At 39.2% G+C, this 72089-nt stretch overlaps 1 long non-coding RNA gene across 1 annotated transcript; it reads right to left on the reverse strand.

Moving 5' to 3' along the window:
• Positions 1-43643: 43643 nt before the first annotated feature.
• LOC138370963 (uncharacterized) lies at positions 43644-52659 on the reverse strand. The gene is made up of 4 exons (XR_011230277.1): positions 52561-52659; positions 47765-47924; positions 46967-47073; positions 43644-44245 (listed from the first exon to the last, which is right to left on the reverse strand). It is a non-coding gene; the product is annotated as an uncharacterized lncRNA (long non-coding RNA).
• Positions 52660-72089: the final 19430 nt, after the last annotated feature.

Consider the following 72089-nt stretch of genomic DNA (forward strand, 5'->3'; position numbering starts at 1 on the left):
ACTTAGCTGGTTATAAAGCCATTCATAACTGTAGGCCTAATAAAAAAGGTGGTGGCACAGCTATATATTACCGAGATACATTTATCTGCAACAATGTTATTAGTGACAGAGATGACTACTGTGAATATACTTTTGCTCAGTTTACAATTAAATCCCTTAAATCCTCTTTGACTATTGGAGCCATCTATAGATTTCCCAATACTAACATAGCTTCTTTCTCAGACAACCTAAGGAATCTTATTATAAACAACAATCTCAACAAAAACCACATCATTCTGGGAGGAGACTTTAATATTGACCTGGGTCAACAAAATTGCTCTCAAGTTGACTATTTCCTTAACGGCATGAACTCCTGTATGCTAATCCCCACAATTACCAAACCTACCCGAGTCACTCAAACATCAGCCACTACCTTGGACCACATATGGACAAACATAACAGCTCCCCTTGTATCTGGTATAATCTACGACAGAACAACTGACCACTATCCTACCTTTCTCATAGCGAACATGGACATAACACCACCAAAAAGCAAGAAACTTTCATTTAGGCTACACAGTGAATCAGCTTTAGACAATCTTACAGAGGCACTTCACAATATTAACTGGGATTCTGAATTCAATAATACCCATGATATAAATTCATTAGCTAACCTCTTCCTCTCCAAAACTCTAAGCCTCTACAACCTTCATTGTCCCCTTCTTACAAAGCAAGTAACTGACAAAAGATTAAACAATCCATGGCTCACAAGTGGCATTCTCAACTCAATCAACAAGAAACATGAATATGAAAAGAAAGTTAGGATTGGCCTAGTTTCAAAGGAAGTAGCTAAAAGGTACTCATCAATGCTTACCAGTATCATAAGAAAGGCAAAACTTGCATATTATGTGAATAGATTCAATGAAGCAAAAGGCAACATGAAAAACACTTGGAAAACTATCTCTAGTATCCTAGGAACTAAACAACACTCACATAACCAAATAAAACTCTACAAGGATGGGGATATACCATCAACTGATTTAGAAATGGCAAATGAATTTAATAGTTTCTTTTCATCGGTTGGTGCTAATCTTGCCAGTAAAATCCCACAGACTCAGACACATATTAACACATATCTCTCAGGCAGCTATCCAAACTCTCTTCTCCTTTCACCAATCAGCCCGGCAGATGTTGTGTCCATCATACACTCTCTAAAAACCAAGGCAGGGAACACCAGTGAAATTCCGTCCATTGTGTACAAGAGAGCCTCCCATGCCCTTGCCCCACCCATAGCACTACTGTTCAACAAATCTATAGAGTGTCACACCTTCCCTGATATCCTCAAAAAAGCAAGAGTAACGCCAGTCCATAAAGGAGGCAATCCGGCGGACATAAACAATTATAGACCAATATCAAATCTACCCATTCTATCAAAAATATTTGAAAAAATTATTTACAAACAGCTCTATTCCTACCTCGTAAAATTCGACATACTCAGCCCCTGCCAGTTTGGCTTCCGGTCCCAAAAGAGTACCAATGATGCAATCATTAGTCTCCTTGACATTATCTACTCAGCCCTTGACAAAAATGAGTTTCCGATTGGACTCTTCATTGACCTAAGAAAAGCCTTTGATACTGTTAATCACAACTACCTCTTACTTAAACTCCAGCATTATGGAATCCGAGGCCTTGCCCTTGACTACATCCGATCCTATCTTAGTGACAGACACCAATATGTAACCATCAATGATACAACTTCTTCCACTCTACCAATTACCGTTGGAGTGCCACAGGGCAGCATCTTAGGACCTCTTCTATTTCTTATATATATAAACGATCTGCCTAATGTCTCTAATATTCTCAAACCTATATTGTTTGCTGACGATACTACCCTTATCTACTCAAACCTCAACCCACATACACTAAATAATGTTGTGAATAATGAATTAAAAAAAGTCCACTTATGGATGTCAACGAACAAACTAACATTAAACATCGAAAAGACTTACTACATCTTATTTGGAAGCAAATCATCAAATGCAATTCAGCTACAGATAGACAACATTAACATCAGTAATAAAAATGATGGCAAGTTTCTTGGCCTATTCCTAGACAAGAGACTCAACTTCAGCACCCACATTCAACACATAACTAAGAAAGTCTCTAAGACAGTTGGTATACTCTCCAAAATCAGATATTATGTTCCTAACTCTGCTCTCCTCTCACTATATTATGCACTAATCTACCCCTATCTTAATTATGGTATCTGTGCATGGGGGTCTACCACTGCAAACCACCTTAAGCCCATCATCACACAGCAAAAATCTGCTATCAGAATAATAACTAACTCTGCTTTCAGACAACACTCAGCTCCCTTGTTTAAATCTCTAAACTTGCTAAATATTAACTCCCTCCACACATTCTCTTGTGTCAACTACATTTACAAAACCCTGTTCTTAAATGCAAACCATGCTCTGAAACTCTCCCTGGACAGATGTAATAGGACCCATTATCACCACACCAGAAATAAATATCTCTTTGATATCCCCAGGGTCAAACTTAATCTGTGTAAACACTCTATGCAAATTAAGGGACCTAGTCTATGGAACTCACTCCCTAGTGAATTGAAAAACTGTAAAACTTTTGCCTTATTTAAAAGCAAAACCAAAAAGTACCTAACTTCATCTATTTAGTTTCCTACACTGAGCTTTAAATTTGCTCTGTACCTAGTGGTACCCAATCTCCTAATTTTTATGTAATATCAAACAACCTTATCATTGTGTTCATTGCTGTCTTCTTTTATGTGCTAGCCATATGCTGTATTGTAACTACCAATTTTTGTCAACTACCATTCAAGCTGTCATTGCAATCAATCTTATATTGTTTCTGCTGTATTGTGCCTACCAATTTGTTGTCAACTACCATTTTAAGCTGTCATTGCAATCAATCATAGCTACCTATGTGCTTTAATATACTGTACCTATAATTTTCTCTCATCTTTTTTTTTTCATTCCATGTAATCTATTATCATTTTTTTTGTCTATAAATTTTGCAAGTATTTACCTCCTTAAAATTTTCTTAGATTAAGGACCTGCCCGAAACGCTGCGCGTGCTAGTGGCTTTACAAGACTGTAATTACCATAATTGTATCCTCACATTCCTTATGTACATTCTTGTATATGCATAAATAAATAAATAAATAAGTTGTGGGCCAAAACCCTTCCTGCAAGTGGTATGAACCCCTTACCCACCTAATAAGTGATAGTGGATCCTAGACCCATGCTACATTGTCGTCATCCCTAAATGAACAACAAAAACATACCCATCCTACAGTGATAGTAGAAACCATTCCATCCTGTTTGCAGTAGTTTCCACCATAGACATGCTACTGTAATATCGTTTTCTGTGCACGTTCCTACAATACATTCCTTATAAATTTTTAAAGCACACACTAGTGTACTCATCTAATTGTCCCTCCGGGGGTTGAGCTTTGGCTCTTTGGTCCCGCCTCTCAACTGTCAATCAACTGGTGTACAGGTTCCTGAGCCTACTGGGCTCTATCATATATATATTTTAAACTGTGTATGGAGTCAGCCTCCACCACATCACAGCCAAATGCATTCCACAGTGTTTACAAGACGGTCGACGGGTGAGGATGTCGTTCCGTTGCTCTCGTCTCGCCTGCACCCTTTGTCAGGGTAACACCTCTGCAACATATCGCATCCTACACATCTCCCCCCATGCTGGGTACTGAGATGGAGAATCGGTCAACAGGAGAACTGGCTATTCCTAACGGCAATATTCACATGGACACAGACTCAGAAAGCAGCCAGTCAGTTGAGTAATTTTCAAGAAGTTCTAACCAGGGGACAGAAGAAACGGAGAAGACAGGATGTGGGGAGTAGTGTTGATAGTGTACCTAACGGAAACGACAAGAGAATGAGGAACGACGCTGAGACTGATCAAACCAGTGTCGACGAACGGACAGAACGATGTCAGGAAGGTGAGGGTCAGCGGAGGTGGAGGCTTCTCTTCCCTGCCTCATGCACACTGGCCTACCACCTGCTGTGGACAGTCAAACTTGGAAGAGAACACCGCAAGTTCGAGCCCCTGCTGAAGGAAGGTGTGAACAGACCTTACTTAACGGTAGGTTCTATGAAGGCAGTTAAAAAAAAAAAAAAAAATGTTTATTTAGGTAAGGTACATACATACAATAAATTTTTACAAAGATTGGTTGACTTATAGGTAGAGCTAGTACATACAATGCCTAAAGCCACTATTACGCAAAGCGTTTCGGGCATGATAAACTTAAATGACAAGCTTAATACTAATTGAGCATAATGAGTAGAATGAAAACAAGAAATGAAAACATAGCTGAAAAAGCAGCACAAATACAATTATGTCGACAAACAGTTCGAGCCCCTGACAGTTCGACAGTTGTGTTTCTTACCCAGCAAGGATATGTAGGAATTGTTATGGAAATATCGGAGGGGAACGAGAAGCTGACGAAGGTAATTATATACAAATACTCTCAGATTCTAGACCCCGAATTCATCCTCGACGACCAACGATTTGTGTGGGCCAAGTGTCACCTTATTAAAGGTGAAGCTAGGAGTCAGGTGGTGGCTCTAGTGAGAGGTGAAGTTCCCGAGAAAGTGTTCATCACCGGGGCTGGCTACAGGCATGTAGCAAAGTATGTGGAAGAGCCCATAATATGCCTGAAATGCTGCAGATGGGGCATAAATCCTGGAGCTATCAACATGATCCACGATGTCGTTACTGCGAGAAGTCTCACCTCTCTAATGTGTGTAGAAACAGGCTTATTCTGGGTGAGAAAATAGTTCCCAGATGCTGCAACTGTGAAGGTGTTCACAATGCCAGCTCTGCTGTGTGTAGCAAGAGGTCGAGTATGGATGTTCCCCGGCCGGTGAATGTTACAGAGCAAGAAAGAGCTCTGACCCAGACACCGGGAGTACAGCAGAACAGTCCGCCTCAAACAGCGCCAGTGAACCGGTCGAATGCATGGGTAGAGTCAACTTTACTTCGACAGGCTCAAGCAACATGCAGCCACGCCACCACTCAGGACTCCGGTAGTGACAATGTAATAGTGAGTGAAGTGGTTACTGGGACTCAGAGAGAGGGCCATAATGGTATTACACAGAAGAGTTAGGGGGGACATGAACACCTCATTCAAGATTCTCAAGGGAATCGACAGGATTGATAAAGACAGGCTAGTTAACACAAGGGGCACACCCACTAGGGGACACAGGTGGAAACTGAGTGCCCAAATGAGCCACAGAGATATTAGAAAGAACTTTTTTATTGTCAGAGTGGTTGACAAATGGAATGCATTAGGAAGTAATGTGGTGGAGGCTGACTCCATACACAGTTTCATGTGTAGATATGACAGAGCCCAATAGGCTCAGGAACCTGTACACCTGTTGATTGACGGTTCAGAGGCGGGACCAAAGAGCCAGAGCTCAACCCTCGCAAGCACAACTAGGTGAGTACAGTATTACACAGCACACCAGGCAAAAAACAAACTCCAAAATAGCACCTGCTTATCAGTTTACAACCAAAATGTTAGATCACTTGGTAAACATTTTGACGATATAAATGCATTACTCACAGCACTAGGTACTAACTTATCGTTCATTATTTTAACAGAAACTTGGCTAAGTAAAGACTATCCCCAACTCTACAACTTAGCTGGTTATAAAGCCATTCATAACTGTAGGCCTAATAAAAAAGGTGGCGACACAGCTATATATTACCGAGATACATTTATCTGTAACAGCGTTATTAGTGACAGAGATGACTACTGTGAATATACTTTTGCTCAGTTTACAATGAAATCCCATAAATCCTCCTTGACTATTGGAGCCATCTATTGATTTCCCAATACTAACATAGCTTCATTCTCAGATAACCTAAGAAATCTTATTATAAACAACAATCTCAACAAAAACCACATCATTCTGGGAGGAGACTTTAATATTGACCTGGGTCAACAAAATTGCTCTTAAGTTGACTATTTACTTAACAGCATGAACTCCTGTATGCTAATCCCCACAATCACCAAACCTACCTGAGTCACTCAAACATCAGCCACTACCTTGGACCACATATGGACAAACATAACAGCTCCCCTTGTATCTCGCATAATCTACGACAGAACAACTGACCACTATCCTACCTTTCTCATAGCGAACATGGACATAACACCACCAAAAAGCAAGAAACATTCATTCAGGTTACACAGTGAATCAGCTTTAGGCAATCTTACAGATGCACTTCACAATATTAACTGGGATTCTGAATTCAATAATACCCAGGATATAAATTCATTAGCTAACCTTTTCCTCTCCAAAACTCTAATTAAGCCTCTACAACCTTCATTGTCCCCTTTTTACCAAGCAAGTAACTGACAAAAGATTAAACAATCCGTGGCTCACAAGTGGCATTCTCAACTCAATCAACAAGAAACATGAATATGAAAAGAATCTTAGGATTGGCCTAGTTTCAAGGGAAGTAGCTAAAAGGTACTCATCATTGCTTACCAGTATCATAAGAAAGGCAAAACTTCCATATTACGTGAATAGATTCAGTGAAGCAAAAGGCAACATGAAAAGCACTTGGAAAACCATTTCTAGTATCCTAGGAACTAAACAACAATACAATACAATACAATACAATACAATACAATTTTATTTAGGTAAGGTACATACATACAATAAATATTTACAAGGATTGTTTAACTTATAGGTATAGCTAGTACATACAATGCCTAAAGCCACTATTACGCAAAGCGTTTCTGGCATGATAAACTTAAATGACAAGCTTAATACTAATTGAGCATAATGAGTAGAATGAAAACAAGAAATGAAAACATAGATGAAAAAGCAGCACAAATACAATTATGTCGACAAACAGCGCTCTTTAAAGAAAAAAACAGACATTGGTTGACAATAGAAGGGTAGGGTAGGTTACAGGGAATTTATTAGGTATAGCTTCGCTTTTAACTTAAACTGGTTGAGAGAGGTACAGTCTTTAACATGGTTGGGAAGGTCATTCCACATTCTGGGCCCCTTGATTTGTAGAGCATTTCTAGTTTGATTAAGTCGTACTCTAGGAATATCAAAACTGTATTTATTTCTGGTGTGATGCTCATGGGTTCTGATGCAACCTTCTATGAAGCTTTTGAGATCAGGATTGGCATTATAGTTTAGCGTTTTATATATGTATAATACACATGAGAGAATGCGCAGTGACTTAATGTCTAACATATTCAGAGATTTAAGTAGGGGTACCGAGTGATGTCTGGGGCCAGAATTGGATATTGTCCTAATAGCAGCTTTGTGTTGAGTAATTAGAGGACGTAAGTGATTTTGGGTAGTAGAGCCCCAAGCACAAATACCATAGTTGAGATATGGATAGATAAGGGAGTAATAGAGAGTCACCAGGGCAGGGCGTGGTACATAATATCTGATCTTAGAAAGAATGCCCACAGTTTTTGAAACTTTTTTTGATATGTTTAGAATGTGTCCCTGGAAATTTAGCTTGTGGTCAATGAGAATGCCAAGGAATTTGCCATCTAATTTGTTACAAATTTGGGTATTGTTTATTTTGAGATTTATTTGATTAGAGGATTTATTGCCAAACAGAATATAAAAGGTTTTGTCAATGTTAAGGGTGAGTTTGTTGGCAGTTAGCCACAGATGGACTTTATTTAGCTCAGTATTTACTGTGGCATTTAGAGCAAGGGGATCAGGACTGGAGTAAATGAAGGTTGTGTCGTCAGCAAATAGAATTGGTTTGAGGTGTTGGGAGGCATTTGGAAGGTCATTAATGTAGATGAGAAAGAGGAGAGGGCCAAGTATGCTGCCCTGGGGAACACCAATGTTGATGGGTAGGGTGGGAGAAATTGTATTATTCACAGAAACATATTGGAGCCTGTCAGTAAGGTAGGATTTGAGGTATTGTAGGGAGTGTCCTCTGACTCCATAATGATGTAATTTAAGAAGAAGGTTTTGGTGGTTGACAGTGTCAAAAGCTTTACGCAGGTCCACAAACAACCCAACAGAGAAATCATTTTTATCAAGAGCTGTATGAATCGAGTTAAGCATACTAATAAGTGCATCGTTAGTGCTTTTTTGGGTCTGAAGCCATATTGGCAAGGGCTAAGTATATTGAGTTTGGCTAGATATGAGTAAAGCTGCTTATAGATTAGTTTTCAAAATTTTTTGACAAGTTTGGCAGGATAGATATAGGTCTGTAGTTGTTAACATCTGTGAGATTACCACATTTGTGGACAGGCGTTACTCTCGCTTTTTTTAGAATATCTGGGAAGGTTTGGAGTTAAAGTGACTTGTTGAAGAGCAAAGCAATAGCAGGGGCTAAAGATCTGGAGGCTTTTTTGTAAATTAAAGTTGGTATCTCCTCAAGGGCACCAGACTTGGTTTTAAGGGAAAGGATTATCTCATTGACGTCAGTGGAATTAATAGGCTTTAGGTGCAGAGACTGTGGATAGTTACCTGAAAGATAGTCATTAATGTCTGTACTGGAAGATGGAATATCATTTCACACTCACATAACCAAATAAAACTCTACAAGGATGGGGATATACCGTCAACTGATTTAGAATGTTCATTTTAGAATGAACTTCTTGAGAAGAAGTATAGGTTAGGAATTGTCTCCAAAGAATTCTCAAAGAATTACTCATTATTGCTGTCTAAGATAATTAGACGAGCCAAAACTAAATACTACGAAGATAAATTTACCCAAATAAAGAGCAACATTAAACAAACTTGGAGAACCATTTCTCAAATATTGGGATCAAAGAAGTCTTTAAATAACAAACCGACTCTCCTGTCTAATAACGATGGTCAGCTTTCAGCCTCTGATTCTGCTATTGAGTTCAATAGGTTCTTCTCTTCCATTGGTTCATCCCTTGCAAATGATATTCCATCTTCCAGTACAGACATTAATGACTATCTTTCAGGTAACTATCCACAGTCTCTGTACCTAAAGCCTATTAATTCCACTGACGTCAATGAGATAATCCTTTCCCTTAAAACCAAGTCTGGTGCCCTTGAGGAGATACCAACTTTAATTTACAAAAAAGCCTCCAGATCTTTAGCCCCTGCTATTGTTTTGCTCTTCAACAAGTCACTTGAACTCCAAACCGTCCCAGATATTCTAAAAAAAGCGAGAGTAACGCCTGTCCACAAATGTGGTAATCTCACAGATGTTAACAACTACAGACCTATATCTATCCTGCCAAACTTGTCAAAAAATTTTGAAAAACTAATCTAAAAGCAGCTTTACTCATATCTAGCCAAACTCAATATACTTAGCCCTTGCCAATATGGCTTCAGACCCAAAAAAAGCACTAACGATGCACTTATTAGTATGCTTAACTCGATTCATACAGCTCTTGATAAAAATGAGTTCCCTGTTGGGTTGTTTGTGGACCTGCGTAAAGCTTTTGATACTGTCAACCACCAAAACCTTCTTCTTAAATTACATCATTATGGAGTCAGAGGACACTCCCTACAATACCTCAAATCCTACCTTACTGACAGGCTCCAATATGTTTCTGTGAATAATACAATTTCTCCCACCCTACCCATCAACATTGGTGTTCCCCAGGGCAGCATACTTGGCCCTCTCCTCTTTCTCATCTACATTAATGACCTTCCAAATGACACCCAACACCTCAAACCAATTCTATTTGCTGACGACACAACCTTCATTTACTCCAGTCCTGATCCCCTTGCTCTAAATGCCACAGTAAATACTGAGCTAAATAAAGTCCATCTGTGGCTAACTGCCAACAAACTCACCCTTAACATTGACAAAATCTTCTATATTCTGTTTGGCAATAAATCCTCTAATCAAATAAATCTCAAAATAAACAATACCCAAATTTGTAGCAAATTAGATGGCAAATTCCTTGGCATTCTCATTGACCACAAGCTGAATTTCCAGGGACACATTCTAAACATATCAAAAAAAGTTTCAAAAACTGTGGGCATTCTTTCTAAGATCAGATATTATGTACCACGCCCTGCCCTGGTGACTCTCTATTACTCCCTTATCTATCCATATCTCAACTATGGTATTTGTGCTTGGGGCTCTACTACCCAAAATCACTTACGTCCTCTAATTACTCAACACAAAGCTGCTATTAGGACAATATCCAATTCTGGCCCCAGACATCACTCGGTACCCCTACTTAAATCTCTGAATATGTTAGACATTAAGTCACTGCACATTCTCTCATGTGTATTATACATATATAAAACGCTAAACTATAATGCAAATCCTGATCTCAAAAGCTTCATAGAAGGTTGTATCAGAACCCATGAGCATCACACCAGAAATAAATACAGTTTTGATATTCCTAGAGTACGACTTAATCAAACTAGAAATGCTCTACAAATCAAGGGGCCCAGAATGTGGAATGACCTTCCCAACCATGTTAAAGACTGTACCTCTCTCAACCAGTTTAAGTTAAAAGCGAAGCTATACCTAATAAATTCCCTGTAACCTACCTTACCCTTCTATTGTCAACCAATGTCTGTTTTTTTCTTTAAAGAGCGCTGTTTGTCGACATAATTGTATTTGTGCTGCTTTTTCATCTATGTTTTCATTTCTGGTTTTCATTCTACTCATTATGCTCAATTAGTATTAAGCTTGTCATTTAAGTTTATCATGCCCGAAACGCTTTGCGTAATAGTGGCTTTAGGCATTGTATGTACTAGCTCTACCTATAAGTCAACCAATCCTTGTAAAAATTTATTGTATGTATGTACCTTACCTAAATATAATTGTATTGTATTGTATTGTAGAATGGCAAATAAATTTAATAGTTTCTTTTCATCGGTTGGTGCTAATCTTGCCAGTAAAATCCCACATACTCAGACACATATTAACACATATCTCTCAGGCAGCTATCCAAACTCTCTTCTCCTTTCACCAATCAGCCCGGCAGATGTTTTGTCCATCATACACTCTCTAAAAGCCAAGGCAGGGAACACCAGTGAAATTCCGTCCATTGTGTACAAAAGCGCCTCCCATGCCCTTGCCCCACCCAATGCACAACTGTTCAACAAATCTATAGAGTGTCACACCTTCCCTGATATCCTCAAAAAAGCAAGAGTAACGCCAGTCCAAAAAGGAGGCAATCCGGCAGACATAAACAATTATAGACCAATATCAAATCTACCCATTCTATGAAAAATATTTGAAAAAAATTATTTACAAACAGCTCTATTCCTACCTCGTAAAATTCGACATACTCAGCCCCTGCCAGTTTGGCTTCCGGTCCCAAAAGAGCACCAACGATGCAATCATTAGTCTCCTTGACGTAATCTACACAGCCCTTGACAAAAATGAGTTTCTGATTGGACTCTTCATTGACCTAAGAAAAGCCTTTGATACTGTTAATCACAACTACCTCTTACTTAAACTCCAGCATTGTGGAATCATAGGCCTTGCCCTTGACAACATCCGATCCTATCTTAGTGACAGACACCAATATGTAACCATCAATGGCACAACTTCTTCCACTCTACCAATTACCGTTGGAGTGCCACAGGGCAGTATCTTAGGACCTCTTCTATTTATATATATAAACGATCTGCCTAATGTCTCTAATATTCTTAAACGTATATTGTTTGCTGATGATACTACCCTTATCTATTCAGACCCTTACCCACATACACTAAATAATGTTGTGAATAATGAATTAAAAAAAGTCCACTTATGGATGTCAACTAACAAACTAACACTAAACATAGAAAAGACCTACTACATCTTATATGGAAGCAAATCATCGAATGCAATTCAGCTACAGATAGAAAACATTAACATCAGTAATAAAAATGATGGCAAGTTTCTTGGCCTATTCCTAGACAAGAGACTCAACTTCAGCACCCATATTCAACACATAACTAAGAAAGTCTCTAAAACGGTTGGTATACTCTCCAAAATAAGATATTATGTTCCTAATTCTGCTCTCTTCTCACTATATTATGCACTAATTTATCCCTATCTTAATTATGGTATCTGTGCATGGGGGGTCTACCACTGCAAACCACCTTAAGCCCATCATCACCCAGCAAGAATCTGCTATCAGAATAATAACAAACTCAGCTTTCAGACAATACTCAGCTCCCTTGTTTAAATCCCTTAACTTGCTAAATATTAACTCCCCCCCCCCCCCACACATTCTCTTGTGTTAATTACATTTACAAAACCCTGTTCTTAAATGCAAACCATGCTCTGAAATTCTCCCTGGACAGATGTAATAGGACCCATTATCACCACACCAGAAATAAATATCTCTTTGATATCCCCAGGTTCAAACTTAATCTGTGTAAATACTCTATGCAAATTAAGGGACCTAGCCTATGGAACTCACTTCTTAGTAAATTGAAAAGCTGTCAAACTTTTGCCTCATTTAAAAACAAAAACAAAAGGTACCTAATTTCATCTTCGTAGTTTCCTACACTGAGCTTTAAATTTGCTCTGTGTCTAGTGTTACGCAATCTCCCAATCTTTATGTACTTAATCCAAACAACTTTATCATTGTGTTCATTGCTGTTTTTTATGTGCTAGCCATATGCTGTATTGTGCCTATTAATTTTTGTTAAACTACCATTCAAGCTGTCATTGCAATCAATCTGAGCTACCTATGTACTTTAATATGCCTACAATTTTCTCTCATCTTTTATTTTTTTCTTGCTATGTAACTTTTATCATTTTTATAAATTTTGCAGGTAAATACCTACTTAAAATTTTCTTTGATTAAGGACCTGCCCGAAACGCTGCGCGTACTAGTGACTTTACAAGAATGTAATTACTCTACTATGTAGCCTCTCAATCCCAATGTACCTGTGAGCCTCTTGTTGATCACTTGTGACACAAAGATTATTGATGTGTGTATTTCGGTGGGTGATTAGATATGTATGTGTATGCATATATGTATACGTATATATATATATATATGTACATGTATGTATGAGAGTGTATACATGTATATAACATTAATAATCTTGTAACTAGCGTCAAAAATTGTTATTTGCTTAGCTAAACGAAATAGAGGGTTTGATCCAGCAGCTGATGGCCCAGCTGGTGGTGTTCCAGCTGAGCATGCCTCTGGGGGCCAGGCACAGTTGCTGACGTTCCGGCCGAGGTGGTCCCAGCCGATGATCCAGCAGCTGATGGCCTAGCTGGGGGTGTTCCAGCTGAGCATGCCCCTGGGGGCCAAGCACAGCTGCTGAGATTCCGGCTGACGTGGTCCCAGCCGATGATCCAGCAGCTGATGGCCCAGCTGGTGGTGTTCCAGCTGAGCATGCCCCTGGGGGCCCAGGCACAGCTGCTGACGTTCCGGCCGAGGTGGTCCCAGCCGATGGCCTAGCTGGGGGTGTTCCAGCTGAGCATGCCCCTGGGGGCCAAGCACAGCTGCTGAGATTCCGGCTGACGTGGTCCCAGCCGATGATCCAGCAGCTGATGGCCCAGCTGGTGGTGTTCCAAGCTGAGCACGCCCCTGGGGGCCAAGCACAGCTGCTGACGTGCCGACTGTTGTGGTCCCAGCCGATGAGCCAGCAGCTGCAGGCTCAGCTGACGGTCTTACAGCTGAGCATGCCTTGTAATTAATCATTGTGATTATTGTTAATTAATTGTTTGCAGCTGAAGGTCCAGCCGAGCATGCCCGTATAATCACCCATTATTATGAGTAGTGTCAAATAATTATTAGTAGCTAATAATAGCAGCCGAAGGCTCAGCTGGTGGTGTTGCAGCCGAGCATGCGCAGTCACTCACGTTATTTTTATGTACGATTTCTGTTCTTTACATTTGTCATTCTTTATATTCCTTTCTAATTTATGCATTATATATTGTTTGTTTGTTTCTCGGGCCAGACCCAGCTGCTGAGGTGCCGGCTCACGTAGTCCATGCCGATGATCCAGCAGCTGAGGGCCCAGCTGGTAGCATTCGGTCACTGGGCGAGGCCCAGCTGTTGGGCCAGCTGGTGGTGTGCCAGATGTGCACGACACCGGGGGGCCTGGCCCAGCTCCGGATGGCCCGGCTGACGAGTTTTCAGCCGATGACCCAGTAGCTGAGGCTCCGGAAGGAGGTATCCAGCCGACGATGTCCCAGCTACTGAAGTTGCCATCTAGTGGCGTCCTACTGAAGATGCTGCAACTGCACTGGTCGAGCTGCCAAGGCTACTTATGCTGGGGCTTCATTCAATTCTACCCATTCCTGCCTTACACAACAGGTGTCGCATCCAGTATCACCACTCGCAGCCTAAGTTGCCAGCAGTACGCTTTGATGCGGGTCCCACGCACCTGTGCCTTTGCTTTTCATGTTGCCTCTGCACACCAGCTCCTGCCCACCCTTTCTGCTTTAATACTTCCAGACCCACAATAGAACGAGGACGAGGAAAACCTGTGATGATGGACCAGTACGGCTCTCATGCCCAACGTGCGATGTATCCTGGGAGGTGACCGACACGCTTCTAAGCCGACACCTCCACTCCACACCCGCGGGGCTCACCACAGCGACAATGACCAACACGGGGTCGACCCTGGGGAGTCAGCCTCGGAGTGGACAGCGTTCACATTCCCACACCCGCCCTGGGGCCAGCCTTCCAGGACTGGTCTCTGTGAGGGCGGGCTACTACGACGAAGATATACACGGGATCGACCAGTCATTTGCCATGGTGGAAAGCGCTCCCTGCATGGAGTACAAACCCGGCAGTAGGTACTCCTCCCAGGGCACAGTTGGTGGGTCATCCCACCTCTCTGCTCCACGGCTCGTCAAGATGGAGCTCCGTCGGCCCACCAAGCGAGCTGCGTCTGTTAGCAGCATCTGCCTAGTAGACCCGGAATGGTACCTTTTTCAGTCAGGAAAACCTGATTGTTTTTTAATGGCCTCTCCAGGCATACGGGCACGCTTACGGCCACGGTAGCGAGAAGTCATGTTCCTACTTAGAGCAGCCAGCTTCCGCTCGCCCTTCGGGGGTGGGGGTTCCGCGCCGCTGGCCCTCACGGGATTGGGGGTGCTCCGACGGAACCCCCAAAGTGAACCCCCAAAGAGAACCCCCAAATCTAATTAGAGATGTCACTTCACTGTATTTGATTTAATCATCATTATAACGGCTATCCATTAATATTATTTCAGTATAATAGTTTATGGTTATTCACTAATCATTAGTAGCCACTATAATTAATTATCCACTTTAATTATCTATTTATTCGTTATAATGAGCTACTATGCTTCTTCATTTAGGGATTATCAATTACTTAATCACTTATGATTATTAAATAATTATTTGTATTTAATAATTAATTATTATTATTTATTATTATAAAAATAAATTAAGTCCCACTCTGTGAGCGTTTTCTTCCAATCCGCCAATCCGCAGAAATATATATACATATATATATATATATGTTAAGGACTATCTTACAGGTAACTATCCACAGTCTCTGTACCTAAAGCCTACTAATTCCACTGATGTCAATGAGATAATCCTTTCCCTTAAAACCAAGTCTAGTGCCCTCGAGGACATACCAACTTTAATTTACAAAAAAGCCTCCAGATCTTTAGCCCCTGCTATTGCATTGCTCTTCAACAAGTCACTTGAACTCCAAACCTTTCCAGACATTCTAAAACAAACAAGAGTAACCCCTGTCCACAAATGTGGTGATCTCACAGATGTTAACAACTACAGACCTATATCAATCCTGCCTAACTTGTCAAAAATATTCGAAAAACTAATCTACAAGCAGCTTTAATCTTTTCTAGCCAAACACAATATACTTAGCTCTTGTCAATATGGCTTCAGACCCAAAAAAAGCACTAACGATGCACTTATTAGTATGATTAACTTGATTCATGCAGCTCTTGATAAAAAGGAGTTCCCTGTTGGGTTATTTGTGGACCTGCGTAAGGCTTTTGACACTGTCAACCACCAAAACCTTCTTCTTAAATTACATCATTATGGAGTCAGAGGACACTCCCTGCAATACCTCAAATCTTATCATACTGACAGGCTCCAGTATGTTTTTGTGAATAATACAATTTCTCCCACCCTACCCATCAACATTGGTGTTCCTCAGGGCAGCATACTTGGCCCTCTCCTCTTTCTCATCTACATTAATGACCTTCCAAATGCCTCCGAACACCTCAAACCAATTCTATTTGCTGACGACACAACCTTCATTTACTCCAGTCGTGACCCCCTTGCTCTAAATGCCACAGTAAATACTGAGCTAGAGAAAGTCCATCTTTGGCTAACTGCCAACAAACTCACCCTTAACATTGACAAAACGTTCTATATTCTGTTTGGCAATAAATCCTCCAATCAAATAAATCTCAAAATAAACAATACCCAAATTTGTAACAAATTAGATGGCAAATTCCTTGGCGTTCTCATTTGACCACAAGCTGAATTTCCAGGGACACATTCTAAATATATCAAAAAAAGTTTCAAAAACTGTTGGCATTCTTTCTAAGATCAGATATTATATACCCCACCCTGCCCTGGTGACTCTCTATTACTCCCTCATTTATCCATATCTCAACTATGGTATTTGTGCTTGGGGTTCTACTACCCAAAATCATTTACGTCCTCTAATTACTCAATACAAAGCTGCTATTAGGACAATATCCAACTCTGGCCCCAGACATCACTCGGTACCCCCTACTCAAATCTCTGAATATGTTAGACATTAAGTCACTTCACATTCTCTCATGTGTATTATACATATATAAAACGCTAAACTGTAATGCCAATCCTGACCTCAAAAGCTTCATAGAAGGTTGTAACAGAACCCATGAGCACCACACCAGAAAAAAATACAGTTTTGATATTCCTAGAGTACGACTTAATCAAACTAGAAATGCTCTACAAATCAAGGGACCCAGATTGTGGAATGACCTTCCCAACCATGTTAAAGACTGTACCTCTCTCAACCAGTTTAAGATAAAAACGAAGCTCTACCTAATAAATTCCCTGTAACCTACCTTACCCCTCTATTGTCAACCAATGTCTTTTTTTTTTTAAGAGCGCTGTTTGTCGACAGAATTGTATTTGTGCTCCTTTTTCAGCTATGTTTTCATTCCATGTTTTCATTTTACTCTTTATGCTCAATTAGTATTAAGCTTTAGTCATTTAAGTTTTGCATGCCCGAAACGCTTTGCGTAATAGTGGCTTTAGGCATTGTATGCACTAGCCCTATCTATAAATCCATCACTCTTTGTAAAATCTCTTGTATGTACCTTACCTAAATAAACATATGATTTGATTTGATTTAAAGCTTAAGCCTGGCAAGTAACTTAGATACTAAGCGGAACAATACAATACAATGCTCTGGTCTGAGGAAGACCAGACGGGCAGAGATCAGTGTGGTTTGAGGAGCAGCTCGGGCAGGTGGCCTTCCATCATCGGCCTCCAGACACCATGATCATCCAGCTGGTCTATAGAAGGTAGAGTTGCTGAAAGAGTTTGTAGGGAGTAGGTCAATTCATTGCCTCAAATGTAAAGTCAGGGAGTGTTAATTGCCAGGGAGTGTTCAGTTTAGGAAGTGATCTTATTTCTTAGATTTTGTTTTAGTTTTGGAATAAATTAATTAGTAATTTTGCATTTTTATTATTTTCCATTTCATTGCTTCCATGCTCTTTTCCATGTCACGCGGTCCCCACGAGGCCGAGTTGAGTTGGGCGCCGATTCGAACAAGGAATCAGAATTATCATTCCTGTTGATTTTATTCCACACTTAAGATTCAAGGTCATATGTTACTAGTGGGGATCAAGCCCCAAAGTTATTGATTGGCATGATCGATCCAGGCCTCGATCATTGCTCAGTGTTGTTGGTCTGGTGGTGGCAGCATAAAGGCGACCCTAGGGTTTTGCTAGAAGCCTATGTCACGTCATACGGGTTGTAGAATCTCAAGTCGGTCAATCATCTTGAGACCACGTGGCGTGGGGTCGGCTCAAGTGAAAGTTTTGGGGTCCCTTGGTACAGAGAACAATGTTAAAATACGGGCAGAGAGAGAAAGGGTGAGAAGAGATCACAAGAAACACCCCCCCCCCCCTCCATGTTACAACACTGGCATTTACCCGAGCGTTCTTTGAGACCCGAATAGGGGTCTTGCCAAGGCAGGATAAGGCGGCCAAGCAGGTGGCTGCATCCTGAGGAGCAGCAACGACACGGGTACCAAGACGGGTGGGGTTGAAGGTAACTGAGGCATCTATGGAATCTACAAGATGCCTATGAAGGGAAAAATTGTCAGGAGTTGAATGTAAAGGATGGAGTTCAAAGTACTTAGTCCATGTAGCAGGACCAAACAAAGCATGGTACGAATTAGTATGGGAAGGGAGCATACGAGAGTAGCCGTGGTGGGGACGGCAATGAGAACCTTTAGAGAGAGATGGGTCAAAAGGCGCAGTAGTCACAATAAGATGGAGCCATGCAAGGGGACGAGGCAGTCACCACAGCAGGCTTGGGGCTTGACCCAACCACAGAGGAGGGAGGGGAGCATGAAGGAAGAGTTCGGTCTGGGCCTAAACCTGGCCCTGTAGCAGGGGCTACAGATCCTGGTCTTCCAGGACGGTCCGACTCAGGCGCCTGGTCATCCACCCCATGAGCCTGGGTAGGAGAAGTCGTGTCGTCATCCATGCAGCAAACAATATCAAAAGTTTGGGACCTGGAACCAAGAGATACCACCTACCAGGGTAGCCAGGGAGACTGAGCGCGGGCCAGTGCAGGAAAGGTGCGTTGTCCCCAGCGGTGCTCCCCCTTTTCAACAGGGGAGTCCTACTACATCGTCCATTCTCCCACTGGTGCTAAGACCCCATTCCCCTTATCGCCCCAGCCTGGACACCCAACCATCCACTCAGGGCGGCCCCTCACAGGCGACCCCCTCCAGCGGGTGGTCCGCTGGTTCATAAGGCCCCTACGTGGTGCCCTTCAGCACGTCCACCACCCAAAAAGGGGCAGGAGAGGGGGCAAAGGCAACCTACACTGGTCACAGGGAGGTGTACGTGAGCCCCTCACCACGGCAAGGAGGCACCACGGAGGGGTTAAAAGAGGCAATACCAGTCGTCTTGTACTCCAGAAATTATGAAACTTGACAGCAACAATAAGTTTTTAAACTCAAATATACTTTTATTGTTTATTATCAAGACAAGTTGAGGTACACAACTGTTATCAATCAAACCTTTATCTGTATACAAATTATGGAATACATTCTTAGGGAAAAGAACATCATTTGTGATACAGAAATCACAATATCATGATACATTTAATGAACAAATCCACAAAGGCCGTAATGAAGGTTCGAACTTGTGTCCAGGCTAAGATGCACGCTAAGGTCCGACTAAGGCGCTTCCGGGATCATCCAGGACATAAATCAGTACAGCCACGATGGGTCACACCGCTGCGGCCAGATCACTTCGCCGCCTTTCCCACACAAGCAACACCATATTCTAGTGGTGTTCCTGCCAAAGAAAAAAAAAAAAGATTCTCTATAATATTCTCTCTACTTCGAGTAAATACCTAACCTGTCCTCCGATAAAGAGCATTACTTTTTGCTCATATGCATCACACAAGGCCAAAAATTTTACGAGAAAATGAAAGCAACTCAACAAAGTCTTCATGGTGTAGTGGTAAGACACTCGCCTGGCATTCCGCGAGCGCTATGTCATGGGTTCGTATCCTGGCTGGGGAGGATTTACTGGGCGCAATTCCTTAACTGTAGCCTCTGTTTAACGCAACAGTAAAATGTGTACTTGGATGAAAAAACGATTCTTCGCAGCAGGGGATCCTATTCCAGGGACCTGCTCGAAATGCTACGCGTACTAGTGGCTGTACTAGAATGTAACAACTTTTGTATATATCTCAAAAAAAAAAAAAAAAGTGATGTACTGTCCCATTTTCTGTTTTGGAGCCTCTGGTAGGGTAGGAGAGACTACTTTAAATTGACCGTTTTCTTGACATTGTGAAACCTTTGGAGGATGGCCTGAAACACCATCCATCCCCTGAAACCGGGCAATGATGATCACTGTTATTTATTACCCGAGGCAAACTTACATTACTGTATAGTGTGCGCAAAGTATGGGCTTTGGGCACGTGAGTTACGAACCAAAATTCCTCGCCTGATCACGAAGCCGTGACGTCCACGCCATCTGTGAGTCCGCTCCCATAAATCCCACAACATGGACAACGCCATCTAGTGATGACGAGAGATGCCGGCAATAAGTGCTGGATGCCTGTCCTAGTTGGCTCGTGATGTAGCCGCTGCTGACATCTGGTGAGGTGGCACTTAGAGTGAACGCCATCTATGGAGTGAATAGGTGGACGTTTGTGTCTAAGCTAGTAAGTGATATTTCCTAGTGATCCCATGTAGTGTCCCCAGTACTGATGAAGTGTCTGCTTTCAGAGTCAACCTAGGACGGCTGTGAGGTACGTTGAATCAGTCTACCCAAGGCAGCCAAGGTCTCTTCACCAGTCTGCTTTGTAGAAGTTGTGAGCCACCCCTGGACGAACTCTGCTGAGTGTGTGATAGCCTGCCTGAGGAGTGGCAGTGACAGGATTCGCTGTCTCTGGGGCTGGCTGGTGGAAGAGACCACCCACTGCAGTGCCGACCGAGAAGAGTGAACAGCGAGTCACATGAGGCTCCTGCCTAGGGCTCGCAACCCTAGTATTAGTCGTGGAGTGGCCTAACAGCGAGGCTGACTAGTACCTGCCAGCTACAGGCTGGACTGCGGTTGTAGGCCATCGCGACGAGGCACCCAGTGGGATTGTAATTTAGCTGGCCTGTGGCCAGGGAAGATTCATCGTAGGTTCTGGGCGACGGAAGAGAAAACCAGGAAAGGCTACCCAGAGTGAGCATCGCTAAGTATCCAGTGTCTTCAGAGGAAGACGAAGATGCAAATACTGTGTAGTAATAATTCCCTTTTGTGACTTTAATTTACATATGGTGGTGGGAAAGGAATATATATAATTAAGTATACTTGTGTATTTAATGTACCTCCCCCGTTGATTTTACTTGCGTTACGGAGCTCACCCCATGAAAGCCTCTACTAACTTGGTGCCGGATACCCAAAACACTAATACCATCAGAAAAGAACCCGGTTGCGTCCCAGTAGGGCCGTAACAACGTGCTCTTAACAAATGAATCAAATTACATCCAAAAGATCTATTTGGTCTCAAGTCTAACACACAATTATGTAAATGAACGCCACAACTCACCTGCTTGTACCATGTAAGGTAGACAACAACAACAGTTATGGTATATAAACACTCATCTTGACAATGTCCAAAATGAGCTCATATTCAAGTGTAAAAGTCAAATGAAAGTAAAGTGTACTTCTAGCACACCCTAACAAACTGTTATTAATTAAAAATAATTTAAAACACAACAAAACTTTTGGCTACACTGGCACCACAACTGTTACTCACCAGACTAATCAGACACATTACAATCTCAGATTCTACACACTCACACTGTAAGCTCACTGAAGTGCAAACTAACATTAATAACAGTATTAAGTCCAACAGAACCAACACGCTAGAAGGCTTATTCAATCAATTCAATTTCAACAATAAGAGGATCGACTGGGAAGAAATAAATAGACCTTGGAAACATTCATTGGGAAACCATCTTAAGCGACAAAACTCTCACAAAGGGAATAGCTCCACTGACAGCTGAAACCTACTAGATCTGCTTAGAGCACATGCCTGTGAGGAGGGTCAGAAAGAGGACAACTCTAGAAAGAGAACACGCAGACGACTGTACAGAAGGAAAAAATAACGGAAATTGCTGAAACACACACAACTGTTTTTAGAAAGGAAAATAAATCTAAACAGAGAGATCGAAGAAACAATTCTATGAATAGAGCAGACATTGAAGTGATCATATTACTGAGGGAAACAGATAACAGACTGAACAAAAACCATCTAATTATCGCAGGGGCTTTAATATTGATCTCTGTGAGCCTGAGGACCCTCCTGCTGCTAGTTTATTCAACTGTATGAATTCCTGCTTCCTCATACCCTTAATCACTAGACCTACTAGAATCACTGATAGTACTGCCACGGCTTTTGATTACATCTGGACCAACATAACCTCTAAGCTTACTTCAGGGATAATCATCGATAGCACTACAGACCATTACCCCACATTTCTCCTTACATTAACAAACCACCTCTAGAGACAAAGGAGATAAGCTTTAGGCTGCACAATGAAACTGCCATGGACAATTTTATAGCTGCTGCTGCTAATGTTAACTGGGAGACCGAATTAGGTAACACGGGGGACATCAACCTAGCAGTGCAATCTTTTCTTCAAAAAACTCTCAGCCTTTATACCACCCACTGTCCTATGCTAACGAAACAAGTCCAACCCGTTCTCGCAAATTTAATAAGTCAATATTGACTTATTAAATATGTGCATAGGTGACATACTTAACATAATAGTTTCCCTTGAAAAGCTTCATAGAAAACACCGACCTTACCTAACCTTCTTAGTATGTTAAGATAAGCATCTTATTGCTTCGTAATTACAATTATTACTTAACCTATACCTATAATAGGTTAAGTAACAATTGTAATTACGAAGCTATAAGATGCTTATTTTAACATACTAAGTAGGTTAGGTAAGGTCGGTGTTTTCTATGAAGCTTTTCAAGGGAAACAATTATGTTTAGTATGTCACCAATGCACGCAACTAATAAGTCAATATTGACTTATTAAATTTGCGAGAACGGGTTGAACAAGTCACAACTAAAAGGCTAAACAATCCTTGGCTTACAAAGAGAATACTTAAATCTATTAATAAAAACATGACCTTGAGAAGAAGTATAGGTTAGGAATCATCTCCAAAAAATTTTCAAAGAATTGCTATCTAAAATAATTAAAAGAGCCAAAATTAAATACTACGAAGATAAATTTACTCAAACAAAGGGCAACATTAAGAAAACATGGAGCACAATTTCACAAATATTGGGATGAAAGAAGACTTTAAATAACAAACCAATACTCCTGTCCAATAACGATGGTCAGCTTACAGCCTCTGATACTGCTATTGAGTTCAATAGGTTCTTCTCTTCCATTGGGTCATCCCTTGCAAATGATATTCCATCTTCCAGTACTGATGTTCAGGACTATCTTACAGGTAAGTATCGACAGTCTCTGTACCTAACGCCTGCAAATTCCACTGATGTTAATGAGATAATCCTTTCCCTTAAATCCAAGTCTAGTGCCCTTGAGGAGATACCAACTTTAATTTACAAAAAAAACCTCCAGATCTTTAGCTCCTGCTATTGCACTGCTCTTCAACAAGTCACATGAACTCCAAACCTTTCCAGATATTCTAAAAAAAGCGAGAGAAACCCCTGTCCACAAATGTGGTGATCACACTGATATTAACGACTACAGACCTATATCAATCCTGCCAAACTTGTCAAAAATATTTGAAAAACTCATCTACAAGCAGCTTTACTCTTATCTAGCCAAACACAATATACTTAGCTCTTGTCAATAAGGCTTCTGTCCCAAAGAAAGTACTAACAATGCAATTATTAGTATGATTAACTTGATACATGCAGCTCTTGATAAAAATAAGTTCTCTGTTAGGTTATTTGTGAACCTGCGTAAGGCTTTTGACACTGTCAACCACCAAAACCTTCTTCGTATAATACATCATTATGGAGTCAGAGGTCACTCCCTGCAATACCTCAAATCTTACCTTACTGACAGACGCCAGTATGGTTCTGTGAATAATTCAATTTCTCCCACCCAACCCATCAACATTGGTGTTCCTCAGGGCAGCATACTTGGCCCTCTCCTCTTTCTCATCTACATTAATGACCTTCCAAATGACTCCCAACACCTCAAACCAATTCTATTTGCTGACGACACAACTTTCATTTACTCCAGCCCTGACCCCCTTGCTCTAAATGTCACAGTGAACACTGAGCTAAATAAAGTCAGTACATTTTCAGCCCAACGTTCCGTCTCCCAGGATGAACAAGACCAGCAAAAGCTGCTAGACTCTGTTATCGTGTCGTCCCAAGATATACCTGTGGAACATGAAGGTGAAAATTGTGTCGAAATAGCTCAGGATCTCTTAAAAAACAAATTGCAGCTCATTCTAAACAAAACTGACGTTATTGCCGCCTACAGAGTAGACAAAAAGAATCCATCATGTCAAAACCAACGGAAAATTCGCCTGAAGCTGTCTTCCCAGTTCACGAAATCCCATCTAGTCCGGACAGCTGCATTCCAACGGAAGGGATTATACAATAACGAGTGCTTGACTAGGAACAGACAGCAACTCCTCTACCGCCTGCGTCAAATCCGTCAACAAAACCCAGATGCGATTCATCAGTGCTTTGTTAGAGATGGACTGATAAAGGTGAGAAAAACCGCAGAGGGCAAAATGTTCACAATTACTAAAGAAGAGAACCTCAACACTTTCCTCTCCCAATGTGGTTTGTCTGACCTCATTATCACTCCCAGTGAATTAACTTAATTAACCCCCTGTCAACTAGTGGGGCTAGGTTTCCTAAGTCTCCTTGTTTCATTTTCTGACTTAATTTTTAACTTTCTCTTAACTAGTCATTTACTGAAATTATTTAATTGAGTGCATTATAGTTCTTCAGGTCTTATTAATTATACAGTCATAACTGAACTATTTATAGTTAATAATCATTAGCTTAAATTTGCCTATGCTTATTATTCAACTTTTCTTTGATTTCATTTATTACCTAGGTTGCCTAGCCTCGCCATGCTCCCTTACTCCATTGTACCCCTGGCTTTGCCTGCATCTCAAATTGCAAATTGTTACTTACAAGTGTACCTGAGAGTACTTGTAAGCAATCTACCTCATTTTTCATTTTTTGCTCAATTTGTTTTTGTATTGCTTAGTCTTGTTTATATTTTTGTTTTGTATGTCTATATCTTGTGTTTTGTATAGTACATGATTATATGTTTTTTCTTTAATCTCATTTATTACCTAGGTTGCCTAGCCTAGCCATACTCCCTTACTCCATTGTACCCCTGTAAGCCCCTTTTGTGTTTGTTTTGTACAGTATTGTGTACATTTTTTTCCCTACTTTATAGCTTATTTCTACCTTGTAATTTGCCTTTCTTTCCTTGTTTTTCCTGCAATCAGCTTTTTTTATGCAGACAAGTATAGACCCAGAACTTAACCTCTTATCCACTATCTATGACAATAATCACTTTAATGATCTAAATTGCAGATATTTTGCAGTACATGATGTAAACAATGTATTAACTCATAATCACAATATCTCTGTAATCAATTTGAACGTTAGATCCCTAGGTAAACACTTCGATGATGTTAGTGCCTTGATTGAAGCTATTGACAACAAATTCTCTTTTATTATACTTACTGAAACATGGTTGAAAGAGGATACTACTCAACTCTTTAACATGCCTAACTACTCAGCAATTCACAACTGTCGTCAACTTCAGAGAGGTGGTGGCACTGCTCTTTACTACCTCCAAGAACTAACATGCTTAAAAGAAATTAGAACTAGAGACTGCTATGGGGGTATATCTTCGCCAGCTTCAGAGTCAAGGGTGCCGAGTCTGTCCTGTCTGTGGGTGCCGTTTATAGAATTCCTAACACTGATGTGTCCGAATTCAACTCAAACCTTAGAAATCTAATACTTGATAACAGACTGAACAAAAACCACCTAATTATCACAGGGGACTTTAATATTGACCTCTGCGAGCCAGAACACCCTACTGCTGTTAGCTTCCTCAACTGTATGAATTCCTGCTTCCTCATACCCTTAATCACTAGACCTACTAGAATCACTGATAGCACTGCCACGACGCTAGATCACATCTGGACAAACATAACCTCTCCGCTTACTTCAGGTATAATCACCGATAGCACTACAGACCATTACCCCACATTTCTCTTAACTAACATTAGCAAACCACCTCTTGAGTCAAGAGAGATACGTTTTAGACTACACAATGAAACTGCTATAAACAATTTTATAACTGCTGCTGATAATGTCAACTGGGAGTCCGAGTTAGGTAACATAGAGGACATCAACCTAGCAGTGCAATCTTTTCTTCAAAAAACTCTTAGCCTTTATAATACCCACTGTCCTATGCTTACAAAACAAGTCACAACCAAAAGGCTTAACAATCCCTGGCTTACAAAGGGAATACTTAAATCTATTAATAAAAAACATGACCTTGAGAAGAAGTATAGGTTAGGAATTGTCTCCAAAGAATTCTCAAAGAATTACTCATTATTGCTATCTAAGATAATTAGACAAGCCAAAACTAAATACTACGAAGATAAATTTACCCAAATAAAGAGCAACATTAAACAAACTTGGAGAACAATTTCACAAATATTGGGATCAAAGAAGTCTTTCAATAACAAACCGACTCTCTTGTCTAATAACGATGGTCAGCATTCAGCCTCTGATTCTGCTATTGAGTTCAATAGGTTCTTCTCTTCCATTGATTCATCCCTTGCTAATGACATTCCATCTTCCAGTACTGACATTAAGGACTATCTTACAGGTAACTATCCACAGTCTCTGTACCTAAAGCCTATTAATTCCACTGACGTCAATGAGATAATCCTTTCCCTTAAAACCAAGTCTGGTGCCCTTGAGGAGATACCAACTTTAATCTACAAAAAAGCCACCAGATCTTTAGCCCCTGCTATTGCTTTGCTCTTCAACAAGTCACTTGAACTCCAAACCTTTCCAGATATTCTAAAAAAAGCGAGAGTAACGCCTGTCCACAAATGTGGTGATCTCACAGATGTTAACAACTACAGACCTATATCAATCCTGCCAAACTTGTCAAAAATTTTTGAAAAACTAATCTATAAGCAGCTTTACTCATATCTAGCCAAACTCAATATACTTAGCCCTTGCCAATATGGCTTCAGACCCAAAAAATGCACTAACGATGCACTTATTAGTATGCTTAACTCGATCCATACAGCTCGTGATAAAAATGAGTTCCCTGTTGGGTTATTTGTGGACCTGCGTAAAGCTTTTGATACTGTCAACCACCAAAACCTTCTTCTTAAATTACATCATTATGGAGTCAGAGGACACTCCCTACAATACCTCAAATCCTACCTTACTGACAGGCTCCAATGTGTTTCTGTAAATAATACAATTTCTCCCACCCTACCCATCAACATTGGTGTTCCCCAGGGCAGCATACTTGGCCCTCTCCTCTTTCTCATCTACATTAATGACCTTCCAAATGCCTCCCAACACCTCAAACCAATTCTATATGCTGACGACACAACCTTTCTTTACTCCAGTCCTGATCCCCTTGCTCTAAATGCCACAGTAAATACTGAGCTAAATAAAGTCCATCTGTGGCTAACTGCCAACAAACTCACCCTTAACATTGACAAAACTTTCTACATTCTGTTTGGCAATAAATCCTCTAATCAAATAAATCTCAAAATAAACAATACCCAAATTTGTAACAAATTAGATGGCAAATTCCTTGGCATTCTCATTGACCACAAGCTGAATTTCCAGGGACACATTCTAAACATATCAAAAAAGTTTCAAAAACTGTGGGCATTCTTTCTAAGATCAGATATTATGTACCACGCCCTGCTCTGGTGACTCTCTATTACTCCCTTATCTATCCATATCTCAACTATGGTATTTGTGCTTGGGGCTCTACTACCCAAAATCACTTACGTCCTCTAATTACTCAACACAAAGCTGCTATTAGGACAATATCCAATTCTGGCCCCAGACATCACTCGGTACCCCTACTCAAATCTCTGAATATGTTAGACATTAAGTCACTTCACATTCTCTCATGTGTATTATACATATATAAAATGCTAAACTATAATGCCAATCCTGATCTCAAAAGCTTCATAGAAGGTTGTAACAGAACCCATGAGCACCACACCAGAAATAAATACAGTTTTGATAATCCTAGAGTACGACTTAATCATACCAGAAATGCTCTACAAATCAAGGGGCCCAGAATGTGGAATGACCTTCCCAACCATGTTAAAGACTGTACCTCTCTCAACCAGTTTAAGTTAAAAACAATAATAATAATAATAATAATAATAATAATAATTTTTATTTAGGCAAAGGTACATACATAAAGAGATTTTACAAAGTTTGTTGGCTTTATAGATAGAGCTAGTACATACAATGCCTAAAGCCACTATTACGCAAAGCGTTTCGGGCAGGAAAAAACACTACTGACTAAAGCTTAAAACTAATGGGTAAAAAGAAAAAAATGCCTTGAGTACAAATAAAAATAGTGGTAAAAGAGGGGGGAACATTGTTGAAAAAACAGCACAAATACAATTACAAATTATTACAGAAAATTACATTAAAACAGCGTTGATTTGAAAAACAAAAAAAAAAACAAAAAACATACATGGGTTGACAATAGAGGGGTAAGGTAGGTTACAGGGAATTTATTAGGTATAGCTTCGTTTTTAACTTAAACTGGTTGAGAGAGGTACTGTCTTTAACATGGTTGGGAAGGTCATTCCACATTCTGGGCCCCTTGATTTGTAGAGCATTTCTGGTTTGATTAAGTCGTACTCTAGGAATATCAAAACTGTATTTATTTCTGGTGTGGTGCTCATGGGTTCTGTTACATCCTTCTATGAAGCTTTTGAGATCAGGATTGGCATTACAGTTTAGCGTGTTATATATGTATAATACACATGATAGAATGTGCAGTGACTTAATGTCTAACATATTCAGGGATTTGAGTAGGGGTACAGAGTGATATCTGGGGCCAGAATTGGATATTGTCCTAATAGCAGCTTTGTGTTGAGTAATTAGAGGACGTAAGTGATTTTGGGTAGTAGAGCCCCAAGCACAAATACCATAGTTGAGATATGGATAGATAAGGGAGTAATAGAGAGTCACCAGGGCAGGGCGTGGGACATAATATCTGATCTTAGAAAGAATGCCCACAGTTTTTGAAACTTTTTTTGATATATTTAGAATGTGTCCCTGGAAATTCAGCTTGTGGTCAATGAGAATGCCAAGGAATTTGCCATCTAATTTGTTACAAATTTGGGTATTGTTTATTTTGAGATTTATTTGATTAGAGGATTTATTGCCAAACAGAATATAGAAAGTTTTGTCAATGTTAAGGGTGAGTTTGTTGGCAGTTAGCCACAGATGGACTTTATTTAGCTCAGTATTTACTGTGGCATTTAGAGCAAGGGGATCAGGACTGGAGTAAATGAAGGTTGTGTCGTCAGCAAATAGGATTGGTTTGAGGTGTTGGGAGGCATTTGGAAGGTCATTAATGAAGATGAGAAAGAGGAGAGGGCCAAGTATGCTGCCCTGGGGAACACCAATGTTGATGGGTAGGGTGGGAGAAATTGTATTATTCACAGAAACACATTGGAGCCTGTCAGTAAGGTAGGATTTGAGGTATTGTAGGGAGTGTCCTCTGACACCATAATGATGTAATTTAAGAAGAAGGTTTTGGTGGTTGACAGTATCGAAAGCTTTACGCAGGTCCACAAATAACCCAACAGGGAACTCATTTTTATCAAGAGCTGTATGAATCGAGTTAAGCATACTAGTAAGTGCATCGTAAGTGCTTTTTTTGGGCCTGAAGCCATATTGGCAAGGGCTAAGTATATTGAGTTTGGCTAGATATGAGTAAAGCTGCTTATAGATTAGTTTTTCAAAAATTTTTGACAAGTTTGGCAGGATTGATATAGGTCTGTAGTTGTTAACATCTGTGAGATAACCACATTTGTGGACAGGTGTTACTCTCGCTTTTTTTAGAATATCTGGAAAGGTTTGGAGTTCAAGTGACTTGTTGAAAAGAAAAGCAATACCAGGGGCTAAAGATCTGGAGGCTTTTTTGTAGATTAAAGTTGGTATCTCCTCAAGGGCACCAGACTTGGTTTTAAGGGAAAGGATTATCTCATTGACGTCAATGGAATTAATAGGCTTTAGGTACAGAGACTGGGGATAGTTCCCTGTAAGATAGTCCTTAATGTCAGTACTGGGAGATGGAATATCATTAGCAAGGGATGAACCAATGGAAGAGAAGAACCTATTGAACTCAATAGCAGAATCAGAGGCTGAAAGCTGACCATCGTTATTAGACAGGAGAGTCGGTTTGTTATTTAAAGACTTCTTTGATCCCAATATTTGTGAAATTGTTCTCCATGTTTGTTTAATGTTGCTCTTTATTTGGGTAAATTTATCTTCGTAGTATTTAGTTTTGGCTCGTCTAATTATCTTAGATAGCAATAATGAGTAATTCTTTAAGAATTCTTTGGAGACAATTCCTAACCTATACTTTTTCTCAAGGTCATGTTTTTTATTAATAGATTTAAGTATTCCCTTTGTAAGCCAGGGATTGTTAAGCCTTTTGGTTGTGACTTGTTTTGTAAGCATAGGACAGTGGGTATTATAAAGGCTAAGAGTTTTTTGAAGAAAAGATTGAACTGCTAGGTTGATGTCCTCTATGTTACCTAACTCGGACTCCCAGTTGACATTATCAGTAGCAGTTATAAAATTGTCTATAGCAGTTTCATTGTGTAGTCTAAAACGTATCTCTCTAGACTCAAGAGGTGGTTTGCTAATGTTAGTTAAGAGAAATGTGGGGTAATGGTCTGTAGTGCTATCGGTGATTATACCTGAAGTAAGCGGAGAGGTTATATTTGTCCAGATGTGATCTAGAGTCGTGGCAGTGCTATCAGTGATTCTAGTAGGTCTAGTGATTAAGGGTATGAGGAAGCAGGAATTCATACAGTTGAGGAAGCTAACAGCAGTAGGGTGTTCTGGCTCGCAGAGGTCAATATTAAAGTCCCCTGCGATAATAAGGTGGTTTTTGTTCAGTCTGTTATCAAGTATTAGATTTCTAAGGTTTGAGTTGAATTCGGACACATCAGTGTTAGGAATTCTATAAACTGCACCCACAGACAGGATAGACTCGGCACCCTTGACTCTGAAGCTGGCGAAGATATACTCCCCATAGCAGTCTCTAGTTCTAATTTCTTTTAAGCATGTTAGTTCTTGGTGGTAGTAAAGAGCAGTGCCACCACCTCTCTGAAGTTGACGACAGTTGTGGATTGCTGAGTAGTTAGGCATGTTAAAGAGTTGAGTAGTATCATCTTTCAACCATGTTTCAGTAAGTATAATAAAAGAGAATTTGTTGTCAATAGCTTCAATCAAGGCACTAACATCATTGAAGTGTTTACCTAGGGATCTAACGTTCAAATTGATTACAGAGATATTGTGACTATGAGTTAATACATTGTTTACATCATGTAAACATGTAAACATGTAAACAATGTTCCCCCCTCTTTTACCTCTATTTTTATTTGTTCTCAACACATTTTATTCTTTTTACCCATTAGTTTTAAGCTTTAGTCATTAATGTTTTTCCTGCCCGAAACGCTTTGCGTAATAGTGGCTTTAGGCATTGTATGTACTAGCTCTATCTATAAAGCCAACAAACTTTGTAAAATCTTTTTATGTATGTACCTTACCTAAATAAAAATTATTATTATTATCATCACACAGCAAAAATCTGCTATCAGAATAATAACTAACTCTGCTTTCAGACAACACTCAGCTCCCTTGTTTAAATCTCTAAACTTGCTAAATATTAACTCCCTCCACACATTCTCTTGTGTCAACTACATTTACAAAACCCTGTTCTTAAATGCAAACCATGCTCTGAAACTCTCCCTGGACAGATGTAATAGGACCCATTATCACCACACCAGAAATAAATATCTCTTTGATATCCCCAGGGTCAAACTTAATCTGTGTAAACACTCTATGCAAATTAAGGGACCTAGTCTATGGAACTCACTCCCTAGTGAATTGAAAAACTGTAAAACTTTTGCCTTATTTAAAAGCAAAACCAAAAAGTACCTAACTTCATCTATTTAGTTTCCTACACTGAGCTTTAAATTTGCTCTGTACCTAGTGGTACCCAATCTCCTAATTTTTATGTAATATCAAACAACCTTATCATTGTGTTCATTGCTGTCTTCTTTTATGTGCTAGCCATATGCTGTATTGTGACTACCAATTTTTGTCAACGACCATTCAAGCTGTCATTGCAATCAATCTTATATTGTTTCTGCTGTATTGTGCCTACCAATTTGTTGTCAACTACCATTTTAAGCTGTCATTGCAATCAATCATAGCTACCTATGTGCTTTAATATACTGTACCTATAATTTTCTCTCATCTTTTTTTTTTTTTCATTCCATGTAATCTGTTATCATTTTTTTGTCTATAAATTTTGCAAGTATTTACCTCCTTAAAATTTTCTTAGATTAAGGACCTGCCCGAAACGCTGCGCGTGCTAGTGGCTTTACAAGACTGTAATTACCATAATTGTATCCTCACATTCCTTATGTACATTCTTGTATATGCATAAATAAATAAATAAATAAATAAATGTGCTGCAAAATATCTGCAATTTAGATCATTAAAGTGATTATTGTCATAGATAGTGGATAAGAGGTTAAGTTCTGGGTCTATACTTGACTGCATAAAAAAAGCTGATTGCAGGAAAAACAAGAAAAACAAAAAGAAAAAAATGTACACAATACTGTACCAAACAAACACAAAAGGGGCTTACAGGGGTACAATGGAGTAAGGGAGTATGGCTAGGCTAGGAAACCTAGGTAATGAATGAGATTAACGAAGATTAAAGATTAAAGATTTGAGATTAAAACGAAGCTATACCTAATAAATTCCCTGTAACCTACATTACCCCTCTGTTGTCAACCCACGTATGTTTTTTGTTTTTGTTTTTGTTTTTTTTTCAAATCAACGCTGTTTGATTGTAATTTTCTGTAATAATTTGTAATTGTATTTGTGCTGCTTTTTCAACAATGTTCCCCCCTCTTTTACCTCTATTTTTATTTGTTCTCAACACATTTTATTCTTTTTACCCATTAGTTTTAAGCTTTAGTCATTAATGTTTTTCCTGCCCGAAACGCTTTGCGTAATAGTGGCTTTAGGCATTGTATGTACTAGCTCTATCTATAAAGCCAACAAACTTTGTAAAATCTTTTTATGTATGTACCTTACCTAAATAAAAATTATTATTATTATTATAAGTCTATCTTTGACTAACTGCCAACAAACTCACCCTCAACATTGACAAAACTTTCTATATTTTGTTTGGCAGTAAATCCTCAAATCAAATAAATCTCAGGATAAATAATACCAAAATTTGTAACAAAATAGATGGCAAATTCCTTTGCGTTCTCATTGACAACGAGCTGAATTTCCATGGACACATTCTAAATATAAAAGAAAAATTAAAAAAACTGTTGGCATTCTTTCTAAGATCAGATATTATGTACCTTGCACTGCCCTGGTGATGCTCTATTACTCTCTCATCGATCCATATCTCAACTATCAAATCAAATGTTTATTTAGGTAAGGTACATACATACAAGAGATTTTACAATGAGTGATGGATTTATAGATAGGGCTAGTACATACAATGCCTAAAGCCACTATTACGCAAAGCGTTTCGGGCATGAAAAACTTAAATGACTAAAGCTAACTGAGCATACAGAATAAAATGAAAACATGGAATGAAAACACAGCTGAAAAAGCAGCACAAATACAATTCTGTCGACAAACAGCGCTCTTTAATGGACTAAGGGTACTTTTGTTTTTTTTTCCTTTAGAAAATCAGGAAAAGTTTGAAGTTCAAATGATTTGTTGTAGAGCAATGAAATAGCTGGAGCTAAAAATCTAGAGGTTTCTTTGAAAATTTGGGTTGGTATGTGAACATATGGTATCTGTGCATGGGGTTCATTCATCCACTGCAAATTACCTGATGCTCATCACCACCCAATAAAAATCTGCTATCAGAACAATAAAATTGTCTTCAAACAACACAAAGCCTCTCTGTTTAAATCCCTGAACATGCTAAATATACACTCGCTCTACACATTCTCTTATGCTATTTACATGTACAAAACCTTGTTCCTAAATGCTAATCCTGATCTGAAACTCTCAATTGATAGATGTAATAGAACCTACGAGCACCACAACATAAATAAATATATGTTTGATATAAATTGACAGTCATGCTAATATAATTGCCAGTAAGGTTTATGTAATTCACAATCATCTTAATTAATATAATTGCCAGTTTGGATAATATAATTGACAGAGGATTATACGAATCAGGATAATATTATTGCTAATCAAGCAAATATAACTTTGAATCAGGCTTTTTCACCCACAGGGTTATTGATCGAAGGAACTGACTACCCGCCAATGCCATAACTGCCCAAATGTGCTGAATTTCAAAATATACCTGGAAAAAATCAAGGAAAATTGGGGGGGGGGGAGGGAACCTTCAACAAGCTGCCAGCTTCCCATTTTTATCGAGGCCACTAGGGTTAGTGGCCCTCAGGTAAATCGGGTAAAATATTATTCCAAGACAATTGCAGCATAAATGATAAAGTTAGGCCAGAGTAATATAAATTTCTGGTAAATTTAGAGTGATGTAAATTTTTAGAGTAATATAAATTTCATATTAACTTGACTGACAGTTATAAATGCCAATCTGCCTTCAATAAACTCTTCTGTGAAATATTTATAGTCAAGAGTATTATTCATAAATATGCCTAAACAAAAAATATAAAATAGACATCAGTTTGCATATGAATCTGATGAGAAAATTCCTTGATTAACCTACATTTCCCTATCAATCAAATGGTCTCATCTTAAGTACGTCTCAGACTGTCTTCTTCACCAGCACCAATGCTAAATAATATTACAACAATAATGTCCATAACTTAGCTACAGAGTATATTACATTTTAAATAAATTTTCACAGAGAACCAAAACAGAAAGCACATTATTATTTACATAAATATGAAGAAAAACATTTAAAGCTTTGATTTATCTTTGCTAAACTAAAGAGAAAAAACTAAACTAAAAAAAAAAATATATATTTCTATACTTATAGGCAATTTTGAATTTTCCTATAGTGACAGCTTCTCTAGTTCTTGCTTGGTCATATAACTTTCATAAAAGAACAATATAATAAAATATCTTGATCTTTACCTTTCATGGTGAAGTGTATTTCTCAAACAAAATAGAATTACCTTTGAAGAACATCCAACTGACATTGTGATAGCAAACTGTTAGATTAAAGTTAAGTTACTATACCTGTATGTGCCTCATTATCCTTCAACATTCTCTTAATTACCTTCCACACTCTAAGTGTTTAGCCTATTATCTGCATGTATCATTTTGTGCCTCTTCATATCACTAAGACGACTGAATCTCTTCCCACACTCTGGACACTCGTGAGGCTTGTCACCTGAATGCACTAACATGTGCCTTATTATATTTCCACGTTCTCTAAATTTTTTACCACACTCAGCACATTGAAAAGGTCTCTCATCCGAATGCACCATCCTGTGAGTCTTCATATGTCCATGCTGACTGAATCTCTTCCCACACTCTGGACATTCATGAGGTTTGTCACCTGAATGCACTAACATGTGAGTCGTCATACTTCCACGGTGACTGAATTTCTTCCCACACTCTGGACACTCATGAGGTTTATCACTTGAATGCACTAACATGTGAGTCTTCATATTTCCACGCTCACTGAATCTTTTCCCACACTCTGGACACTCGTGAGGCTTGTCACCTGAATGGACTAACATGTGAGTCGTCATATTTCCACGTTTACTGAATCTCTTCCCACACTCTGGACACTCGTGAGGCTTGTCACCTGAATGTACTAACATGTGAGTCGTCATACTTCCACGTTGACTGAATCTCTTCCCACACTCTGGACACTCGTGAGGCTTATCACCAGAATGCACTAACATGTGCTTTATTATAGTTCCACGTTCTCTAAATTTTTTGCCACACTCGGCACATTGAAAAGGTCTCTCATCCGCATGCACCATCCTGTGATCCTTCATACTTCCACGATGACTGAATCTCTTCCCACACTCTGGACACTCATGATGTTTGTCACCTGAATGCACTAACATGTGAGTCTTCATACTTCCAAGAATACTGAATCGCTTCCCACACTCTGGACACTCATGAGGTTTATCACCTGAATGCACTAATATGTGAGTCTTCACATGTCCAGGACGGGTGAATACCTTCGGACACTGTGGACACTGGTGAGGTCTGTCACCTGAATGCACTAACATGTGACGTTTCACATGTCCACGACGGGTGAATACCTTCGGACACTGTGGACACTGGTGAGTCTTCATCTTCTTTATGACAGGTGCAGTTTGTGTGAAGGTTTTCTCCCCCGGATGTTGGGAGAAGCGTCAAAGCTTGAGTGTTGTTTCTTATAGTTAGACTTGATGTGAGCACTTGGCGGTCAATGGTGGTGCTTCTTCTTTATGATAGGTGCAGTTTGTGTAAAGGTTTTCCCTTAATGCTCGTGCTGGACATCACCAGCGGGTGCTGCTAAAATGGCGGTGGTTGTTTACCCTCTCATCATCTAAGCGTTCCAATGTTTTTGTCTGGTTCCAAATATCATTTTTCCTACTTCTTATTTTTGTTTATAACTGGTCATTTACAATTAACACTTGTATTTATATTCATGTTTTTCAATCAAAGAATGTACTTGAAATGGTTTCTTTAAACATAAAGCCACACGATTATACTTTTTGAAGGAAATAGCTCTCCCATAGTGGATGCACTACATGCGCAGATTGACCAACAGGAGTTTCATATTCACTTTTATTTATTTATATATATATATATATATATGTCGTACCTAGTAGCCAGAACGCACTTCTCGGCCTACTATGCAAGGCCCGATTTGCCTAATAAGCCAAGATTTCCTGAATTATTATATTTTCTCTAATTTTTTTCTTATGAAAGGATAAAGCTACCCATTTCATTATGTATGAGGTCAATTTCTTTTTATTGAAGTTAAAATTAACGTAGATATATGACCGAACCTAACCAACCCTACCTAACCTATCTCTATAGGTTAGGTTAGGTTAGGTAGCTGAAAAAGTTAGGTTAGGTTAGGTTAGGTAGGTTAGGTAGTCGAAAAACAATTAATTCGTGAAAACTTGGCTTATTAGGCAAATCGGGCCTTGCATAGTAGGCTGAGAAGTGCGTTCTTGCTACTAGGTACGACATATATATATATATATATATATATATATATATATATATATATATATATATATATATATATATATATATATATATATATATGTCGTACCTAATAGCCAGAACGCACTTCTCAGCCTACTATTCAAGGCCCGATTTGCCTAATAAGCCAAGTTTTCATGAATTAATGTTTTTTCGTCTACCTAACCTACCTAACCTAACCTAACCTAGCTTTTTTTGGCTACCTAACCTAACCTTACCTATAAATATAGGTTAGGTTAGGTTAGGTAGGGTTGGTTAGGTTCGGTCATATATCTACGTTAATTTTAACTCCTATAAAAAAAATTGACCTCATACATAGAGAAAAGGGTTGCTTTATCATTTCATAAGAAAAAAACTATAGTAAATATATTAATTCAGGAAAACTTGGCTTATTAGGCAAATCGGGCCTTGAATAGTAGGCTGAGAAGTGAGTTCTGGCTACTAGGTACGACATATATATATATATATATATATATATATATATATATATATATATATATATATGTCGTACCTAATAGCCAGAACGCACTTCTCAGCCTACTATTCAAGGCCCGATTTGCCTAATAAGCCAAGTTTTCATGAACTAATGTTTTTCCGTCTACCTAACCTACCTAACCTAACCTAACCTAGCTTTTTTTGGCTACCTAACCTAACCTTACCTATAAATATAGGTTGGTTAGGTTAGGTACCAAAAAGTACCAAAAAGTACCTAACTTCATCTATTTAGTTTCCTACACTGAGCTTTAATTTGCTCTGTACCTAGTGGTACCCAATCTCCTAATTTTTATGTAATATCAAACAACCTTATCATTGTGTTCATTGCTGTCTTCTTTTATGTGCTAGCCATATGCTGTATTGTGACTACCAATTTTTGTCAACTACCATTCAAGCTGTCATTGCAATCAATCTTATATTGTTTCTGCTGTATTGTGCCTACCAATTTGTTGTCAACTACCATTTTAAGCTGTCATTGCAATCAATCATAGCTACCTATGTGCTTTAATATACTGTACCTATAATTTTCTCTCATCTTTTTTTTTTTTCATTCCATGTAATCTGTTATCATTTTTTTGTCTATAAATTTTGCAAGTATTTACCTCCTTAAAATTTTCTTAGATTAAGGACCTGCCCGAAACGCTGCGCGTGCTAGTGGCTTTACAAGACTGTAATTACCATAATTGTATCCTCACATTCCTTATGTACATTCTTGTATATGCATAAATAAATAAAAATAAATAAATAAGGTAGGGTTGGTTAGGTTCGGTCATATATCTACGTTAATTTTAACTCCAATAAAAAAAAATTGACCTCATACATAGAGAAAAGGGTTGCTTTATCATTTCATAAGAAAAAAACTATAGTAAATATATTAATTCAGGAAAACTTGGCTTATTAGGCAAATCGGGTCTTGAATAGTAGGCTGAGAAGAGAGTTCTGGCTACTAGGTACGACATATATATATATATATATATCTATATATGTCGTACCTAATAGCCAGAACGCACTTCTCAGCCAACTATGCATGGCCCAATTTGCCTAATAAGCCAAGTTTTCATGAATTAATGTTTTTTCGACTACCTAACCTACCTAACCTAACCTAACCTAACTTTTTCTGCTACCTAACCTAACCTAACCGATAGAGATAGGTTAGGTTAGGTTAGGTAGGGTTGGTTAGGTTCGGTCATATATCTACGTTAATTTTAACTCCAATAACAAAAAATTGACCTCATACATAATGAAATGGGTAGCTTTATCATTTCATAAGAAAAAAATTAGAAGAAATATATTAATTGAAGAAAACTTGGCTTATTAGGCAAATCGGGCCTTGCATAGTAGGCTGAGAAGTGCGTTCTGGCTATTAGGTACGACATATATATATATATATATGTCGTACCTAGTAGCCAGAACTCACTTCTCAGCCTACTATTCAAGGCCCGATTTGCCTAATAAGCCAAGTTTTTCTGAATTAATATATTTACTATAATTTTTTTCTTATGAAATGATAAAGCAACCCTTTTCTCTATGTATGAGGTCATTTTTTTTTTATTGGAGTTAAAATTAACGTAGATATATGACCGAACCTAACCAACCCTACCTAACCTAACCTAACCTATATTTATAGGTAAGGTTAGGTTAGGTAGCCAAAAAAAGCTAGGTTAGGTTAGGTTAGGTAGGTTAGGTAGACGAAAAAACATTAATTCATATAAACTTGGCTTATTAGGCAAATCGGGCTTTGAATAGTAGGCTGAGAAGTGCGTTCTGGCTGTTAGGTACGACATATATATATATATATATATATTAGTATATTTTGGTAGCAGTCTTTCCTGTAGACATATATTATTAAATATGACCGAAAAAGTAAGATTAATAATTCTAACACGAATTTTCTCAATCTTTCGTACATTACGCTTCACTGTTGGAGGTAAATCAAAAATTAATTCTCCAAAATTCATTTTTATTTCTAGTCTGACGCGACACGGGCGCGTTTCGTAAAACTTATTACATTTTCAAAGACTTTAGTTCACAAATACACAACTGAATAGAACTTACGTATCTCAGATTTTATATCTACATTTGAGTGAGGTGGGAGGGGTGATGTGGCATTAACACAAGACAGAACAAGAGGGGATATTAATAGGGTATTAAAAGTATCAACACAAGACAGAACACAAACAATGGGTATTGAATAGAAGTGTTTGTAGAAAGCCTATTGGTCCATATTTCTTGATGCTTCTATATTGGAGCGGAGCACCCACACCATACCTCAACCCCAACCCCAGGCCGCCACAGCCTTAGACAGGCAGATGCGCACGGAGACGCCGGGCACTCAGTTGTCGCCATACGTAGAGGCGTTAAGTAAAGGCGAGGGAGCCAAGCTGAGGAACTGTGGCGCGGGTTCATCAGGCGGGAAGCAGCCCTCAGCTGCAAGTTCGAGCCACCCTGCGCGGGGTACCAACAGAGATCCGCGGAGGTGTTACTCCTGCTGGAAGCGCGGGCATATACAGAGGGATTGCGAAGTCACTCCTACGAAAGCATGAAAGCAGGCTCCTAGTGATAGCAGGCCTACTTTTGAGGTGAAAGTGGAAGGTGTGAGATTGACAGCTTTTGTTGATACAGGAAGCCAGGCAACGGTAATTAAAAAGTCAGCCTTCAGCAATTTTAAGTATGCACGTCTTCAACGTTGCGCAAAGACATTAACAGCAGTCAATGGGGAAAAGATTGAGATCGTAGGTCAAGGTACAGTTAATTTTGAGATTGATGGGGCATTGCAGCCTCACACATGTACGATCGTAGAGAACCTTGATTTTCCTGGTCACATCTTAATGGGAACTGATTTTCTGTCGCGATTTAATTATTCCTTGTCTGCTCAAAAAGGGGCTAGGAACTGCAGGTTGCAGTTGGGACAGACTTCCTACCCAGTGGAGATGATCGACCATCCCCCAGTTGTAGCTTCAATTAAGAGGAAGCTGAAATATAATGCGCACTATCCAAAATTGATTTTTAAGTCTCTTCCAGACACAGTTAAGAGGTCATGCGCATTGCATGCATTGACCAAACAGAGTTGCCCACCACATTCTGTTAAATTTATTAAAGTAGCCGTGGGACGTCACATACAACCAGGTACCACCCTTCAGGTGGCTGGGAGATGTGATAGTTTATTAATTCCTCATCACTTAGTTGTAGTGCTCGATAAAGGTGCACTCATTCCTGTTGTCAATCTTTCACATAAGACTTTTCGCTTCAGGGCAGGTGATAGGGTATCTCAGGGAACCATGGTGGAGGACACAGAAATCTTTCACCATGAGTCAGCTGAGACGCCAGCCGTCACTGCACAATGTAGTGCACTGAATATGTTGAACACTAAAACACCATCCAAAGTACAATACGAAACGAGAAATGTTGCACAGAATGTAGAGGAAGTGGAAAAATTAATTTCAGCACTTGATTTGCAACATGTTGCACAGGCGGATAGGAAGGCACTGAGAGGAGTTTTACGAAAATTCCCGAAATTGTTTGCGACAGAGGATGACCAGATTGGTCTCCTTGATAAGATCGAGCACACCATTCCAACTGGTGACCATTTGCCTGTGTACACAAGACAGTGGAGGTTGCCGGAACAGGCAAAGAACATTATCAGGGAGGAGTGCCAGAAAATGTTGAGACAGGGCGTGATAGAGCCTAGTACGTCACCGTGGCTCTCTCCTGTTGTGCTAGTTCGGAAACCGGACGGTAGTTATCGTTTCTGTGTTGACTACCGGAAGGTGAACGAACTAACTAAGGGTGATGTGTATCCGTTGCCCCGAATACAGGAGATAATAGATCAATTTGGTGCTGCTAAGTATTTCTCAACTCTTGACGCAAAATCGGCGTATTGGGCGATTCCGGTGGCAGAACAAGATAGGGAAAAAACAGCATTCTCGGATGGTAGGCACACTTATCAATTCCGTAGGATGCCGTTTGGTTTGAAGACAGCGCCTTCGTCGTTTCAGAGGGCCATCAACTTTATCCTTAGTCCGGTACTGGGTAGGCATTCTTTAGCGTACCTGGATGATGTTGTCATATATTCCAGGACGTTTGAGGAACACCTACAGGACTTGACTGAGACTTTGAAGTTGTTAGATCAGGCAGGTTTCAGGCTGAATGTTCAGAAGTGCACCCTGGCGGCTCAGAAATTCAAATTTCTGGGGTTCCAGGTGTGCCCAGACGGTATCCGACCTGACCCAGATTCTTGCCGCGCCATTGCTGACATGCCTACTCCAAGGACAGCAAAGGACGTGCGTAGGTTTTTGGGGGCGGCCGGATATTTTCGTCGTCACATTGAAGGTTTCGCTGGCATTTCAGCACCCCTGACTGATCTGACAAAGAAAAATGCGAAGTTTGTGTGGAAATCAGAACATGACGAGGCCTATCGCAAACTGAAAGACCAACTAATCACGACACCGGTATTGGCTATTCCTGATTTTGAGAAAGAGTGGGAAGTGCACACTGACGCCAGCGGTATTGCTATTGGCGGGTGCTTAATTCAGCGAGACGCAGATAATTTACCCCATCCAGTAGCCTATTTCAGTAGGAAGGTCAAAGGACCTGAAGTTCGTTATTCAGCTACCCAGCAAACATTTTCATGTTTTTAAAACATCCTAAAAACGACATTTCATTGTTTTCAGCACGTTTATAATTACGTTTAGAAAAGGTTTTTTGAGAACTTTTATATACAACCTTAGAACGTATATAATTAACATTTCTAAAAACTTTTTTATGATCTTTTAATTACCTACATTAAAGCGTTTAGGGTAAATTAGGGTATAATAATTTTGTAATTCATATCTGAAATAGAAAGGGAGAGAAAGAAAGAAGACATATCTGAGATAGAAATGGACATCCTATATATGTATGTGTAAATTACAAATAAATAGGGTACAAAAAGAGAATTAAAATATTATATTTATTTAATTAAGAATGAGTAATACAACAAAATATATGTAATAGCTCGAAATATATAGACTATATCTATAACAGAATATAAAAGTAAAAATTTAAAAATCTATATATGCAATATGTGAACACAATAGATTTTGTGATCAAGCAGCCTGTGATTCATGTCATGCTGAGATCAGTCTGACGTTATAAGCAGTTATTGTTACTTAAAACTAAAACAAGTAAAATTTTCCGAGTATACATATAACACTATAGTTTTTCTATGACTAATAATAAAAATCTATTAATCAAAAGTTTAGGACTAATTAACTAAAAATAAAAATCTACAAGTGAATGTAAACACAGTCAAGTATAATATTCATGTAGAAAGAGAAAGAAAAAGAGAGAGAAGGAAAGAAAGAGAAAGAAAGAAAGGGAGAAAGAGAAAGAAAAGAAAAAACAGTCATGTATAATATTCATATTAGCACCATGCAATATAACTTAGATTAAGTAAAAAATCTCAGACATTTTTAAATCAAATGAAATATGAGAGCCAGAGAGAGAGACCCAGAGCCAGAGAGAGAGAGCGAGAGCCAGAGAGAGAGCGCCACAGAGCCAGAGAGAGAGAGCGTGAGCCAGAGAGAGTCAGAGAGAGAGAGAGAGCCAGAGAGAGAGAGAGAGCCAGAGAGTGAGAGAGAGAGAGCCAGAGAGAGAGAGAGCCAGAGAGAGAGAGAGAGCCAGAGAGAGCGAGAGCCAGAGAGAGAAAGAGAGCCAGAGAGAGCGAAAGAGCCAGAGAGAGCGAGAGAGCCAGAGAGAGAGAGAGAGAGAGCCAGAGAGAGAGAGAGAGAGAGAGCCAGAAAGAGAGAGAGAGCCAGAGAGAGAGAGAGAGCTAGAGAGAGAGAGAGAGCCAGAGAGAGAGAGAGAGCCAGAGAGAGAGAGAGAGAGAGAGCCAGAGAGAGAGAGAGAGCCAGAGAGAGAGAGAGAGAGAGAGAGAGCCAGAGAGAGAGAGAGAGAGAGCCAGAGAGAGAGAGAGAGCCAGAGAGAGAGAGAGAGAGCCAGAGAGAGAGAGAGCAAGAGAGCCAGAGAGAGCGAGAGAGAGAGAGCCAGAGAGAGAGAGAGCCAGAGAGAGAGAGAGAGCAAGAGAGCCAGAGAGAGAGAGAGAAAGAGAGAGACAGACAGAGACAGAAAGACACACACACAACAAAAGAGGAGACAGAACAAAATTAAGGCAAGGAGAGAGAAGACAGAACAGAAACAACAGAGAGAGGAGAGAAATGAGAAATCATTGAAGAGAAGGGGAAGAGAAACACAAGATAAGAAAAAGATACAAGAAAAATATACAAGATAAAAATGACATAAATGAATACCACAAATATAAAAAGTAAAGGAAGAGAGAAGCTAGAAGAGACAGGAAACGAGAGGTGTTAGAAGAGAGGAGGAAAGGAGAGATTAAAAGACAAGAAAAACAGGAGAGAAACGTAAAAGAAATAAAAAAAAGGGACATTTGTGAGGAGAGAAAATAAAGAGACCAGAGAAGACCATATATCAAGAGTGTGAGGATAAAGACTTATATATTTTCTTAGTAGACATCCTCTGGCTCTTGTTGCCCCTCTTGTATACGAATTGTACTTGCAAGTTTTCCCTGAAAAGATATTAACAAAATTAATATTTAATTATTTATTTATATAAATTACACACACACAAACTTATATATATATATATATATATATATATATATATATATATATATATATATATATATATATATATATATATAATATATATAGACCAGAGACCAATTATATATATATATATATATATATATATAATTTCGTAAACCTCACCCTGTAAACATTCATGTTTCTACATGTTAAACAAGCTACGAGGATGAGGGAAGGGGATGTTCCCTCCATGCTGGATATTATATTTACCAGGAAAGAGAATGATATATTTATCATTCAGTACCTCCCTCCTTTGGTACCTCCCTCCTTTTACCCAAGTGACATTGTCACTTGGGTTAAAGTGACCATGTCTTTTTGGGAATAAAGTATGCAATGCATTATAATCTGGAAGAAAATGAGCTTGAAGCAGTTGAAAAACCTGACTTGTGGAGAGGTCATTATGGGGAACTCAGATATTTCCTTAAGGAATTTGACAAACACTTGCTGTTAGGACATGAAGTAAATGAGATGTATGTCAAGTTTTGTGAAATATATGATAATGGCACAACAAAATTTATACTAAAGCAGAGATGCAGAACTAGGAAAAGGGGAAAAATTGCCCAAACATACAAGCAATACACAGATGCGAGAAACAACAATAGCAGTAAGGAGAGGGGCAGAAAGACTGACTTTCGGTCATATTCAACAACACAAATATACATACACACACACACATTATTGGAAAAAATTGGAATTGGAATATTGGAAAAAATAATTAAAACTAAATGGGTAGAACACCTGGAGAGAAATGATATAATTTCAGACAGACAGTATGGTTTTCGATTTGGAAGATCCTGTGTATCGAATTTACTCAGTTTCTATGATCGAGCAACAGATATATTACAGGAAAGAGATGGTTGGGTTGACTGCATCTATTTGGACCTAAAAAAGGCATTCGACAGTTCCACATAGAGAGGTTGTTCTGGAAACTGGAAAATATTGGAGGGGTGACAGGTAAGCTTCTAATATGGATGAAAAATTTTCTGACATAGAAAAATGAGGGCAGTAATCAGAGGCAATGTATCGGACTGGAGAAATGTCACAAGTGGAGTACCACAGGGTTCAGTTCTTGCACCAGTGATGTTTATTGTCTACATAAATGATCTACCAGTTGGTATACAGAATTACATGAACATGTTTGCTGATGATGCTAAGATAATAGGAAGGATAAGAAATTTAGATGATTGTCATGCCCTTCAAGAAAACCTGGATAAAATAAGTATATGGAGCACCACTTGGCAAATGGAATTTAATGTTAATAAATGCCATGTTATGGAATGTGGAACAGGAGAACATAGACCCCACACAACCTATACATTATGTGAGAAATCTTTAAAGAATTCTGATAAAGAAAGAGATCTAGGGGTGGTTCTAGATAGAAAACTATCACCTGAGGACCACATAAAGAATATTGTGCGAGGAGCCTATGCTACGCTTTCTAACTTTAGAATTGCGTTTAAATACATGGATGGTGATATACTAAAGAAATTGTTCATGACTTTTGTTACGCCAAAGCTAGAATATGCAGCTGTTGTGTGGTGCCCAACAACAGAAGTTGGCCCATATCTTAAGAAGCACATCAACAAACTGGAAAAGGTGCAAAGACATGCTACTAAGTGGCTCCCAGAACTGAAGGGCAAGAGCTACGAGGAGACGTTAGAGGCATTAAATATGCCAAAACTAAAAGACAGAAGAGGTGATATGATCACTACATACAAAATAGTAACAGGAATTGATAAAATCGACAGGGAAGATTTCCTGAGACCTGGAACTTCAAGAACAGGAGGTCATAGATTGAAACTAGCTTAACACAGATGCTAAAGAAATATAAGAAAATTCACTTTCGCAAATAGAGTGGTAGACGGTTGGAACAAGTTAGGTGAGAAGGTGGTGGAGGCCAAGACTGTCAGTAGTTTCAAAGCGTTATATGACAAAGAGTGCTGGGAAGACGGTCTCATCCTTTAACTACACTTAGGTAATTACACACACACACACACATACATATATATATATATATATATATATATATATATATATATATATATATATATATATATATATATATATATATATATATATATATATATATGTCGTACCTAGTCGCCAGAACGCACTTTTCAGCCTACTATGCAAGGCCCGATTTGCCTAATAAGCCAAGTTTTCATGAATTAATATATTTTCTCTATTTTTTTTCTTATGAAATGATAAAGCTATCCATTTCATTATGTATGAGGTCAATTCTTTTTTTATTGGAGTTAAAATTAATAGAGATATATGACCGAACCTAACCTATCTTTATAGGTTAGGTTAGGTAGCTGAAAATGTTAGGTTAGGTAGTCGAAAAAACATTAATTCAAGAAAACTTGGCTTATTAGGCAAATCGGGCCTTGCATAGTAGGCTGAGATGTGCGTTCTGGCTACTAGGTACGACACATTATATATATATTTATATATATATATATATATTTATTTATATATATATATATATATATATATATATATATATATATATATATATATATATTTATATATATATATATATATATATATATATATATATATATATATATATATATATATATATATATATATATATATTGGACAATTAGTAAAAAAAAAAAAAAAAATTTAAATTATTTTACCTTGTACCTAGATCCACCAGGCCTGTTTGGTGCCTGTTTCAGTACTTCAGACATCTGGAAGGTCACATCCTCCTCCTCAACTTGTGGATGTGCGTTGATAGATGATTCTGTAAAATTAAGTTATTTATATAATAATAAATTCAGTATAACAATAATATTCTGTAAAATTAAAAGTAATTTATACATCAATCAGATAAAACTCTCCAGAGATGGTGATACACAACATATAAAGGACAAGTTTCAGAACAAAATATGCATTTAGGAATAAGGTTTTGTACATGTAGGTAGCACATGAGAAAATAAGTGGAAGGTGATCAAGTTTATATTAACATGTTAATGACTTTGTTAAGGCTTTGCAAGAATGAAAAAATATTAATAATATAATATCACCTACCAATTAATTGTACATCATTTATAAGTCAATTATTTGCATTATTATTATTCAATACTAATGATATAAAAATGCATTTTGTAATCTACTATTTATGCAAGTATTAAGCACAGGATCATGAAATAAACTGCAAAATACTGTAATGGATAAACCAATTAAGTTTACATTTTCCTATAGCTAAGTCAGTCAGTTCTATTAGCAGCAGAGAACAATTATGCCCAACCTCTATTAAATGAAACAATCTTAAGAGCAAGTGATAGAAATATAATCATTTATGCTTGGGATTATGGAATGGTTCCAAATATGAAAAATATTAAGTTTTTTGGTTAAAATTTTTTAACTTAAAATTTACATTTTTAAGTGAATTTTAAACTTTAAAAAAATTATTTAATTTTTTGGTTACTTACTTAAAATAACATTATATAGTTCTTGTTTTTGTAGAAATGCCAATTTCTTCTTTTGCCCTTCCAGACTGTATAGTGACCACAGGCCGTTTGTTCATATCTTCATTATTCTTCGAACTGTGGTTGCACAATCAGACCCACGTACACTGGTTAAAAGCATCACCTAAAAGCAACAACAAAAATGTAGTACACTGACGAATTTTGAATATATATATATATATATATATATATATATATATATATATATATATATATATATATATATATATATATATATATATATATATTAGTTGATTTTATACCCGCATTAGGTCAGGTGATAATACAATGAAGGTGAAAACATGGGGGGATACATAAGGGATAAACATAGGGGCTGCAGAAGGCTTATTGGCCCATACGAGGCATCTCCTATCTAAACACAAAGATTAATCCAGTGTAATTGGCCTGTTATGTTGTAACATAACATATATATATATATATATATAATGTGTATATATATATATATATATATATATATATATATATATATATATATATATATATATATATATATATATATATATATATATATATATATATATATATATGTATGCCATATACATATATATGCTATGTTGTATGCTACAACTTGGCTGATAATAAAGCCATTCACAACTGCAGGCCTAATAAAAAAAGGAGGTGGCATAGCAATATCTTACAAAGATACCTTCATCTGCAATAGTCTCATTAGTAATAGAGACGACTATTGTGAATATACCTTTGCCAAGTTCTCCAGTAAATCCCTTAAATCCTCCTTGACTATAAGTGCCATCTATAGATTTCCCAATACCGACATAGCTTCATTCTCAGATAACGTAAGGAATCTTATCATAAATAACAATCTCAACAAAAATCAAACCAACTTAGTGGTTTGTAATGGTGAACAAAACATGCAGATACTTATATATAACCTGTGAATAGAGTGTAATAACACCAAAACTATTTGTTTATTGTTTTATGACCATAATAATTGAATCACTAATATGATTCACTAATATATAATCCTAATAATAATCACTAATATATAATCCATTGAGCATGCTGCATCTCTTTCAGTCTCTTTGCAATTTGAACAAGAGGGTTTTTAATTGATCGAACCATATTCTTAAAGTAAAGTAAATGAGATGTATTCCATATTTTGCAAAATATACGATGAAGGCACACAAACATTCATACCAAAACTGAAGGGCAGGATTTATGAGGAGACATTAGAGGCATTAAATATTCCAAACTAGAAGACAGAAGGAAAAGAGGAGATATGATCACTACGTACAAAACAGTAACAGGAATTGATAAACTTGATAGGGAAGATTTCCCGAGACCTGGAATTTCAAGAACAAGAGGTTATAGATTTAAACGAACTAAACAAAGATGCCGAAGAAATGTAAGACAATTCACTTTTGCAAACAGAATGGTAAACGGTTGGAACATGTTAGGTGAGAAGGTGGTGGAGGCCAAATCCGTCAAAAGTTTCAAAGCATTATATGACAAAGAGTGCTGGGAAAATGGGACACCACGAGTGTAGCTCTCCATCCATCTGATTGATAACCCAAATGAATTTTTCATGGATATGATACCAACATCAAATCATAAATCAGATTTGATCCTATCCCCACTGGATTTTGAAGAAGCCATAGACAGTATGCCTATGCACTCTGCACCAGGCCCTGACTCTTGGAACTCTATATTCATCAAGAACTGTAAAAAACGTTATCGCAGGCCCTTCACATTCTTTGGAGACAAAGCCAAGATACTGGCATTGTCCCTGACATACTAAAAACAGCAGAGATAGCACCGCCCCATAAAGGAGGAAATAAGGCAGAGGCAAAAAACTACAGACCGATAGCACTAACATCGCACATCATAAAAATCTTTGAGAGAATGCTAAGAAGTAAGATCACAAAATACATGGAATCACAGCATCTCCATAACCCCAGACAACATGGTTTCAGAACAGGGCGCTCTTGCCTATCACAGTTGCTGGACCACTCTGACATGGCACTAGATGCCATGGAAGACAAACAAAACGCTTTGACAAAAAATAGCCTTTGACAAATGTGACCATTGTGTTATTGCACATAAAATGCGTTCAAAAGGAATTACCGGAAAAATAGGCAGATGGATATACAACTTCCTGACTAATAGAACCCAATGTGTAGTAGTCAACAAAATAAAATCTGGACCATCAACCGTAAAGAGCTCAGTCCCCAAGCGTACTGTGCTTGCTCCAATACTTTTTCTCATCCTCATATCGGACATAGACAAGGACACAACCTATAGTACTTGATCATCCTTTGCAGACGACACTAGAATCTTCACGAGAGTAGGCAACATAGAGGACACGGCAAACCTCCAATCAGATGTAAATCAGGTCTTTCTATGGGCTACAGAAAATAACATGGTGATTAACGAACATAAGTTTCAGCTCATGCGCTACGGAAAAAATAAAAAATATAAAAACGGAAACCACTTACAAAACTCAGTCAAATCATAACATTGAACGGAAAAGCAACGTAAAGGATTTGGGTGTACTGATGTCAGAAGGCCTTACATTTAAAGAACACAATAAAGTAGCCGTCACAACTGCAAGAAAAATGACAGGATAGATAACAAGAACTTTTCACACTAGAGATGCTATACCGATGATGATAGTTTTCAAGACGCTAGTGCTCTCTAGAGTGGAATACTGCTGCATAATGAAAGCCCCTTTCAAAGCTGGAGAAATTACTGACCTATACTTATGCATTTATCTTCGGTTTAACACAACAGGCACCAGACACACGCTAGGCATCATACACACTAGGATAAAACAAACATTAGGCCAGAAGTCAGAAAAGAATTCAAAGAATTTTACTGGAAAGGCTTGCTGTTAGGAAAGGAAGTAATTGAGATGAATTAATGCACAGTATGTCAATTTTGTGAAATATATGATAAAGGAACAAAAACATTTATACCAAAACAAAGATGCAGAACTAGGAAACAGGATTTGTTCAACTGAAATTTCAAGACGGACAGAGACCAAAAGACACAAAAATGGAATCAATATACGAAGAGGCCAAACCCCCAAACATACCAGTAATACAAAGAGAAACAACTACACGGCAGTGAGGAGAGAGGCAGAAAGAAATTTTGAAAAAAAGGAACAAACAAATGTAAAGTAGAACAAATCATATTCTATAAATACAGCAACAACCAATTGCAGGTAAAGGATAATATTCAGAGCTTTTAAATGCATGGATGGCGAAATACTCAAGAAATTGTTCACGACTTTTGTTAGACCAAAGTTGGAATATGCAGCGGTTGTATGGTGCCCATATCTTAAGAAGCACATAAACAAACTGGAAAAGGTGCAAAGACATGCTACTAAGTGGCTCCCAGAACTGAAGGACAAGAACTATGAGGAGAGGTTAGAGGCATTAAATATACCAAATATACTACACAAATATATATACTACACATGCACAATAAACTACCCTACACAGGCTGAGTATGGTGTGTACAATAAATTATTAGCTAAAAGATAAGACTGAGTTTGTATAAATGGGGGTTAAGTCAGAGTGGGAAAATGTAAGTGGAGTGCCTAAAAACCCTGTCCTGGGACCTCTGTAATTCATAATATATACAAATAATTTAGACTCAGGTTTGATCAGCAATATTTGAAAATTTCCAGACGATACAAAAGGGATTTTTTTCTGGATTCAGGATTATTTTTTTATGGCTGAAAACAGGTTTTCAAAAAGCATTAATGTAAAAAGCATTAGGCTGAAAACAGGTTTTCAGCAATAAAAGAAATACAGTATTGCTGGAACAACCGTCGACATCTTCAAGAGAAAACCTGAACATCTTCAAGAAGTGAAGATGACCTTGAGAAGAAGTATAGGTTGGGAGAAGTATAGGTTAGGAATTGTCTCCAAAGAATTCTCAAAGAATTACTCGTTATTGCTATCCAAGATAATTAGACGAGCCAAAGCTAAATACTACGAAGATAAATTTACCCAAATAAAGAGTACCTTACCTAAAAATATGTATGTACCTTACGTAAATAAACATTTGATTTTGAAGTGCCGGACAAACAAGGCTGTGGTGGATATGTGGGCCTGAGGGGCCTGTCCAAGCAACAGCCTGTTGGACCAAGCTCTCACATGTCAAGCCTGGCCTTGGAAGGGCTTGGTGAGTAGAACAACTACCAGAACCCTATAATGCATGTATCAAGGTGTCCAGGCAGTGAGCACCACATAATGCAGTGCAGTCCTGTAAGAATAAGCACAGTAAGTATGGGCATGGAGGGGGTGCAGCAGTGGCTTGTGAAGGGCTGGAGAGTAAATGGACATGCCCAGGGGTAAAAAGCATTAGGGTAACAGAACATAGCCCATAAAAATAGTAATGACAATGAATGAATAATTATATGAATGCAATAATACTTCATATCTCAATAGGAATACTAAGCAGGATGCAAGACAAGGTACTGGTGGTGATAGTGGTTGGTACAAGTCCTCACATCCCCACAGACACCAGTAACAGCCCTCACCTCCCAACACAGTACCCTTGTAGCGAGTTAATCTTATACTCGCTTCATTATCTTATAGCATAACTAATTAACACTAATTACAGAAGCTACACAGGTGATACTTTGGTGTGAGTTGAGCGCACTGAGCGTCGGTATCGCTACACCCTTGTTCCTTAACAACCCTTTGGACCTTTATTACAGAAAAATAGAATCAATTAATTTAATAAAATATAAAATATAAGTGCTTACTTACGATAATACTATCGGTGGAACACAAAATCTTCTTCTTCTTGATAGTAGGTGCAGTTTGCATGAAGGGTTAGTCCTCGCCATGACTGAACTGACGACAAAATGGCCGATGTGTTGATATGGCGTCAGATGACGCTGTGACGTCACAGGTGAGGGACGCTTTGCGCATTACTCCCTCGTACTTAAAAAGTACTACAGGTACTTTTTGGTTTTATTTTTGAATATGGCAGAAGTTGGACAGCTTTTCAAATCATTATAAGGGAGTGAGTTCCATAGACTAGGTCCCTTTATTTACATAGAGTGTTTACATAGATTAAGTTTGACTCTGGGGATATCAAAGAGATATTTATGTCTGGTGGGGACGTGGCCATGTGTTCTATTACATCTGTCCAGGAAGAGTTTCAGAACAGGGTTTGCAGTTAGAAAAAGGGCTTTATAAACGTAATTTACACAGGAGAATGTATGGAGTGAATTTGTTTAGCATGTTTAAGGATTTGAACAAGGGAGCTGTGTGTTGTCTGAAGGTAGAGTTAGTTATTCTCCTGATAGCAGATTTTTACTGGATGATGATGGGCTTGAGGTAGTTTGCAGAGGTTGAACCCCAAGCACAAACGCCATAAGAATGATAGGGATAGATAAGTGCATAATAGAGTGAGAGGAGAGCAGAGTAGGGTACATAATATCTGATCTTAAACAGTATACCAACTGTTTTAGAAACCTTTTTAGTTATGTGTTGTATATGGGTGCGGAAGTTGAGTCTCTTGTCTAAGTATAGGCTAAGAAACTTTCCATCATTTTTATTGCTAATGTTTACATTATCTATCTGAAGCTGAATTGCATTTGTTGATTTGTTTCCAAATAAGATATAGTAGGTCTTTTCTATGTTTTGTGTGAGGTTTGTTGGTTGACATCCACAAGTAGACTTTTTTTAATTAATTGTTTACAACATTATTTAACAGGAGTGGGTTGGGGTCAGAGTAGATGAGTAGTATCATCAGCCAACAATATAGGTTTAAGTATGTTAGAGACATTAGGGAGATCATTGATGTATATAAGAAACAGGAGGGTCCTAGGATGCTGCTCTGTGGCACCTTTACGGTAATTAAGTGGTAGAGTGGGAGAGGTTATATCATTGATGGCTTCATATTGGTGTCTGTTACTAAGATAGGATCGGATATAGTTTAGGGCAAGGCCACGGATTCCATAATGGTGGAATTTAAGTAAGAGGTAGTTATGGTTAACAGTATCAAAGGCCTTTCTCAGGCCGATGAAGAGTTCAATTGGAAACTCACTTTTGTCAAGGGCTGAGAAGATTAAGTCAAGCAGACAAACAATAGCATCATTGGTACTCTTTTGGGAGCGGAAGCCAAACTGACAGGGACTTAGTATATTGAATTTTACAAGATTGGAGTAGAGCTGTTTGTAAAAAAAAAAAAAATAATTTTGATAATATAGGTAGATTCGATATGGGTCTGTAATTATTTATGTCTGCCGTGTTACCTCCTTTATGAACTGGCGTTACTCTTGCTTTTTTAAGGATATCAGGGAAGGTATGACACTCTAGGGATTTGTTGAACAGCAGTGCTATGGATGGTGCAAGGGCATGGGAGGCACGCCTGTGTACCATCGATGGTATTTCACTAATGTTCCCAGCTTTGGTTTTTAGCGAGTGAATGATGGACACAACATCTGTAGGGCTGACCGGAGAGAGGAGAAGAGAGTTTGGATAGCTGCGTGAAAGATATGTGGTAACATATGTCTGAGTCTCTGGGATTTTTCGGGCAAGGTGAGCACCAAACGATGAAAAGTAGCTATTAAATTCAGTTGCTGTTTCAAGATCTGTTGCAGGTGTATAACCATCCTTGGAGATTTTTATCTTATTATGTAAATGTTGTTTAGCTCCTAGGATGGTAGAGATGGCTCTCCATGTGCTTTTTATGTTGCCTTTTGCTTCTTTGAATCTATTCTCGTAATAGGAACGCTTTGCTCTTATTATACTGGTAAGCACTGATGAATACCTCTTAACTACTTCTTTTCCAACTAGGCCAATCCTAAGTTTTTTTTTCATATTCATGTTTCTTGTCGATTGCTTTAAGTATGCCATTAGTGAGCCAGGGATTATTTAACCTTTTTGCCAGTTACTTGCTTGGTGAGGAGAGGACAATAAGTATTGTAAAGGCTTTAAATTTTGGAAAGAGGCTAGTTAACGAATTATTATCCTGTGTATTGATAAATTTAGATTCCCAGTTTACATTGTGGAGGGCATTTGTGAGATTGCCTATTGCCGCTTCACATTGTAACCTAAAGGTAATTTTCTTGTTACCTGGTGGTGTTATGGCCATGTTCGCTACAAGGAAGGTAGGATAGTGGTCAGTTGTTCTGTCAGTGATTATACTTGATGTAAGAGGAGCTGTTATGTTGGTCCATCAGTGATCCAGGGTAGTCGCAGATGTTTGAGTGACTCGGGTGGGCCTGGTGATTGCGGGGATGAGCATACAGGAATTCATGCTGTTGAGGAAACAGTCTACTTGAGGGTTATTTTGTAGCCCTAGGTCAATATTGAAATCACCTCTGAGAACTATGTGATTTTTGTTGAGATTATTGTTTATGATAAGGTTCCTCAAGTTGTTATTGTATTTGTGTCTAGCTTCAGACACAAGCATGTTACAGTTATGTCTTAAAGAGTTGAGAGCAATTAAGGATGATAAAGAGTCACTTACAACTAATGTATCAAGTTTGGATACTTGTACACATTTCAGTGCAAGGAGCAAGGCAAATAGTTCAGTCTGAAGGGTAGAGGCCCAGTTGTTTATACGGACTCCCCACTCAAAATATAAGTCATATCCTATTGCCAGGACAACTGCACTTCCAGCTGCACCCGTTGGGCGCTGTAGGAAACCTTCAGTGTATATGATTTGAGAGAGAGAATGCTCTGTGGACAGAGCATCAATATGGCTTAAGACGTTGAGCTTTGCCTCAAGACAAAGCTGGGACTGATCTCTAATTTGCTCCTTTGATGGAAAGGGAGGGATTAAAATTGAAAAGGGTGTAATTTCCTACAGTGCAGGAAAGTGCTATTGTTGTCTCTCTTGGTACAAATTATAAATCTGATACTTTCTGAGTTCAGTTCCAATTTTATTTATCTATTTGAAACAATGTTTACATTCAATAAAGAAATTCTGGAGGGCTTCTGTGCAACGGTTAGGATGAGCTAGCCTAAGCATTTTTATACCAATTTGACAGTTATTTTCAGTAACACGATAAACAACGCTCGGAATATTAAGTTCCTTTCTCATATTAAGTATCTTTGTGGTACGAAGGCACCCAAGGATTATCCTCAAGGCTTCGTTCTGCAATTTTTCAAGCCCTCCAAGCTTTCTTTCAGGATGCCTTAAAGTTAGTTTAGTTCATTTATTATGCACCCCATACCCATCTTGTGGGCGGTAGTGGATAGGGTTGCAGAGGCACATAATGGGCTCAGGGACTGAACCCAACAATTCATTTAGCTAAGCAAGTTACAATCTTGATGAGCTAGTTACAAAATTCAGTATAAGTCGTCACATCAACAATAGGTTCGAGATCGATCACAAGTACAGTTTCTAAATTAAGCAACTGACATATGTGGAGAGCTAGTGTCACAATTGATATGTTTGTCCTGCACACCGCTCCCCATCCAGTGGGCAGCGGTGGATAGGTTACAATCACTTAGTTACTACTTACAGTTAGCAAACTGGGGATATTTGGCTAAAATTTCTGGTACCAGATCATTTTGAATGAAATATTGACACATCGTTGGTACATTGGTTATAGAATTGTCTCTGAATTCACTATCACATAGTGACGAAGGGGTGTGCAAATAATTTTGTTGACAGTTAACATTTGGTCAGGTCTACATCGGCAGATAATGAGAATTCCCAGAAATACTTGTAACCGAGTCTAAGCCGAGCAGTAGTAACATCTAGAAGTCTGCTGATTTTATTGGATGAACCATAGATGTGTGGCTCCTTTTGCATAATAGTATTGAACGAAAGTTAATCTCCCCAAACACTTTCGCGTTTTGGGCAAGTTACCCCTCCACTCTCTCCATTTTTGTTTGGACATTCCCTGGTAGTGCGCGGAAATACTGAAGAGTGTATACTCTTTTCAACTTTGTCACCTTAATTCTCGTCCTATGTCTTTCATTTTGGTATCAATGCGTTCGCAATAGAATTCCCAACAGAACTATGTGCATATAATGTCAAAGACAGCAGCGCGCTCCACCCGCCGACAAGATGAATGTAGGCCAAGGGTACCAGAAAAAGAAAGCTGAGCCACCCTCAGGCAACTCTCATTACATTAGAGAGCGTGATAATACTGAAAAGTGTATACCCTTTTCAACTTTGTTACCTCAATTCTCATCCTAGTTTTTTCAATTTGGCATCAATGTGTTCGCAATAGAATTCTCTACAGGACTAAAGGCATATAAACTCCAAAAGCCCGGCTTACCATCCGCAACAAACAGAGTAAGCGAGAGTGTGTTACCAGGGAGCGCACAAGAGCGATAAAATGTATACACTCTTTTCATTTTGGTCACCCCAATTGTCATCCTAGGTCTTTCATTTTGGTATCAATGTGTTAGCAATAGAATTATCTACAGGTTTAAATGCATATAAACTCCAAAAGCAAGGTGTACCATCCGCACAAAACAGAGAAAGTGAGAGAAAGTAACCCGGGAGCACTCTAGTGCAATGTAATGTGAACACTCTTTTCACTTTGGTTACCTCAATTCTCGTCATATGTCTTTCATTTTGGTATCAATGTGTTCGCAATTGTATCTGCTGGCATTTTACCCTTTGCTTGGATCTGAAGGGTTTTAGGCTCACCACGATGCAATCTGATAGTACCACAGGTGTATATACCTATCTTCAAGCAGCAATTCACTCATTCAAACCGACTTATAATAGTTATCCATATATAAATGGTAATCTTTGTTCTACCTGTTAACCTGTCATATGAAGAAAGATTGTCAAAGCTTATATTACATTCTCTAGAAAAGCAAAGAATTAGGAGTGACATATGGTAGAGGTGCACAATGGGATGAATGGACATAACAAAGGGGACATTAATGGGGTATTAAAAGTAGCAACACAAGACAGAACTCAAAACAAAGTGTAAAAATTGGAAAAATTTAGATTTAGGAAAGAACTGCATGAGTAAATACACTGGGTTTGTACCTTAAGGTTCATGTATGCAATATTACAGAGTTCCAGTTAACTCCCATGCATGCAATTAATTTATGTTATGTTTATGTTTTTTATGTTAAAATGTTTTTGTTGATTTGTTTGTATATTTTCATAAGTAAAGCATGCTTACCGTCTTATTCCAAGTTTTATGATAACTTTACAAGGTTTAAAACATAAAGTTCAATATATATTCTGGTTTTCACACAGGAATTATACGTTAATATAACATCATAATAACGTAATGATGTCGTGTAAATAACGTTATACTGACGTCATATAAATGTTATATTTATGTTATAAGAACGTAAATTGGATAGCTTTACAGAAAGTAAACAAAAAAAACTAAATGTTGACTGAAAATTATTTATTCTTAAATATAAAGCATGAAAACATTATAATACCATAGCATTCACTATTATTTTTAAATTTTTACATAAATCTTAAAAAACTGTGTCTCAAGAATATATGTTTTTAGTTATATCCTTTGGTTTTAAGAACATCAGATATACGTATTTATGTCAAAAGTTACAGTATTACCTTTGTGGAACCATTTAAAAACGTCCACAAACGTTCTGTGTTTGCTGGGTACGGATCGGGAGGCACTGGCAGTAGTAGAATCAGTTAGGTATTTCGAGCCTTACCTATTTCAGCGGCATTTTGTAATCTACACAGACCATCGAGCGTTAACACATATATTTAAAAAACGAACGAAATGCCCACGAATGTCACGCTGGTCTCACGAACTTTCGGCCCACTCATTCCAGATCTTGTACAAGCCTGGTCCAGCACATGTTGTGCCAGATACGCTAAGTAGAAATATAGCGGCAGTACAGATTAATGAAAACATTGAAACCATTCCATCGGATAAAATGAGAGAATACCAGATGAACGAGCCGAGATGGAAAGAGATTATTGAGTATTTAGAGGGAGGAAAATACCCGAAAAAGAAAAAGAATTTACCTATACATGATTTTGAGATGAAACAGGGCGTCCTGTATTATGTCAATAGCCAGAAGGATAGGGCAGTATTTCAGCTAGTTATTCCGGACGCGTTGCGGTCATCAGCGTTAAAGCTTGCACATGCTTCAAAAATTGCAGGGCATCCGGGGATCTTTAAAACGCACTTAAAAGCAAAGTCTCTATTTTATTTTCCAGGATTACTTTCTGAGGTAATCAATTTCGTGAAGTCGTGCCCTCGTTGCCAGAGGAGGAAAGGTACCCTTAAGGTACAAGCCCCACTTCAGGAATTTCCTGAAATTTGTGAACCGTTAGATCGTGTGGGGGCCGATTTGATTGACTTACACCACAGTCATTCAGGAAATAGATATGTGTTGGTGCTAGTTGACCATCTGTCTAGATACACTACACTAGTTGCATTACCTCAGAAGGATTCTCGTACGGTTGCAGATGCGTTCTTGCGTAGGTTCGTTACTGTATTCGGACCTCCTAAAGTTTTAGTCTCTGACCGGGGTCAAGAATTCAATGGGAATATATTTAGAGAAGTTTGTAAGATTTTAGAGACAACTTCGGCTTTTACAACAGCCTACCACCCACAAGCAAACGGAATGACGGAACGGACTAATCGTTCAGTCAAGGATATGCTTGCAATCCTTGCTGAACATGATGCAAACACCTGGGATGAACACCTACCCTATGTTCAGTTCGCCTTGAATACTGCCATCCACCAATCAATTAACACCCAACCACTTCATTTCTTTACTGGTAATTCATGCAATTTCCCCTCAGGTCTGCTTAACAGACATAATGTTGCATACGGGGAGGACTATCCTTCAGAGGTCCTTGGTAAAATGAGAAATGCATGGAATATTGCAGCTGAAGCGTCCAAGAAGGCACGGACTCGGTATGCTCATTTTTATGACAAGAAAGTGCGCCCTCTTGAGCTGAAGGAAGGAAGCCTCGTATTGAGAGTGAATGAGGCTGCGCCCGCCAATCAGAGCAGGAAGCTAGCTCCGAGGTGGCGAGGACCCTATAGAGTAATTAAAAGGGCGGGGCCGGTTAATCTTGTTATAAAAGGAGTGTTCGAGGACCAGGTGGAAAGGACAATTCACGTAAATAAATTGAAACATTATCATGCTAGAGAAGAATTAGAACTGCCTTCAGCGGGTCTAGTTCCTGACTCAGCAGTGCTGACTCATGGCTTCACCGACGAGTCAGAAGATGAGGATGACCCTCTGTCATCGCTCATCAGTAGTCAGGTGCAGTCTCGCCACCCTATGGTGACGAGATCTCGCGCTGTACAGTAAAGTAACTTCCTTGGTTAGTATAATTTAGTATTCATTAGATTTTCCTGTAAAGGCAATGAGATGTACTATGTCTATACTTAACTCAGGTAGCAACTTTTACCGTGCTCTGGGGTTCCACCTCCACCAAACCCAGAGTATATCTATGCTTCCGCTGTGTTGTGTCTGTCTGTTCCCAGGTCTGATTGGTACACCGACCCAGTTGTTCCAGCCACACGTGAACCCTTGTCTGTAAAGACCGAGGGGGGAGGCACGTTACACAAAGCCCTCCCCCCACCAGACCCAGTAACCCATACATCAGTTACTGTGGGGAGGAGTGACTGTCCAAGAGTCACCCGGCCGACGCCTCACGTCACTAACGAGGTTGTCAGGGCCAGCGAGCTGTCCACATTATAGCAGTCACCGGAGGTGCCATACAACGCCGGGGTAGCTGTCTCGAGATCACCAATACCCACCTGCTGCGTCATCAAGACTGCAGCCATTCCAGCAGTGTTGGAGGAGAGGTCAAGAAATGGAAAGCGCGTAGCAGTACTCAAGAGTTTCGCCGGAAGATTAACGATTACGTCATCTGAAGTAACAAGAAAGCGGAAATAAGGCGGTCACAGGTGGAAGGCACGGTTTCCCTACAGAGTACCGGGACTCGCCAATAGAAGGTCGCAAAATTGTCTCCTTTGGCCTAAAGTCGGCGGTACGAGGGTATACACAGTTGGTGTTTACGGCCTAGTAACCTGGGGACATCAAGAAACGCCTGAGATGACGTGAGCAATGATGGAAGACGAGATTCACCTGTTCTGCAAACAAGCAACCCGCCTCTACGACCTTCTGACACCACTCCTGCTAAGAGACACCGTTGGTACATCCAGTCCTGCTCTGCTGTGGTCATCTGCGCCGTCAAGTTTAACATCAAGAACTGCCGTGTGAACTGTGATTGATATGAAGGCGTGTGGGCTGTCGAGAGCAAGATTAATGGCCGAAGTAACAGTATTCTACAGCTGTCACTTGGCACTCCGCTCTACTACACTCTGTCGTCATTCAGGAGTACCGGATGGGAGTACAAGAGGACCAGGTATTGATGTCTACACATGAGAAGAAGCAAGATCGACACCGTCATCGTCAGCGACTACATTCAGCATCCAGCAGCATCGATTTTTTTTTCTCGTTTACTCAATATGAACAATTGATACAAAACAACAAAGTTGGCTCTGAACATCTGTGTAAAGAACATCTGGACACTTTTGTTTAAATGTTGAAAAACAGAGTTAGAATCACAATATTTTTTAAATGTTGAAAAACAGATTTAAAATAATTCTGGTATAATATATGAATTTTGCTCTATAAATTGGTCAGTAATCAAAATCGAAGCCCCTGTGTAATTGTCTCAGCCCAGAACAAACGGTTATGGAAAATTATGTTGTGCTATTTTTTTCAGAATGTTTGAACACAGGAGAGGCGGACCAATATAAACATTGACACTTCTAGTGAGTGAGAACACTTGGCTGTACAGTCAGCTGAAACCTGTGACATAGTATAGGAATTTTTTTTTTATTTTTTAGATACATGTAATAAACGTTAGGTGTGTTCCTTAACATGTCAAGGTTGACATTGATGGGGAGTGGGTAGTACACGGATGTGTACCTGATAGTTCCGTAGTACGCTCCCGGATGACTGAAAGTTCAGTCTGATGATATAACTTTAATGTTTGTTTGAGCACGGTGTGGCCGGCTCTAGAGGACACATGGACTTGGCTAGTGAAAAGCCAAGAGAGTTTAATAGCTAGTTTTTTATGGTAGAGTAGGGACATGTTATTTAGCTATGTCAGTAAGGGTAGGATGTATGTTTCCTGATATTGGAGGATTGCTGTCAGTTGACAGCTGAGAAATTTATGAAATATGAACATGTTCATTATGATGTTGGACTATTATTTGTCAAATTTTATTAGTTAGGTTAGCTTTTGTTTGTGGCATGAGTTGAATTGTGGGTTTGGATACTAAACCTCGTGAATTTTAACAAATTAACAAGGTTTACTAAGTGCTTGTGCGGGGGGGTTGTAACAAACTAGGCTGTTGTAAGAATTATTCCAGAAGGTTCCAGAAGTTCGAGTAGGGACCTGACCTCTCAACAACGCCCAGTCCCCTGGGAATTAGCAGGTCTGAGTCACAAATGGCGGGCATCTTTGTTCATAGCTGCGTATAATGAATCATCCTATAGTATTCAGTAATTTAGAGAAAATTAGCCTTTATTCATTTTGCATTAAAATTGTATTGTATAATAGTACTGGATACAATATCAAGAGTATTCTAATTATTGAGTTTAAGTCACCATCAGTGACGTCACGAATCAGATCTAACTTTTGAAGCGGAGTGACCGGCGGTCATAGGTCATCAGGGGTTGACAGGTCTACTATTTCTCAAAGTTTTAATAACCATTTTTGTGATCGGGAACAGCTCTGCCGTTAGATGTTTGTAATTTAATTCAGTAAAATAATTCAACCAGTCTGGATCAATTAAGTACAACAGAGGTTAATTGTTATAACTTAAACCTGGCTAGTAACTTGGTAAAACTTTGACTAGGCGGAAGGATACAATGTTCTGTCTGGGGTAGACCAGACAAGAGAGAGATCAGTGTGGTCACGGAAGCAGCTGGGAGAGGTCAAACATCTTACCTCTCCCCGAGACCAGCCCAACATCTTAGCTGGAAAACATCAAGGTATAGTTGCTATTGTTAATTATAGGGATAGTCTTCTCATTTGCCATTCAGGTCAAGTAGGGAGTGTTAAAGTGACAGGGAGTGAACATATTTAGCTTTTTGTTTTAGTTTTCTTTTAATAAATTAATTAAGTTAAGAATTTGCATTTCATTATTTCCATGTGTTTTATGTGTAAACTTGTCCTGGTCACGTGGTCCACACGAGGTAAAGTTGGATTGGGCGCCGATTCTAACATCGAATCGGAATTATCATTACCGTGTAATTTATTCCACACTCAAGGTCATCGTATATAGTGGGGATCAAGCCCCTAGGTTGATTAATTAGCGTGATCGATCCAGACCTCGATCATTGCTCTTCTTTTTTACTGGTCTGGTGGTGGCAGCGTAGAGGCGACTCTAGGGTTTTGTTCAGAGCCTAGGTCACGTCATACTGGGTGTAGAATCCTAAGTCGGTCAATCGTCTTAGGACCACGTGGCGTGGAGTTGGCTTTGGTAAAAGTTTTGGAGTCCCTTGGTAGAGAATAAAAAAGTAAGAATACGGGTAGAGGGCAAAGAAAGAAGGAAGAAGAGAGAGGAACACCTAACCCGGGTTACATTATGAGCTGTGGAAAAGAAGTTCCTGTAAAATAGTCTAATAGGGGGTATAGGTGTTGTGTTAGTTGTCTCTTCAGAGGTTGCATGGATATATATATATTTATATATATATATATATATATATATATATATATATATATATATATATATATATAAATATATATATATATATATATATATATATATATATATATATATATATATATATATATATATATATATATGCAAACAAGCCTGAATGGTCCCCAGGACTATATGCGACTGAAAACTCACACCCCAGAAGTGACTCGAACCCATACTGCCAGGAGCAACGCAACTGGTATGTACAGGGACGCCTTAATCCGCTTGACCATCACGACCGGACATAAGGAAGTGATAGCCGAAGCTATTTGAACCACTCCCCCGCTGGCACTCGGATGGTAATCTTGGGCATAGCATTTTATCAAATCACCTCATTCTTTGGGGCACACGTGAGGAACACAAATGCAAACAAAATTGTTTGCATTGATCAAGCGGATTAAGGCGTCCCTGTACATACCAGTTGTGTTGCTCCTGGCAGTATGGGTTCGAGTCACTTCTGGGGTGTGAGTTTTCAGTCACACATATATATATGTATATATATATATATATATATATATATATATATATATATATATATATATATATATATATATATATATATATATATATATATATATATATATACTATATATATATAGCACTCAAACAAGGATTATCAAGAAACTAACAACATTATATGGAGGACCTATGGCAATTCCACGACCAAGAGATGGCTTCCTGAACCTTGCAGGAATTAACCTCACTGAGGACCAAGTCACTCTCCTAAATCTGGGCATAAACTGTCATGTTATGTCCAAACCGAGTGAGATGGCCCGGAAAGTAGAGTTGGAAATTCTGTTGGACAACATATTCGACCTCGAGACACAAAAGAAGGTCACTACCAAAGATACCTTACAAGCAGAACTTATTGCAGAAGGAGGAAAGAATCGAGGCAACTACAGAAGCACCATACTGTCCCCCGAGCTTAAAGCGGCAGCTAAAAGCCTTCGTGAGAAGAAGGAGATAGTTGTCAGGAGAGGTGACAAGTCGCCAATATATGTCATTGTTAAAAAAGACGAATATCTGGCGAAAATGAACATCATACTCTCTGACCAAACTAAGTTCCAAAGGGTAACGAAGGACACTACAGCCGAATTAAAAGCAAAGGTCAACAAACTGATCGAAACTGTGAACGCCAAGAAATCCGGACTCCACCTGCCAAAGATCATTGGGGAATATAAACCTGGATATGCGTATGGAAATGTCAAGACACACAAGCCTGGAAACCCACTTTGGCCAATCATTAGCCAGATACCCACACCCACGTACAGACTGGCGAAGCGACTCAACGGCCTGCTGACTCCTTATGTTCCTTGCGCCTTCAGCCTGAAGTCTCCAAAGGAATTTGTTGACTTACTGCGGGGCACACGGGCCACAGGGATAAGAGCCTCGTTGGACGTAGAATCGCTGTTTACCAACGTACCTGTGGACGAGACAATCGGAATGATAGCCGACAGAGTGTATCGTGATCCAGCCTGTACTCCTCTTGACATACCAGAAAATATTCTGAGGAAACTACTCCAAGCTTGTACTAAAGAGGCACCCTTCTTGAGCCCGGATGGGCACATGTATAAGCAAGTAGATGGGGTCGCCATGGGTTCTCCCCTAGGTGTCCTGTTTGCAAACTTCTACATGGGTACCATCGAGCAAAAAGTCTTAGTCGACATGAACTTGAAACCGGCCATATACTGCAGGTATGTTGACGACATTTTTACACAGGTACCTGATGTCAGACATCTGCAGGAGCTGAAGGAGGCATTTGAGCAGAGTTCCGTGCTGCGTTTCACTTACGAGATGGAAAAGGATGGGAAGCTGCCCTTTCTAGATGTAACAGTCATGGAAAAGGGCGGAGGTTTCCACACTGCAGTCTACACTAAGGAAACGAACATAGGAATGTGCCTAAATGCCAACAGCGACTGCCCAGACAGGTACAAGAGGAGTGTTGTTAACGCATATGTCGACCGTGCTCTCAGCCACAGCTCAGAATGGAAGCAAGTCGACGAAGAACTCTGTAGGGTAAGGCAGGTCCTAGTCAACAACGGCTTCTCCAATGGTTTCGTCGAAGACATCATAAGAAGGAAAGTGAAACGCCATGCAACCTCTGAAGAGACAACTAACACAACACCTATACCCCCTATTAGACTATTTTACAGGAACTTCTTTTCCACAGCTCATAAAACGGAGGAAAGGGTCCTGAAAGATATTGTTAATAGAAACGTTATCCCTACAGACAAAAATCAGAGGATACAACTGACGATTTACTATAAAACCAGAAAAACGGCCAGCCTACTCATGAGAAACTCTCCAGACACAAAACAGAACGCTTTAAAAGAGACTAACGTCGTCTATGCCTTCAAATGCCCTCTTGGGGACTGTAAGCTCCAAAAAACCCAGTATATAGTGTGACGATAATCTCCTTCAAGAGATTGAGCCTGCTCTTCCCTCCAAAATACGTCTCTACAAATCTATATAAAACTACTATGGAAGAAATGTCCAACAACGACAACAACATCTCCAAGGTTTGCCAGAGAGCAAACGTATGCAGCCAGGAACACCTGCTCCACCTCAAACCGCCAAACTGCCTGTCTTGTCGCCTGCTCGTCGCTGATTGGCTGCGGGGTCCAGCTGCAGATGCACTCCACCCACCATACTACTTGATGTCTGGGGCCACCACGACCTCAGTCTTCAGAATATCCCGTGCTTTCGACAAGTTAACACGTCTCGTTGGTAGACTAAGCCCCAGGCTTACGTGTACTAAGAGAAGTGATAGCTTGAAGCCAATATTCCGGCACCTATTTCCTTTGTTTGCCATAAACTTGTTATTTGTTCACTTGTCTTAACGTAACTTTTCATTTTGCCATTTGATTATTCTTATTACTTTGATTGATTGATTTTATTATACGAATTTGTATGTCCATTTTATTCATGTTTTGCTTTCTTTAACGTAATTAAAATTTCATTGTTAAAATTTACTTGTGTTTTGTGTGTCTTCTCCTTACCTTACCACAGACGAAGTTCCAGATTTTCTATTTTTTTTATTTCTATGTGACGAGGCCATACCCCTAGCTTTGAACAGCCGAACACCAACGCGTTACCGTCACAATAGGCAAGACAACAACATCTTTTTCAAGGCGTTTAACAATGCATAAGCAACAGGGCTCCATTAAGGAACATATAATCTCCTCCCACAACCAAACCATCGCCAGAGAAATCCTAGTAAACAACACAGAAATCATCGATAGATACAGCGATAGCAGGCGGCTTGACGTTTGCGAGGCACTACACATCAAGAAGTCAACACCAGCAATCAACAGCCAATTAATGTACAACTATATTCTACCCACCTCAAGACTCCGCTCCAATATAGAAGCATCAAGAAATATGGACCAATAGGCTTTCTACAAACACTTCTATTCAATACCCATTGTTTCGTGTTCTGTCTTGTGTTGATGAAATTAATACCCTATTAATGCCACCTCTTGTTCTGTCTTGTGTTGATGAAATTAATACCCTATTAAATGCCACCTCACTCAAATGTAGATATAAAATCGGAGATGCGTAAGTTCTATTCAGTTGTGTATTTGTAAACTAAAGTCTTTGAAAATGTAATAAGTTTTACGAAACGCGCTCGTGTCGCGTCAGACTAGAAATAAAAATGAATTTTGGAGAATTGATTTTTGATTTACCTCCAACAGTGAAAAGAAATGTACGAAAGATTGAGAAAATTCGTGTTAGAATTATTAATCTTACTTTTTCGGTCATATTTAATAATATATATATATATATATATATATATATATATATATATATATATATATATATATATATATATATATATATATATAAATATATATATATATATATATATATATATATATATATATATATATATATATATATATATATATATATATATATATATATATATATATATATATATAATTATACCAGTATAATCTAATAATATATACTGGTCTAATAAAATAATTAGACCAGTTAACACTCTCACTCGTTGTGTTAGGATATGTTAGCTTGATAAAACTGACTGTTCATTTTTGAGAAATGTGTTAACAAACAATATATCTGACTTTATGAAGACTGTAGCTTGCTTAGCAAAAGGAACTTTATTAAATTTGGGTTCAGTTTAACTACCTCTCAATGGATGAGTAATTGGGGCATAATAAAGGAACTAAGCTGATAAAATGAAAGATGGGAAAACAACATTAGAGAGATAAACTCGAGAGACGTTTTCATGTTAACCTGAAAATTATTTGAGGAGCAAGACAGACTGCGGGTCAGGCAATTGGTCTTCATGCTATCGTTATGGGGGATCAGCCATTACACGTGTTAATGACTCTTGTATAGTTGTGTAGTTAAGGACAACAGGGTAAAGGGCTAATGGGCATTGTGGTTGATTGTTCTACCTGGGAATCTTCCACTGTTTTATATCTTATGTATGTATGTACTCACCTAGTTATGTTTGCAGGGGTTGAGCTCTGGCTCTTTGGTCCCGCCTCTCAACCGTCAATCAACTGATGTACAGACTCCTGAGCCTACTGGGCTCTGTCATATCTACATTTGAAACTGTGTATGGAGTCAGCCTCCACCACATTACTGCCTAATGTATTCCATTTATTAACTAATCTGACACTGAAAAGTTCTTTCTATAATCTCTCTGTGGCTCATTTGGGTACTCAGCTTCCACCTGTGTCCCCTTGTGCGTGTACCACATGTGTTAAATAAATGTATGTATGTATGTATGTATGTATGTATGTATGTATGTATGTATGTATGTATGTATGTATGTATGTATGTATGTATGTATGTATGTATGTATGTATGTATGTATGTATGTAAGGAGAGAGAGAGAGAGAGAAGGAGAGAAAGAGATGAAGACCGAGACAGAGAAATAGATATAAACAGAGTCAGGGAGAGAATGTTAGACACAGAGACGGATAGATAAGGATATGCAAAGTCAGTGAGAGAATGACAGAGATAGAGCGAGGAAAGAGACAGAGAGATAGGCTGACACAGAGAATGGCAGAAACGAGGAGAGGCAGAGACAGAGGGGGACAGGGACAGGCGGACAGGGACAGGAGCAGAGGGACAGGGACAGACGGGCAGGGCCAGAGGAGGGACGGGGAAAAGAGGGGGGCAGTGGGACAGGGAGGGTGACAGGGACAGAGAGGGGGACAGGGACAGAGACAGAGGGACAGAAACACAGAGACAGAGGGACAGGGTCAGAGAGGGGGACCGGGGGACAGAGGGGGGGGCAGGAGACCAAGAGAGAGGGGACAGAGGAGAGACAGGGGATAGAAAGAGTGGGCAGGGGGACAGGGAGGGACAGACAGAGAAGGACAGGGACAGAGGGACAGGAACAGGGGGGCAGAAAGGGCGGACAGGGGGACAGGGGGCAGAGATAGGGACAGGGGAACAGAGACAGGGACAAGGGGACTGGAGGAAAGGGAGGGGGACAGATGAAGGACAGCGGACAGAAAGAGTGGGCAGGGGGACAGAGAGGGACAGGGGACAGAGAGAAGGACAGGGGGACAGAGATGGACAGGGGGACATAGAGGAACAGGGGGACAGAGTGACAGGGGGGGACAGAGTGACAGGGGGAGAGAGAGAGGGACAATGGGATAGAGAGGGACAGGGGGATAGAGAGAGGGACAATGGGATAGAGAGGGACAGGGGGACAGAGAGATGGAAAGGGGGGACAGAGAGGGGGACAGGGGGAAAGGGATCGGGGACAGAGGACAGAAAATGTGGGCAAGGGGACAAAATGATGGAAAGGGGAACAAAGATGGACAGGGCAACAAAGATGGACAGGGGGACAGGAGGAAAGGGGGGAGATGTATGAGGGGGATTGTTTGCGAGAGATGGAGAAGGGATATTTAGAACGGTAAGTTAGAGAGGGGACAACTAAGGCGCTTCATTGAAAAGCAAATGAGCATCATTGCAGTAGCAGGAGCCACGCACATCTTCAGCCTGCGTTGTTGAGACATTGTCAATTAAGCGGTGTCCAATAACAGTATCTTCGGTATTTAAGTGATATCTTAAAAAATACTGGAAATATTGAAAGATATTAATCCAGATATTAATCCCCTTGTGCAACGCACACAAGAGGCAACAGCTTCTAGCTCTACAAGCGGCAATATAAAATAGAGAATAGGCGATTGTTTTCACTCATAGTGTAATAAACCCACGGACCCACCCACCCGCTGAAGCCGTAAATACCAAGACATTACTTCCGTTTAAAATTTAGCCGGAATAATCCTCAGGTATGTGGAGGATGTGGGAGGCCTTTGATCAACCGCCGACTTCCTGCCCCGTCGACGGGGCCACCAGCCCTCAGCCAAATTCATGTGAAACATGTATGTGTGTGTATTAAATATTTTAATTTATTATTTCTAAGATTTAGCTGTTAGCTCTTGGACCCCGCCTTTCTAAGCGTCGGTTGTCTAATGTACCGACTCTCGGCCTCTTTTCCTCCATCATATCTAAACAACATATATTTTTATGTAACACACACACACACATCCCCAAGATGCAGCCTTTAGCAGCTTCCTGACTTTCAGGTTCCTATTTACTGCAAGGTGAATAGAGGCATTAGTGTGTGTATGTTTGTGTCTGTCTGTGTATGTGTGTGTGTATGTGTGTGTGTGTGTATACTCACCTAGTTGTGGTTGCGGGGGTTGAGCTCTGGCTCTTTGGTCCCGCCTCTCAACTGGCAATCAACTGATGTACAGATTCCCGAGCCTACTGGGCTCTATCATATCTGCATTTGAAACTGTGTATAGAGTCAGCCTCCACCACATCACTGCCTAATGCATTCCATCTATTAACTACTCTGACACTGAAAAAGTTCTTTCTAACATCCCAGTGGTTCATTTGGGTACTAAGTTTCCACCTGTGTCCCCTTGTTCGCCTATGTTACGACCCTGGGTTCTCCAGTGGAAACCAGAGGTCAAAATTGAGCTATTAAACTTCCTAAGTAGTACAGTTGGCGCATTTCGAATGGAAATTGTTTGTATCTTCCCTGCCAGACGTAAGACTATTATTGTTTCTCAAAGAGCATTTAAAGACTGAGCTGGGGGTTGATTATTAAATAATAACATAGGCACCAACTTTGCTTACTAATACTTTCTAATCATTCATAAAGTAACAATACGTTGCATAGGGGAAGATCTTTAATGTGCTTAGCTGCACGATCAATTAGGCTCCTCCCGGCACCACGACATGAGGGAGGCAGCTGGTGGCTAGCTCGCTCTTCTCTGGCTGGTGTGGTGCGGTATAGACCTACTCTGTGGCTGCTCCCCTACTCTCCTTCCTTCTCCTCTTACTTATTTCCCTTACCTGAAGTTCCTGTACCCTTAAGCTAAGCACGGGGCATCCGTAAGTGTACCTACTCTGGTAGTAACTATTGGTGAGACCTGGGGTTAGTATTTGCCAGTGTTTTGTTTACCCTAAGTGTTGTGTTTTGTATTAGGGTACCACATGGTCTCACTACCCTAAGCTGCATCCAGCTTCAGTGCTTATCCAGTAGTACTTTACCCTAGCTTGTTATTAGTGTAAACCTTGTATCCTGTCTATGTGGACCAAGGCTTTAACGTAAGATAGTGTGGTAAAGTTATTATTATTATTGTTATTGGTGTGAGTGTATATGGGGGGTTGTTAAGGGGTTAATAAATAAGTACATGAATTACAGAGTATCTCTTCTTCCAAGGTGGGAGCGCAGTGATCAACCCTTAGACTAACATATTTGGTCTTGTAGCAAGTTATTACTACTGTGGATAGTTTATTTTGGGGGCCGGGCCTTTTAGCTCTCCCATATTTGATACTCCTGTCTTCTAACTACCTATACCCCTTAATAGTACCAGTACCCCATAGAAGCCCCACTCATATCAGTTGTAACAAGTGGTTGGCCAGTCCGGGAGGAACATTATAAGTGTAAAAAATTAGATTCTTGAGTGCCAAAATTAAATTTTTTTATTTCCGCAGAACGGTTGTGTGCTAGCCTAGGGTCCAGCTCATCTAGCAAAGGACATTTTTGCACTGACTGGACACCCAGCTGGATCCCTTCACGATTAAGGTTAGTGTGGCCTTGTGTTAGGGGCCGTGCAAATTTTTGTTTTTTTCCAATTTTTATTTTTTAATTTTTTCTTTGGCTGGGAGCTAAAATTATTAGTGATGTCTTCTGAAATGCAGAACCTGGCAAGGGAGCCTTCAGTGGTAGAGATAAAGAAACTTAAAAAGTCTAATTTAGTATTGTTAGGCCAGGAATTTGGCCTAGAATTAAATGTCGCAGATAAAAAGTTGACTTTGGTGAATGAAATATTACAACATTGTATTGATGAACAACTATTGGCAAGTGATACACCTTTATGCCAGCCTAGCCAAGCAGAAAGTGCAACTCATAGGGAAAGTGAATTAGCTTTAGAGTTAGCAAAAATAAAATTAGAGGAGCAAAGACTCAAAACCGAGGAGGCTAAAATTAGAGCGAATGCCACTGGAATTCCACCTGCCGGGGATTCAAACCCCAGGCATTATGAGAAAAAGCATAATTTGCCTGAATTTTCCGAGTCTGACCCTGAAAGGTTTTTCAACCATTTTCAGAGAGTGGCCACGTCC

The sequence above is a fragment of the Procambarus clarkii genome, chromosome 34 (assembly GCF_040958095.1).
Source record: "Procambarus clarkii isolate CNS0578487 chromosome 34, FALCON_Pclarkii_2.0, whole genome shotgun sequence".
Classification (NCBI taxonomy): domain Eukaryota; kingdom Metazoa; phylum Arthropoda; class Malacostraca; order Decapoda; family Cambaridae; genus Procambarus; species Procambarus clarkii.